The following is a 68,129-nucleotide window of genomic DNA, read 5'->3' on the forward strand; positions in this document are numbered from 1 at the left end:
GGCTCTGCGGGACAACCAGAGTGACATCGTCAACGCCATCATGGTGAGTGGCCGCTCTCAGCCCCGCCGCCCACCCTGTTGGGCCCCCTCTCAGCCCACACCTCTGCACCCTCCCGCAGGAGCTCACCATGTAGCCGCGACCGCCACCCACCGCCACCGACTGCCACCGACTGCCACCGACCACCGGCCCTGTCCCCGCCCCCGGCTCTGCTGCTCAATAAACGGGTGTGTCCCCTCAGCCTCCGCTCTGCTCCTGCTTCCGGGCTCGTTCGGGTCTCAGGGGACTCGCGGTGGGGCCCCTAGAGGGTCAGGGGGGCCTGTCCCCGGGCGCCGGAGGGTGCGGGCGATCCCAACCCAGGCCTGGAGCAATCCGGGTCCCTAGGGGTAGGTGTCCTCCTCCTTGTCCCCAGAGGGCAGGGCTGTCCCCACCAGTCCCCGAGTGGGGGGGCCCTCCTCCTTGTCCCCAGAGGGCAGGGCTCTGTCCCCATGTGTCCCAGAGTGGGGGGGCTCTCCTCCTGGTCCCCAGAGGGCGGGGCTCTGGCCCCCACCATGTCCCCAGAGGGTGGGATCTGTCCCGTGTCTCCAGTATGTGGGGGTTCATGTAAGGCCCCTGGAGGGTGGGGGTCCTCACCCTCCCCACCCCAGGACCTCGGTGCCCCACCTGCCCAGAGACTAGACTGTCCCCTGGCTGTGGCCCAGGGTGTGGGCCTGGGGACTGGCTTCGGGAAGGGACTCCCCAGACCCAGGGGCTCCAGGGCTCTAGCCACGGAGAGGCATTTGTTGGGGGCCCTCCTGACGCCCAGCTGTGGAGGGGCCATCCATCCCCTCCATATTCCCTCTTCTCTGAAGTCCAGAGATCCGCTGAGGGGGCGCTGGTGGGAAAGGCACCCCTGGAGGGGATGAGACGGTCCCTGCCATCCACACAGGACATGCGGGCCAGGCCCCAGGGTGCGGCCCCACTGCTACCACCCCGCTGCAGCCCGAGACCGAAGGTGGCTGGGGAGGGCCTGGCCGCCTTGGCCGTTCCAGATGTTCCCAGGGCAGGAGGGCCAGGGGTCTTGGCTCACATCCAGAGAGCCACTGCACGGGCCCTAGCCCTGCCAGCCTGGGCCCACTGCCAGCTCCCGGGGGGGCTGCGGCCAGAGCCACGTGAGGGGCTTCTCCTCCCATCCGCACCTGCCACCGGCCCCACACGGCCTCCGTCCTCCCGCCCCGGGGCCCCCACATCCACCCTGCTCAGCCCAGGGCTCCCACACATGCTGCTGGGGGTCTCCCAGGCCAGACGCACCCTCTGGTTCCCCAGGTGCCAAGAGTGCAGCAGGGGCCCAGCCCAGGGAAGGCCTAGAACAGTGCCCCTGCGCGCCCCCACCGAGCCCAGGACCCTGGGCGTGCTGGGTGGGGAGGGGGACCTGTGCTCTGGGTGGGGGTGGGGGTCCGGGTACAGTGGAGAGCACCTGTGCTGGCAGACGGAGGAAGGGGGACTCATCGAGGAGCAGGAGGCCAGGGCGCAGGAGGCCAGGCGTCCTCGGGAGGACGAGGACCCACACTCGCACCAGGGCCCAGGTCACCCGCTGCCCACCCTGCGTTTTCAAAGCAAAACCCCGATGCCGTCCTCTGCGTCTGCTGCCCGGCTCCCACCCGCAAGATCAGAAGCACGCTGGGACCAGAAATGAATCATTCACATGGCGGTAAACTTGTTTGAAGGTCTCTGAGAGTTTCGACAGCATCGTCGTGTGCAAAACCGAAAGGACCCCCGGGAGCCCTCCCGGAGGGGGCCACGGGCACCAGCGCCCCGGGGCAGGTCCTTCACAGTAGAGGGAGCGCCGGCGGGCCCTTCCCGGCGCCATCAGGCTGAGTCCCGGTCCATGCTGCAGCCCAGAGCCTCGATGTCGTTGCTGATATCTGAAATCATGCGGTCCCACTCGTCCCCCTCCGAGGGTGCGGACTGGTCGTCGGAGCTGCCTGTGGTCCTGTTCCCAGTGCAGGTGGAGGTGGAGGCAGAGCTCAGGGCCCGCCGGTACCTGCCGAAGCTGTCAGTGATGATGCCTCGGCCGTCCTTCACCCCGATGGTCTCAAGGAAGTTCTCGAAGTGCTGGCTGTCCTTCTCCGGGATGAAGGGCCGCAGACCTAAGGACACAGGGTGTGCTGGATGCCATGCTTCTGGGGGGCTGGGCCGGGGAACAGGGGGCTGGCTGCATGTCCCTCCCTTGGTCCTGGCGGAGCCCCACCCACAGGCCCTGGAGTACAGAGCAGAGGGCGCAGGCCAACCACTGGGCACCGCCCGCTTCTACGGGACAACAACACAGAAAGGAACATGGGGCGGGGCCCTCGGACCCAAGCCTTGACCACACGACGGACCCTGGCGGAGAGGCCACAGGGTCACCAAGAGTTCAAACTGGACACAGCACGGCAGGCCCTAGAGCCCCCATGAGCAGAGAGCCCTTGGGTGGCGGCTGACAAGGGTATAAACCCACCCTCGGTGGAGGTTGGGGAGCAGAGCCGGAGCCTCCAACAGCCACCGTCAGCCAGCCGAGTTCCCCAGGCTCTGCACACAGGACACACAGCCGCACCACCATCCTCAAGGGTGGGGGCAGGTGTGCGGGGTCCTTGCCACCCTGGCTACCCAGCTGCACCATGGTGCTCATTTCTCAGGGCCCAGCTCTCGGAAAAGCCGGTCTTTCCACCCAGTAATGGGGTCCACTTCTCTGCCTGGCAAACTCCTGGCCACCCACCAAAACCCTCTCAGGTGCCATCTCCTCTGGGGAGTCCCACCCTGGCCCTCATTCCGAGGTACCAGCCCCTGGCTTCCCCGCAGTCTGCCTCCCACTGGCGAGCTCTGGTCTCTGGCCAGAGCCCCCACACTGCAGCCACGCCACCTCAGACTCACCGAGCAGCAGGAACTTGCGGCTGTCCCCATACAGCTGACGCAGGTTGATGCAGAACTCGTGCACAGACGCCCCGTCGCGGTAGTCGTGCAGAAGTGCCGCGAACTGCTGGATCTCCTGGGAGGACAGCTTGGTGCGCAGCTGCAGACAGCGGAGCAGAAGGTGGGGGGTGAGCGCAGCACCATGCACCCACAGCCCAACCAGCGGCACCCTGAGTAAGGAGCCCAAGCAGGCTGTGCCCCCAGGGCTGTGCACTAGCGCAGAACCACATGAGGATCAGGGGCACGCGTTGGCTAAGCAGCAAGTCCCAGGGCCAAGCTCGGCTGTCCCCGCCCCCCACAGGGCAGGGCCGCACCGTGAGCATGTAGTCCTGCAGCAGCTCGGTGGCAGTGGCGCTCAACTCGCTCTCACTGACTGTCTTGGCGTGGGGCACCATCTGCATGCAGAAGGACGAGGGCGAGATGCCACCGGGGTGCACACACTCGGGGAACGCGCTGCAAGGACAGGAGCCATGGGCACGGGGCTCTGCGCCTCTGCCCTGTGCCCGCGTCCGGCTCCCCACAGACACCCAGGTTTGGCCAGGGTGCCCAGTGTGGATGGCATGGCTGATGGGGGCAGGGGTGGCGGGCGGGTACTCACAAAGTGCCCAGGTCTGTCTCATATGGCTCCTTCACGTCCACCTTGGTGGAAGAGTCGTCTGTACAGGGTGGGGAGACAGGGGCACCTGGTCACACGGGGAGAGGGCACTGAGCCCAAGGGCACTGGCGGCAGGGGGGCTGCAGGCCTCCTGGGGTGGCCCATAGGCACCACCCACACATGCTCCTCCGCAGGGCTCATGGTGCGGTCTGAGTGTGATGCTCTGGTCTCTGGAGAACGCACCAAATGGAGCGCTGGGGGGACCCTCTCCCCAGCGTGGCCAAGGATGAGAAAGCACCCCTGGTGGCCGCCTGCGGTGTCCTTTAGGTGAGGCACAGGATCCCAGAGCCCCTGCAACGGCCCGGCCGCAGGTGCTGACGGCAGAAGCCACCACCACAGGCAGGTGTGACCCCCCCGCGAGCTCCACGCAGCACAGCTGCTCCCCAAGGACAGAGGCAGGACCCCCACGAGCCCAAGGCCCCCGCACCAGCAAAAAGCATGGCCCACAGCAGCTACCCAGGAACGTTGGCCAGGACCTAAGGTCCCCACAACACAGAGCAGGACAGCATCAGTGTGGCTACTGGGCTCTGAGAGAGGGGTGAGGAGGGGGTGAGGGGACTAAATGAACTCCTGTAAGTAAGGCGCCTCCCAAAAATGCTCCACAGACACAGAGTAGGTGGTGGCTTCCACACGTCCACTGCCTGGGCAGCCTCGGTCCCCGGACAAAGCCCTCATCAGAGAGCAGTGAGGTCTGGGGGCTCCTCCCCACAGCGCCCCCTAGCCCCCGGCTCTCTGATCTGAAACAGGTGAAGTGACCTTCGTTGACACGTTCCCTGGTCCCCACAGTGATGCAGGAAGCCACCAGGTGGGAGACATAGGACCTCGGGGACTGTCTGCCCACACTCACATACCGCTGTGCAGGGACAGGTGGTGGGTGGGTGTCGAGGCCCCATCGAATATGGCTCTGTCCAGGAAGTCGATGGTGGACTCCGTGTACACAATCTGGAAGACCTGCCCCAGCAGGGAGCACAGTTCTTCCGCAGCGACCTGCCGTGGGGACGAAGCTGGGTCTTCCTGGGCAGCTTTCCTGGGCAGGCTCCTCAGATGCCCAACCAGCACCAGAACCGAGGGCCCATTGCCTCCCACTGCCCCCCAGGGGAGCAGCCTATGTCTGGGAGGCTCCCTGGACCTCAGGGGCCAGGTGTGTCAGCTGCCAGCCCTCCTGTATCCGCCCACCTGGCCCCCCAACGCCTCCCAACGCCCTGCCCCGCAGTGGCCCCAGGCTGGGGGACAGCGCTCCCAGCATGGCACACAGCTTCAGGCCCGCTGTGAAGGCAGGCTCCTATCTGGGCAGCTCTGCCCCCGGATATGGGGCAGGGACTAGAGGAGCCTGCAGGGGCGGGCCAGGAGCCCAGCGTGCTCCCCAGCACTGCCCTCCCCAGCACTGCCCGCTAGAAGGTGGGCGGAGCCGAGGAGGGGCACTGATCTAAGGGAACCCGAGATGGGAGTCCCTGCTCCAGTCTTACACAGAAACCGCACCAAGGAGCTCCTGGAGGCTGACAACCCTTAGGTAGCTAAGGGGGCCTCAAGCCCTAACCCCCCACTCCCAGGGCACGGCTTGGGGTGCAGGAGACCACCCCCATCAGCACTGGGGAAAGGGTGAGGTCCCTGGAAGAGAAGGCACCAGACTCAGGGAGCGGGGAAGGGGCTTTAGCAGGGCCTGGGCAGGTGGTGGGCTGGGCCCTGCCGGTGGGAGGAGCCCAGAGGGTTGTTGGAGGGGCCTTGATGGGGTATGGGCGGGGGCCTAGCTGGGTGTGGGCGGGGCCTGCTTGGGTGTGGGCGGGGTCTGGGTCAGAAGGGTAGGAGAGGCCTGGGTGGGTATGGGCGTGGCCTGGATGGGGAGTAGGAGGGGCCTGGGTGGTGTGGTCGGCCTGAGTCAGGGCATGTGGACGGGACCTGGACTCGTGGTGGGCAGGACCTGGGCTGGGGGTGGGGGGTGCTGGGTCCCACCCTCTACTCACTTTGCTCTCAGTGGCCAGGATCACCAGGCAGCAGGCCTCCACAGGTCCCACGCCACTCTCTGACAGGGAGACTGTGGTGAGGCCTCTGGAACTTTCTGCACACAGACTCTGGCTGGGGGAGATGCCAGGGTCCTGGGCTGAGAAGTCAACAGTGCAGCAGGTCAGGGCAGGTGTGGGAGCCGGACAGCAGGCTCAGGGCAGGCGGCCTGCCTCCACCGTCACCCTCACCCTCCTTGGCCACCTGCTCCCTGAGAACCACCACCCCATGGGGCCCTCCCGCATCCCTGCCACTAACGATAAGGGTAACTTAGGCCAATATTCAGCTGCTTTTGGCCTGCACACGAGAAGGTACCACCAGGGTTCCACTCGCAGGAACCATGGGCATGAACCCCTCCTGACAGGGACCCTGAGAACCGGGGGCCCCAACAGCCAAGCCCAGGGGCGGGAGAGGGGCAGAGAGCCCGGCCCCTGTTCCTAACATCCACACACTGCCTGGTGGGACGAAGGGAGTGAGCACCCCCAACCCCGAAGCACCAGCTCGTCCACTCAGTGGGTGGGGGCATGGGCACTGAAGTGAAGCCTCCAATCCCCCTGATGCTGGGGCACCCCGGGCCAAGCCCACGTCAGCCCGGAGAACACTTGTGGCTCAGACGCAGCTGGGAGACGGGAACTCAGAACAGGTATGCCTGCAGAGACTAGGGCCTGGCATCCCCTGAGCCCCCAAACGCAGCAGTCAGACCGCAGGACCACACAGCCCATGGCCCTGAGCCACAGGCCCTGAGCCCATGAGACGTGGCAGGTCCACACGGCAACACGGGCAGCGTCAACAGCACACCAGGTCTCAGAAGAAGTACCCAGCAAGGCAGAGCACATCTCTCGATCCTGGTCAGATAGTCGGGTCTGGGGGCCTGATTTTGGACACGGAGGGCTGAATAAAATACATTACTAACACTGATTTCACCTGCTTCCGCCTTTTTTTTTTTTTTTAAAGATTTATTTATTTATTCATGAGAGACACAGACTGAGAGAGAGGCAGAGGCACAGGCAGAGGGAGAAGCAGGCTCCATGCAGGGAGCCTGATGTGGGACTCGATCCCGGGTCCCCAGGATCATGCCCTGGACCGAAGGCAGGTGCCCAACTGCTGAGCCGCCCAGGCGTCCCTTCCTCCTCCTTTTAACGTAGCCACGAGAACATTTTAAGCAGCTCCATGGCCGTTGTCGAAGAAGCAGGGTATGCAGTCCCGCCAGTTGTCCCCTGGGCCCTGCGGATCCCCGCCCCCGTCCTCCTACACCCACAGAGACCCTCCGTGAGATGTCTGCACAGTCTCCTCCGCCCTCCCAGCCAGGCCCTTCACATGAAGCCTGGGCAGCTGGACGGGACCCCAGCACATGCACCCCAGGCCACACTACCCCAGGCAGTGGCCCCCCAGACCCCAGTGGGTACTTCGGGCCTCCTGCAGGACCACCCATCCTGGGTACAGGAATGGGTGGGCACCGCGGCCACGCTGGGAGGCAGTGGCAGGGGCGCTGCCACTTGCCCGGCCGCTCTCCCACTCTGGGCTCCCCCGCCAGCCACTCAACCTCCACACTCCGTTACCCCATCAGGGAAGTGGGAGACCAGGGTCCTCATCACAGTTCAGGTGGAGGTTATGCCAAGTAATTATGTTCCAGGCCTTCTGCCAGTTTGAGCCAGTTTTGAAAATTAAAATGGTTACATCTGGGCCGCTACACGCTGTTCAATGTAAATACTGCCCATCCTCCAACAGCACCCATAGAGGGCAATGAGGGTTAAGCAGCACAGCGGGGCAGCCCCCGTGGCGCAGCGGTTTAGCGCCACCTGCAGCCCAGGGCGTGGTCCTGGAGACCCTGGATGGAGTCCCACATCGGGCTCCCTGCATGGAGCCTGCTTCTCCCTCTGCCTCTCTCTGTCTCTATGAATAAATAAAAAAAAATCTTAAAAAAAAAAAGCACAGAGGGGAGCACGGGGCCCACAGCATCCCCCCCAGATCCATGCCGCTCACGTCCTGGCTGTTCACTAGAGCCCCCAAGCTCACGGGGTCGTGCAAGGAGGCTCGCCAGGGCCCTCAGATCCCCCAAGACCTGCCGAGCTCAGGCAGAAAGGCAACTTCCCTCTGCACTGCCTGTGGTGTGTTCCTTCAATCCCCCTGCCACAGGCCCATGGCCAATGAATCCAGCCCCAGAAGCCCCACACGAGCCCAGAACAGCATAGAAACTGCAGCGCCAACCACAGAACCCCACCTCAGGGGCGCAGCCCAAGCAGAGCCGTGCTATCTTTCCTTGTGCCTCAGCGACTCAGTGGCAGGCAAAGGCCGTGGCATGCGGTGGGCCGCACACCCAGAGACCCCGGCAGACAACCCTGGGCTCCCAACACGAGGGGAGGAGTGGACCAGGTGCAGGGGGCTGGGGGCCAGTGCCTGGTTTAAGGTTCCTCCTGAGGGACGCCTGGGTGGCTCAGCGGTTGGGCACCTGTCTTTGGTTCAGGTTGTGATTCTGGGATCTCAGGATCCAGGATCGAGTCCCACATCGGGCTCCCTGCATGGAGCCTGCTCCTCCCTCTGCCTGTGTCTCTGCCTCTGTCTCTGCCTCTGTGTCTTTCATGAATAAATAAATAAATCTTTAAAAAAAAAAAAAAGGTTCCTCTTGACTCAGAACGTCTCGCAGACCAGGAGCAACGCGATGGCTTGCTTCCGTCTTTGTACCCAGCTCTTAGAAGCCTGTGGCCAAGGGCAGGGCCCAAGCAGGACGCCCAGCACAGCACCCACTGCTTATGACCCCCTGGGTCACTGATGTCCTCTGACTGGGGCTGACCTCAGGTAGGAGGGCCCTTCTTGGACACAGCAGGCAGCAGCAGCTGACCCCACACTGGACAAACTGTCTCCAGAGCTCCATTAAATTCCCAGACTCACTCGTGCAGACAAAGACACAAGCTGCTCCTGTCGAGGACCCCTCGGCCCTGCCTCCCAGATCCGTACCTGTCTTCAGGACCACCAGGTGTGAGGCGTCGTCCCGCACATAGGACACAGCGGCGATGTCATGGATGGGAACCCTGAGGATGGTGTCCTCCCCGTCTCGCCAGGCCAGCTTGACGTTATAGGCAGACAGGCTGATCACGGCGTCGTGCTCCTGGGTCAGATGTCCAGGGAGCTGGTGGGCTCTCTGGAAGGGAGCATGGTGCATCAAGAATGCCGGCCCAGCCACAGCCCCTGGGGACCCCCCCATCAAGCACAGGCCAGCACTGTCCCTACAGGATGGCCACGCTGGCTCTGGAAGCTCTGCTGCCTCTGGAGCAGCTCTTATTCAGACCTATGGTATGTGGTTTATGCATCTTGAAAATGTAAATTCTGAAAAGAGCCCAAACCACAAGGAGCAAAATCTGGAGCACAAAGTTCACGTTCAGACAGGATTGGTCTCTATGGCCCAGGAGCCAAGCACACCCATACCGTGATGGGACAGGGTCACCCTCCCCCAGCCGTGAAAGGCCCAGGATCAGAGGACCAGGAGCTGGTGTCAGGGTCAGAGGTCAGGGTCAGGGGCTAGAGCAGACTAAGGGTCAGAGGTGGGGGTCAGGAGGTGGTACAGGCCAGGGGTCAGAGGTCAGGGACAGAAGGGTGGGGTTACCTTTGCATTGTCTATGAAATGCAGGATTTCAGTCCTACTGGAGGGATTCAGGTATCCTGGGATGGACGTCAGCTGACCTAAGTACTGTAAGAAAGCGAGGAGAGAAAGCTGCGGTAAGAAAGGGAAGACGAGGACACCTCAGTGGCTCAGCAGTTGGGCATCTGCCGTTGGCTTAGGGTGTGGTCCCGGGGTCCCGGGGTTGAGTCCCGTATCGGGCTCCTTGCATGGACCCTGCTTCTCCTGTCTCTGTCTCTCTCTCTCCCTGTGTTTCTCTCCTGAATAGATAAATAAAATCTTTAAAAAAATAGAGAAAAGGGGGATCCCTGGGTGGCTCAACGGTTTGGCTCCTGCCTTTGGCCCAGGGCACAATCCTGGAGTCCCGGGATCGAGTCCCGCGTCGGGCTCCCGGCATGGAGCCTGCTTCTCCCTCCTCCTGTGTCTCTGCCTCTCTCTCTCTCTCTATGTCTATCATAAATAAATAAAGAAATCTTTAAAAAATAAAATAAAATAAAATAAAATAAAATAAAATAAAATAAATAAAATAAAATAAAATAAAGAGAAAGGGAGACGAACCCATGTAGTCACAGACACAGGAAGCACGGCCTGGCCCCCGCCTTCGGCCACCAGGCCTACAGGCCGGGCTCGAGCAGAGGCCGCGCTCCCCAGGATGTGTGCTCAGACCTCGAAGTCTGTCGGCCTGGGAGCTGCTCCCCTGCTACCTGCTGCACCACATGACAGACCAACAGACCAGCAGGACCGAGATCCATACGGCAGTGGCCCAGCCCCAAGAAGCGCTGCTGTCCCAGGGTCGGGCACCCCAACTCCAGCCAGGGGAGGCCGAGGGAGAAGTGCGTGCAGCCCCACCGTCCAGGGGCACCAGCTGCCCGCAGGACAGACACACCAACAGACAGACGGATCACAGCCCTCGGAAGTGCGGACAGGCGCGAGCACCAAGCTGGCCGCGGCCCGGGACAGCAGCACCACCCTCACGAGGAAGGGCTGCAGCACGGGCTTCCTGGGTGACGCCAGCGACACATGGAAATTGCAGCCACCCTGAGCCACGATCACAGGGGCCGCGGACGGATGTGCTGGGGCGGCCTCGAGATGGGCCGGTGGGAGCCTCCCAAACGGGAGAGCGACAGGGAAAGAGCCTGAGGAAGGCGGCATAAGAACAGGAGCTCCTCAGCTGTGCAGGAGCTGCTCTCCCGGCCTTGGGCTGGGCCTGGGGGCTGGGGGCTGGGGGCCTAGGGGCTGGGGCTCAGGGCCTGGGGCCCAGGGGCTGGGGGCCTGGGAGCTGGGGCCTGGGGGCCTAGGGGCTGGGGGGCTGGGGGCTGGGGGCTGGGGGCCAGGGGCCTGGGGGCTGGGGGCCTGCAGCTCAAGCAGCGAGCGGCCTGCCTCACTCTCGGCTCAGTCCTTCAAGCAAAGGAGAAATAAAAACTTTCTCTGACAAACAAAATTTGAGGGATTTTAAGATTTATTTATTTTATTTGAGTGACAGCAAGAGCGCATGCACTCAGTCTTGATCTTGGTGGGTGAGTTCAAGCCCCTTGTTGGGCACAGAGCTTATTAAAATTTTTTTAAATGTTTTTTCAAGTTTTATTTATTTAGGTAATCTCTACACTCCACATGGGGCTCCAACTCATGCCCTGAGACTGAGCTGCACGATCTACCAACGGAGCCACCCAGGAGCCCCAGGAAACCCTCTTTATTTTTTTAGAGGTTCTTGCAGAATTTGCAAGTCTTTTTTTTTTTTTTTAAGATTTTATTAACTTATTCATGAGACTCACAGAGAGCGAGGCAGAGACACAGGCAGAGAGAGGAGTAGGCTTCCTGTGGGGAACCCAATGCAGGACTCAATCCAGGAACTGTGGATCACGCCCTGAGCTAAAGGCAGACCTCAACCGCTGAGCCACCCAGGCATTTAGAAACCCACTTTAAAGAGGGGCCTTATATAACAAAAATACTTCTCTAAGAAGATGTAACAGTCTTTAACACATATGTACATAACAACAGAGTATCAAAATACGCAAGGCAAAAATGGGCAAAACTGCAAGGAGAAAGAAATGAAGCCACAATTACACCTGCAGACTTCAACACCCCTATCAGAAATGGACAGATCCTGCAGGTAGAAAATCAGTGAGGACACAGGTAAACTCAACACCCTCAATCAACAGGTCATAACTGACATACGTAAGCTACTATATAATTGATATCTATACACAGCTGCAGGATATGCTTTCTTCTTTTTTTCTTTTTTTTAAGATTTTATTTATTTATTCATAGAGATGCAGAGAGAAAGAGAGAGAGAGAGAGAGAGAGAGAGAGGCAGAGACACAGGCAGAGGGAGAAGCAGGCTTCATGCAGGGAGCCTGACGTGGGACTCGATCCAGGGTCTCCATGATCACGCCCTGGGCTGAAGGCGGCACTAAACCGCTGCGCCACTGGGGCTGCCCAGGATATGCTTTCTTCTTAAGCTCACATGAACATTCACCAAGAAACAGCACACACTGGGCCGTAAAACACACCTTAACAAATTTAAAAGATAAGAAACCATGCACAGTATGTTCTCAAGTCACAATGGAATTCCCTGAAAGACACAACTGTCAAAATTCATACAAAATGAATTGCTTAATCTGAATAGGCATATGTTCTATTAATGGAATTGAATCAATAATTAACAACCTTCCAAAACAGAAAGCACCAAGTCCAGTCAGGTTCACTGGTGAATTTTAACACATACTAAAGGAAGAAATGATACCAATTCTCTATAATCTCTTCCAGAAAGTAAAAACAGAGAAAACACTCTAACCCATCCTCTGAGGTGGCATGACCCTAGTGTCAAAATCAAAGATACTAGAATAACAGAAAAACTACAGATTAAGGGCGCCTGAGTGGCTCAGCGGTTGGAGTGTCTGCCTTGGGCCCAGGGCGTGATCCTGGAGTCCTGGGATCGAGTCCCACATCGGGTTCCCTGCATGGAGACTGCTTCTCCCTCTGCCTGTGTCTCTCATGAATAAATAAATAAAAATCTTCAAAAAAAAAAACTTCATTTGCTAACAACTTTTTGAATCCTGAGGAACACGATCACATCTGTGAACCATCGCTGCCGGTTCAGCACTTTGCTGAAATGATGGTGCCCAGGTGCTGTGTGTGCAGGACTGCGTGGGGACGGGCCCCACTGTATGGCCTGGGGGGATGATGTCACCATCCCCTCCCCTTCTCTCAGCGCCACCATGCCTCTGCTCAGCGACCAGTCTCTGGGGAGGATTCCACTTTCTTCATAGGAAGGGGAGCCACCATTGGAGATTTCCTTCACTATAACATATTTCTTGGTAAAACAATATTTTCAATAAAAGAAGATTGCAGCTTTCGTCCTTGTTGCAGCTCTGGATGGGACAGGGTGTGCTCCTGGACAGCACTTACTGCACTGGGCTCGTCGTCCTGCAAGGTCCTCTGGCCAACCCCAATTACCCCCATGCCCTAGCAGGCCAGCAGCAGCTGGCCCACACCCACCAAGGGGAAAGGGTACAGGGCTTGGGGCCGACCACTAATCCCAGCACATCAAAGGCACGGCTATAGAGGGGTGAATGCGACGAAGCATGAGAGAGCCTGAGGGGACGTGTGACTAGCAGTGACATCTGCTGAAGGGCCCCGCCTCACCGAGGTGGAAGACGATATGGCCAGGCTGTCTTGGGCACCACTCACCCTGCCCCGCTCCGACCACCATTAGGTACCACAGCCAGCGCAGAGGCATGCTGCCGAGCTCATGCTCTAGCTCCAAACACAGAAAGTGCTTCCAAAAATCACTGCTGACGGGACACAACAGAAGGCTGTGTTTATACCGACCCTAAGGTGGCGTCCAGACAACATCCAGCCACCCCAGCCTCACTCGGCAAGACCCGTGCAGCAGAGTGGGGTCTGATGGAAAGGCAGGAGGACTTCCACACAGGGACGGAGACACAAGGGTGGGTACCCAGTTTATCAATGCCCCAGGCCTGCAAAAGTGGCCTTTTCCTACTTGCTGGAAGACAGCCGACACCTCCTATACACACGTGCACACACACATCCTGTGTGGACACTGCTCACTCTTCTCGGGGTCCACCCCATCCGCCTGTAGCAGGTATGAGGCCATGACTGAGGACGGAACACAGATGGGGCAGGGGGTCTGCGGGGACCCCCACACACACAGACGTCCAGCTGCCAGCACCTTGACAAGAGCGAGGCCCGCATGGAACACAGCAGAGGTCGCACAGCGGCCATGGTGAACTGCGGGTGAGGCTCACAGGGGGGCCCACTGGATGGGTTCCCGCGTCAGACAGGGAACCTCACGCTCTGCTCCCCATGCTCCTCGGGAGGGCCGGGAGGACACCCCACTCTGGAGAATGAGCAGCTCTGAGAGGCGCAGCTGATGGCAGGAGAGGCTCACAGAACCGGGCGCCGCAGAGCAAGGGGACAAGAGGAGGAGCGGTGGTGGGCAGAAGTGCCAAGCCGCGGGAGTAGCAGGCATGGCCACGGAGCGGCAGTGGGGTGCGGCCTACAGGGGCCACGTTGCCGGCTCCCACAGCATGAGCCTGGGGCACCGCCTAATGTACACAGATGGGAGCGACACTGAGGGCACAGCTTGGGCACAAAGGCTCAGCTCCCTGACACGGGTTCCAGACCTAGAAAGGTGGCCGAATGAGGGGTGAAGCCCCAGGAGAAGGCACCCGCGGGGCCCAGGGAGGTGTGCTGCGGAGATGCCCAGTTGTCCCAAAGGGATTAGCCTCTCTCTTGAGCCACCGTACCCTGAGGAACGGGAATTCCCTCCCAGGTCTGGAGACGATGTCAGCACCCCGGGCCCCAGATGGTCCACGAGGTCGTGCAGGGACAGGGATGCAGGGGCCAGACCCACGTGCACACAGTGCATCCTTGGCCTCCAGACCCATGCCCCCCTTGTAAGGAGGGGGTGTACTTAGCCTCCAGAATGCAGGGGCTACCGAGGTCCAGGAGGCCACGTGGCAGCCCCTGAAATTCATTCCGCTGCTGCCCCTGGCTACGGTTCCAAAGAGAGTGTCACCACCTGTGGCAAAAGCAGAGGCGTGTGCTGCCCTCCAAGATGGACGTGGCGCCGGGATGGCAGGCTCCACCCGTGGGCAGCCCGGCTCTGCAGAACCGGCGGGCCGGGGCCAGGGCCGGGGCCGGCACAAGGGAGCCAGATGGGCTCTTTGTGAGAACAGGTGAGCTCACGGCACAAACACGTTCCTCTCCAAAGCCACCAGGAGCCGTTCCCATCCCCCTCCAAGAGGGACAGAAGCAGGGTCCCGGTCCTACCCTAAGAGCCACAGGAGCCTGGCACAGACGCACCATATGCACAGCTGATGGAAGGCAGAGGCCGGGCTGCACTCACCTGGCCAAGAACACGCCAGCGCACGGCAGACTCTGTCGCACGGGCAGACTCTGTGGCCCCGCTACGGCACTGTCTACGACAGGCCAACTGGCTCGGGGTGGCAGGCCAGCCTCGGGGAGGGCAAGGCTCTTTCCTGGTGACAACGGACGGGGTACCCTGTCCTGCCCACGGCATCTCGGCCAAGCCCAGCACGTCCTGAATGCACATACGGGTGGGGCGTGGGGTGAGGCTCACGGTTCCTCCGTGGGTGTCCAGCAGCCCCGGCACCGTCCGAGATGACTATCCGTCCCCCGTACACTGTGTTTGTGCTTCGTCAAAATCGCACTGGGCACGTCCGTGTGGGTGTGTTTCGGGCTCTCGACCCGCCCGCCGACCGTGTGGGTCCCTCTGCTGATACGTCACAAGAGCAGAGGCCTGGCTCCTCCTCTTCCCAGGCTGTCTCAGCGATTCCGCTGAATTTCCACACGCACTTCAGAGAAATCTTCACATCTACAAAGACCTCACCGGGATTTTGGGAAGAACGATGTTAAGCTGCACACGGGTCCAGGGCTACGTGACACACCGACGGGCTCGGTCCACCACCCACCAACAAGGCGGGACACGCAGACCAGTGCTTCCCTGCATCCCTACTGGGCGCTCTCAGCAAACCCCGCATGAATTTGGCTCCATTTGTATCCTGGTCTTCCCGTTTCTTAAGTAACCATAAGTAAATGGTGTTTTGTTTTAAGTCTGTTGCCCACCTTGAACGAATATTGTTGCTCATGTACACATCCTGTTTTTCTGAGTTTTTTTCATCATGAGTGGTGTTGGATGCTTTTTCTGCATCAGTTGATAGGATCCCATGAGAGTTATGCCTTCGCCTGTTGACGGGATGGGTTCCCTCTTGGAATCCTACGCCAGGCTCACGTCCCTTCACAGGGTAACCCCGCACCTTCTCTTTCCGGGAGAGGACACAGCGCTGGTGCCCATTCCTCGAACACGAGAGGGACTCCTCCAGCGGGAGCATGCAGGCTGAAACCCTCCGACAGGACACTCCACACAAGCCACAGTGTCCTCAGTGGTTACAGAATGATTCAAACCCACAGGACGGACACGGCAGGGAGCGCTCCCAAGGAGCTGGTGGGTATGTTGGCCCGCGTGCGGTCCTCCACTTTCTCCTCCACCCGACCCCAGGGCCCAGCACCCAAAGGAGGTCTGGCCGCCACTCCTGCCCCTCACGGCCCGGGGCAGCTGTCACCTCATTCTCCCCTTGGATAAAGTGCTCTGCTCACTGTTCCCAAGACCTCGGGCTTTACCCTGCTGTGTGCACTCACTCAGCTTCTTCAATCTCCAAGTTTCTCTTTTGCCCAATGAATGACATTTCGGCCACAAACCTCTTGAACAGTGTCTTGGCCTCTCCGAAGGTGCATGTGCTGGAAAGCGTGCTTTGGTCCCCCTGCAGCCGCCGAGGACACCCCAGTCCCTCCTGTGCTCATCGGGGGCCTCCTCCAGGGTGGGCGCAGGCCCCGGCTCAGCCTTGGCTGGTCTGTCAGGCAGATAGGCGGCCTTCACTGGGGTCTGTCTGCACCAGTTCCTGTTTCTGGGCTGCTGGCGTCCTCAACTCCAAGCCTGGGATACACGGGGAGAGAGGGAAGCTGGGGGCCTCACCTGGGGCCCCAGGTCCCTGCTGCTCTGCTTCTGTCCACTTTGCAGACCTCTCTTATGGCTGCTGCATGTACAACATCCAGGACCTTCATCGTGCAAAGAGGCCCAGGGAGAGGCATGTGCACCCCACTCTCTGGAAGCAGAAATCTCTTTTATTTCTCTGGGTTTCACAGGGACCCCCATCCCCACACCCACCCCGTCCTCACACACGGCTCTGACACCCCCAAACACAGAAAGCCCCTCGTCCTGTCTCCCAGAGGCACGTAGGCCCAGTCCTGAGTCTTGCGGGGCCTGCCCTCTGTCACCACGCCCGGAATCCTTTGGCTCTGGACCCGCGTCTCCACCTCTGGGGGGATCCATGCAGTGAGGCAGCACGTCCTCCCGTGCATCACCAGTCACTGTGCCGGGACTCCTAGGTCCTGCGAGGTCGCAGTGGTCGACTGCGACAGGTCCTGCGTCACCGTCTGGAGGCCGCCTCCCCTCTTCCACACCTGCCGGACCCCTGGGTCGATCCTACAAACCTCTTTTGCTCTCATTCCTTTGCCCACTAATTCCCTCTCTCCTCAACTCTGGTCATCCTTTCTGGGGACCTCTCCTGATTGGCGTTCAAGCCCCTAGTGAATGTTCTAAGACACTCATCGCCACAGCTATTATTGCAAAAGCTCCCGTCTACACCACTTATTGAAAAGTGGACCCTGTTACATCAGAGTTCCCAGAATATGCTCTTACCTCTCCCCACCTTCCTGCAGGGTGGCCACATTCCCACTTGCCTCCTGTGTTTGTCATGGGCTCTACCACCCTGAGCACATGTGAATCCACACTGCCGACAGAGGCCATGTGCGTGGGCAGCACCGCTGGCCAGTAGCCCCGGATGCCCCGTGAAAGCACCTTGGGGACCCCATATGGGACCGGCCCGCGTGCCGGGTCCTGGAGGCTCGGGAGGGAGAGGGCTCCACATCCTTGTCTTCACTCGGGGCCACCCCGACCCTCCTCCCTGCCCACCATCCCCACACCCGGGCCTCCCCAGTCCTGTCTCTGCTGGGGACGCCACCCACGTCCCCCATCACCTGAGGACTAGATGAAAGCAGAAACCCCTCCAAGGACACAAGCGGCCCCGCACCCCTCCCAGCCTGGGAGTCAAGGCTGGACCTGTGCAGCCTCCGCGAGCCCTGCAGCCCCACCTTCCCCAGCCCTCTCCAAGCGCAGGTGCCACGCTCCTGTTGGACCCGTCACCACCACACTGACCCCGAGGCCACAGTCCCTGTCCCTGGTTCACTGTCACTCCAGCGAGTTGGGGGGGGCACACTTATCCGCAGCTGCCCGCGCACAGGATGGGCCAGGGTGCGGCAGGCCTGCGTCCTCAGCCGTGACCCCACACGCGAACACAAACACGCCCACCCTCGAGAGAAAGGAGGTGGCTGCTCCTGCAGAAAGAGCCAGAAATAGGCCAGCAGACAGCAACGTGGTGCATGGGCATGGTCGCCCCGTGGACAGGCCAGCACAGGCGGGACAGCGGGCGGGAGGAGAGGCGGTGAGCGCTCGGCCATGCAGGACTTACCTTCACCTCCTTCTCGATGTAATCACTCAGGAGTCGGTCGGGCTCCACGCGCTCAGGCAGGGACAGCGCCACGGTGTGCAGAGGGCGCCGCTCTGTCACCTTCTCGTGGGCTTTCTTATCTCTACTCTTTTCACCTTTTAGGAATACTCGTTTAAATGGCGACACAATTCCAGGCTGCAGGCAGAAACGGCAAGGGTTGGAGGTGTTATTCACGAAGGCTTCGCGTGGCCCCCACAGCGCACAAGTAGACATGGCCGCGCCACCGCCACGGTCCCCACACAGGCCTGGGGAGGAGGACCCCAAGACCGCCGGGAACGGCCGGGCGCGCTCTGCAGGTGAGTAGCCTCATGGCTCAGGAGGTGGTGGGAAGGGGACAATCCTCCCAGAAGCCGGGAATGTGGCGCCACCCAAGGCCCCGGCTGAGGCGGGTCCCTTGGCTCCAGGACCCCGGAGCAGGTGCCACGGCCTCAACAGAGCCGAGAGCCCACCCGCTGCCTCACGTCCACGCCCGTGGACTGCCTGCACATGCCCTTCCTGCTGCCAGGGCCTCGCTGGCCACACCAGGCGACCCCGCCCGCCCGCTGGAGGCTCGTCTTCCAACCACAGGAAACCTACACAGCAAGAGCCGGGGGGCCCAAGGGTGGGCCGGGTGTCCCTTCCCATGACTCTCCAAAGGAGCCCCTCACCTGCCATGGTCACTGCACACCTGCACATGGACGGCAAGGCTCCTTGCTTCCCCACAGGCCAAAGGAATGCAAACCAAAGAAACTAAAACACTGACACGTGGCCTGGGCAGGGAGCCAACACCACACAGGGACACGAAGGCCCCCCAGACCGAGGCAGCCGCTCACCTGCCAGACGGCTGAGTGCCCGACCCCAGCCAAGACCCAGACTTACAGAAACAAGCTAGGGGCCTCTGGCACCGAAGGACCTCACGAGCTGTTGCTCGCTCCTCCTGCACGTGGGGAAGCTCAGCTGCATCCCGCGCAAACCGATGCTGTGACCCCTGAAGCCACAAAGCTCCTCACCAGCAGGTCAGCCTCACGGGCGGAAGGTGAACAGGTGCACTGACCCCCCGCAAAGGCAGCCAAGGCCTCAGTGTCTCTCAGCACACCCTGCACCCACAGCACACTCTGCAGCATCACCCCCTCCCTGTCCTGGAACACCCCCATCCTGGAGCACCCCCCCATCCTGGAGCACCCCCATCTCCACCTTGGAGTACCCCATCCCCACCTTAGAGCACGCCCTCCCTGTCCTGGAGCACGCCCTCCCTGTCCTGGAGCACCCCCCTCCCCATCCTGGAGCATACCCATCCTGGAGCACCCCCATCCCCACCTTGGAGCACCCCCCTCCCCGTCCTGGAGCAACCCCCTCCCCATCCTGGAGCACACATTCCCCATTCTGGAGAACCCCATCCTAGAGCATCCCCATCCCCACTTTGGAGCACCTCCTCCCCGTCCTGGAAGATCCCCCTTCCCGTCCTGGAGCACCCTCATCCCCACCTTGGAGCACCCCCCTCCCTGTCCTGGAGCATGCCCTCCCCATCCTGGAGCACCCCCCTCCCCATCCTGGAAGATGCCCCTTCCCATCCTGGAGCACCCCCTCCCCATCCTGGAGCATCCCCGTCCTGGAGCATCCCCCTTCCTGTCCTGGAGCACCCGCCTCCCCGTCCTGGAGCAGCCCTATCCTGGAGCACTCCCACCCGCCCTGGAGCATCTCCTGGTTCCTACTCCCCACATCCATCCATGCAGAGACCCACAGGGCTACCACCAAAGCTGGATGATGTCCATGCAGAGCTTCAATTTACTTGCCTCTCCACTCTATTAGATTTCCAATTTTCCATCTCACCAGGTTTTTTATGTAAAGATGAGGGCAGCTCCTGCCTGCAGCTGGCACACTTCAGCTGAGACAAGATGCCCAGTGTCACCATAACATGACCCTCATAGGCACACGGATGGATGGTCACATGGAAGGACAGAGCAACTCCGAGAAGCCCACCCACCCGTGGGGTCTGTCCAGGCCCCATTGTCCTCAGCCTCTGGGATTCTCAGCCCCACACAATTTAGGGGCATGGCCAAGAGCAGGGGTGCTCCGCTGAAAGCCTGGGGCATGGAAACAGGCAGATGCTGTGGGCGGCTCACGTGGGGAATGGTGGGAAACGGTCACCTACAACCAGCCAAACACCTACAGTAAATTCAAGTTGAAAATGACCCCAGATGTGGATCCCTGGGTGGCTCAGTGGTTGGGCGCCTGCCTTCAGCCCAGGGCGTGACCCTGGGGTCCCAGGATGGAGTCCCACAGCGGGCTCCCTGCATGGAGCCTGCTTCTCCCTCTGCCTGTGTCTCTGCCTGTCTCTCATGAATAAATAAATATTAAAAAAAAAAAAGAAAGAAAGAAAATTACCCCAGAAATCTAGTAACGTGAGCACCACGCTTTACGCCCTACCCCAAGCAGGCAAGGCCATGCGGAACTGGGGCTGCCTCTCTGCCTGCACCCCAGTAGGCAGGGCCCCTCCCAACCCCTGGCTTCTGCACACAGAGCACCTCTAGGTTCCTGTGATAGGCGCACACTGCCCCAGGGCTACAGGGAAACTGAGGCAGGCTCATGCAAACCTCGACTCTCCGGAACTGTACAACCCACACGGGCGCAGACATCTGTCCCTATACCATTTCTACTTGGTGACCCCACAAAGCTCACCCCCTGGATGGTGACCATCCAGGGTGCAGGCCAAGGGGGAGTCTGAATGCAGTGGCACACGCAAGTGCTCACACATGTTCCCACCTCATTAACCCTCTCTCCCGAGACCAATGGGAAGTGAACTCAGAAGAGAGGTTGGCCAAGGTCAGCCTCTCGCCATGAAGCCCACGTTGTGTCACCAGGTCCACAAATTGCATGCAACTCACGCTGTTATTTGGAGGCTGAGACACAGCTCAGGAAATCAATCTTCACGCCCAAGGGGTCTGGGTTGGGAGAGACCCCGGGGCCTCAGCCATACAGCCCACCCTGAAGACAGACCCTCTGCAGGTAGGTCCTCGGCCCCCGTCTGGTCCCCACGGCCCAAGGAAACCCGGACAGCCCACTCCAGAGGCCTCCTCTGCCTCCACGCCTTGGGACCCCGCATGGGACCCCAGCCCCCAGGGAGGAGTAAGCACTGCTCAGTGAGCATTCGGTCCCCATAAGGCCAAGCGTGGGGAAGGCCCCGTGGGGGAGTGAGACCACTCCTACTGCAAAAGGGTCATCAGGCTGGGAAAGAAGCCGATGCTTCTTTGAACAGGCACTAAGTTCATGACGGAAACGCTGGCCTGATGACCCAAAGGGTGTGTTTTAGTGCCAACCGCTCTGCCTTGGGGATGCCACCCCAGCAACAAGGGACCCACCCTGCAGGGCCCCCACACAACCCACTGGCCTAGCACGACCCTGTGGGGGCACCCAGGAGCACACAGCTTCCAGCCTGGCCGCTGAGCTCCAAGTGCCCGGGCACCACATGCCCTCTCATGTCTCCAGCAGCGAAGTGGCACGTGGGCTTTCCTGGAGAGAGGCACGCTGAAGCCACCAGGTAAAGAAACAGGTCATGTCACACCTGCCCCTCCCACTGCCATCTGCCCCTGCATCAGCACAGGACGGCCGGCTGCCCCACACAAGTGCCGCAGGCAGCTGGGCCCCGCCGCCCCTCCAGAAACACAGCAACCCAGAGGGACCCCGGGTCTGGGGACGGAGGCGGCTTCCGAACACGAAAACGTAAGGCGAAGTTCTAGTTAACACACAGAGAGGCGATGGAACATCCTGTCACATGGAAGCAGGTCTCTCAAAAACCATCGTAGATCCTTTAACTTGCAGGAATATTCTCCTGATCGAGACGGTGAGTTTTAAAAGCAGTCATCGGGGTGCCAGCGCTCATTCTTCACCCGACAGGAATTTCTACTGAGCACTGATGTCCATCATCATTGCCAAAATGATCTCGTAATCCCTGACCGCGGAAGACCGAGGACTAACGCAGCCCCCCGAAGGGAACCCGAGATGCTGAGCACGATTTCCCTCCAAGGATAGAGCCCGGAACTGGGAGTGGCCAGGGGCCCACTGGTGCCCAAGTCTTCTGTGACGAGATGGGGCCCTGCGGGTCCAGGGTACAGGCAGGCAGGGAGGCGGGGCTTCTGCAGCACACAGAACACCGGCCACTTCCAGGAATGCGGGGGAACTTTCTGGACTGGCTTGAGAACCAGCCCTCAATCCTTACCATGTTCTTCTAGTATTTTCCATCTTCTGCTTGAAACCGCTTTTGAAGTTGGGGACCAAGAGGTTGCCCTTAAACACACACTCGGTCTGGCCGCGGATTGTTTCCTGGAGGAGCACCCAGGTGCCAGGCCGGCCGTGACGGCTGGGCTGAAGCAGGCTCACAGATCACCTGGGGTGTCTCCTACACAAACCCTCAGAGGCTGACTTCACCACCAGAGCATCTGACTTAGGACAAGCAATGCATCCCTGTGAAGCCAGCACCAGCACATGTGTGGCAGTGGTCTCCGCTCAGGGACCAGAGCTGACCAGGAGGTGACACACGCCAGCTGGCTGCAAGTGCATGGCGGGAGGAGGCTCAGAGTGTTGTGCACAGAGTCCCCAGGGGCCAGCAGGGGAGGGGACGCCCCAAGCACCCAGGACGCCTCGGTGCAGGTTCACAGGTTCTCAAGGATGTATCTTATCTGATCCTTTAGTTCTCAACACAAACCTGCCCCCAGACAGCTTCCCAGTGCAGGGCCGTGGGCATCCCTGAGTCCAGCATTCAGCAGATGTCTAGCGAGGGCGTCGCAGGCGCCCAGCCCGGGACTGCAATGCGCAGGAGCCTTGGTGCCTCCCTGGGCCCAGCTGGCGACAGGACCACGTGGGGCTACAGGCTGGCCTCGGGGAGGCTCTGAGCGGGAGGCAGGCAGACAGCTGGCGGGCCCACTCTGGCACGAACCCGAGGCCATGGTCCCGTGCAGCCAGGCAGGTCAGCGGGCGCACGCAGCTGTGCGTCAAACCCCCTCCTGGGAACCTCACCACAAAGAGTGTGTCGGTTCCCACCGCACTGCAACCCTGCCTACCTTTTTTTTGTTTTTTTAAAGATTGTATTTTTTAGTCACTGTTACGCCCAACGTGGGGCTTGAACTCACGACCCCAAGGGTCGTGCACTCCTCCGAGCCTACCAGGTGCCCCCCAGGCTCGCCCCCAAGTGCTCTTGTTAGTGCCAACTAACTCCCAGTGTTTGGGCTACCCAGGTCGGCACATTCACTCTCTACAAACATCTTTGGTACGAGGGGCCCAGCAACAGAAGAGGGACATGCTTGAGGTGCCTAGAGACCCAGGGAGGTGCAGGTCCGCGCCCTCAGCGCCATCCTCTGGGCCTCGATGGCTTGCTCAGCAGCACCCAACCGTGCAGGCGCCTCCCGTGGGGACCTGGCCACAGCACGGAGGGCATGTTTCTTCGTCCTTTCCCTAAATCCTGTTCCCACTCAGATCCTAGGTCCCAACCAGCCACAAATCCCCCTGAGACCCGCTCTTCACCCGCAGATGGGACCCTGAGCCTCCTACCTCTTGGGCTAAGGCAGGGCGACCCTCCTCGTGGGCCCAGCAACTGCTGCCCACCAGTGCTCCTCCAGCCCGGAAGCCAGCAGGAACCCTCCTCCCCTCTTCCCAGGGCACCGATTGGGCCCACACGCTCATCCTGGTGGCTCCGTCCCTACTGGGCTCGCACCTACCTCGTTGTCCATGGGGCACCCGCTGGAAAGTCTGAGGAGGAGTCTGGTTCCTCCCCCTGTGCTGATAATTACTGTGCATTCTCCTCTGTTCACTGCTGATCTTGTTGAAAAATATGGTCAGATGTTAGCCCTCCCTCTGAAAAAAACATGTGAATGAACAGGAAGACCAGAAACCACAGCTTCCTCCTGCAAACCCCACTGAAGCTGTTTAGTTTGTTAAGGAGGGTAAGAGGCGGGCGGTGCCCTCCAACTGCTGCCAAAATCCAAACGGTCGCGAGCCCTGAACAAGACGGCTAGAGCAGCGCGCGCTGCGGGCAGTAGGTGCCCACGGCGGCTCCCCGCGTGTCCAGCCACTGCTACGGGGCTACAGAAGGTCATCATTCTGGAATTCCAACCGTTCTGCAAAGAATGACCCACGGGGCTCCTGTCTGACCACTTGGGGGGCGCCCCCCATGCGTGAGGTCCCCTCTGCCCCAGGTGCACAGCTTGGCCCACCTTCTGAGTCCCCAGCCTGCGAGAGCCTGTGCCTCCCTTGGGACCCCTAAGTTTGTGTCCCCACGTGACACGGAAGAGCACATTTCCAAGCAAGTTCCCTTCAACTTCTTCAGGGTCAACCCTCTCACCTAGAAAAGCAGAAGGTGGGGTGCTGGTAGGGAGGCCTGACACAGAACATTCCAGAACAGCCTGCCCACAAGAAAGGCCACTGAGTAAGCATCTTGTTGATCAGGGTGACTGAGTGTGCTCACACACATCAACAGACTTGACGATCACAACACAAGTTATAATGATGAACCACACCGAAGTGCTGGCTTTCAACAGCTTTTGCCCATGAACATGGCCATTTCATGCGGTTCCACTTAAACTGCCCTGCAGTTCAGCACTTCAAAACTCTGAGATGGCCGAGGGCTCCGAGACGATCACTCCGTGCCCCGGTGACGAGCACACACACCGCAGACGGAGAAAGCGCCACAGGATGGGAAGGTGGCACTGAACCGGATGCGCTCCGAAAAACCCAGCGTCCACTGGACTGCCGTCCTTTTACCTCCCAAGGGACTCAGGGCGGCGGGCGGCCCGGATGAGGACGTGTCCTTTCCCGAAGCCACCCCTGCACAGCAAGACTGGAAGGCCCTGGTCTCCAGTGGCTGCTGACGGCAGGTGCAGAGCGGTGCCCACCAGTTGGGCAGCCTGCATCCACAGATGCTACGGTGGCCTGCTGGGCGAGCAAGAGCAAGGCCAGTAAGCACACAGGTAAATGCCGCAGACCACACACAGGGACGCACATGGGCCACCTGCAGGTGTTTGGGGAGGACTGAGCCCCAAACACAAGGGTGACACACGGCGAGCAAGGGCCCTGCGGAATGACAGGTGTGAGCATGGAGATGCGGGTGCCAGGAGAAGGCCGATGCTGACACGGTGTGGCTGAAACCACACCGGGCCTGGGACGCAGCCCACTGCCAAGACCTCCTACAGACAGATGTTCTGGCCAGGATGCCTACAGCGCTAACCCAACCCCACACACCGCGCCAGCCCCTGCAACAACCCCCACCCCATTCCCGGCAGGGCCATGTCACAAACTTACTGGTTGTCAGGTCATGCCCTCCACCTGGGAAAATGTCATGGAAATGTGCTTCCTCTCTGCTTCCAGAGCACCTCCCAATGTCCCAGATTCCAGCCCTGGGCCAGCAGACCCAACAGTTGCTACCTTGCCCTTTCACATGAAAACTTTGCTCGCCCTGTCCTGGAACACACGCCATAGGCCACAGAAGCCAGACCCACAAAATCTCTTGGTGACCTTCATTCTGGAGACAGCGATGAAAGACGTGCTCTATGGGCGGAAATGGCTTCGTACCAAGGCCGACTGGACAGACGGACCCCAGACATGCCGACTCAGCCTCCTACAGGGTCCGAGAGCAGACATAAAGGCCTCCTGTCCTGGAATGAGATCAGAGCAGCACCCCCATAAAGCTTTGGAATAATTTTGAACCTACCAGTTTATATGAAGCCAAACTATCCAAGTTCAGGAAAATAATGTTATGTCCATACTTAAAGTGCCTTGGCATGTTTATACCCGAAAACTGTTTGAAAAACATACTAGAGGATGTACTACCAGCAAAAGAAAAAGTGTCCAGAGGAGAAAAAGATGTGGACTCCAGGGACACGACGACCTAAGTCACAGGGTGAGTCACACACTGAGCCAATACAGCAATGGGTCCAAGTCAAAATAGAAGAGAGGGGGCACGTGGGGGGCTCAGTGGTTGAGCTTCTGCCCTGGGCTCAGGGCATGATCCTGGGGTCCTGGGGTCGAGTCCCAGGTCGGGTTCCCTGCTCAGTGGGGAGTCTGCTTCTCCCTCTCCCTCTGTCCCACCCCTGCCCGTTTTCTCTCCTGCTTGCTCTCTCTCTCAAATAAATAAAATCTTTAAAGAAACAAAACAGAGGAGGCGCCAAAAGAAAACAGAAAGGAAGAGTCCATTACATAAGTTATGTGCTGAAGACCCTAGAAGTTCTATCTTGATGATGAAAGCTTGGTACCTTCGGTGTCCATCGAAAGATGAATGGAAAAAAAAAAAAAAAAAAGAAAGATGAATGGATAAAGAAGCTGTGGTCTATGTATGCAATGGGATATTACTCAGCCATTAAAAACGACAAATACCCACCATTTGCTTCGAGGTGGGTGGACCTGGAGGGTATTATGCTGAGTGAAAGAAGTCAATCAGAGAAGGACAAACATTATATGGTCTCATTCATTCGGGGAATATAAAAATTAGTGAAAGGGGGGATCCCTGGGTGGCGCAGTGGTTTGGCGCCTGCCTTTGGCCCAGGGCGTGATCCTGGAGACCCGGGATTGAGTCCCACGTCGGGCTCCCAGTGCATGGAGCCTGCTTCTCCCTCTGCCTGTGTCTCTGCCTCTTTCTCTGTGTGACTATCATAAATTAAAAAAAAAAAAATTAGGGATCCCTGCGTGGCGCAGCGGTTTGGCGCCTGCCTTTGGCCCAGGGCGCGATCCTGGAGACCCGGGATTGAATCCCACGTCGGGCTCCTGGTGCATGGAGCCTGCTTCTCCCTCTGCCTATGTCTCTGCCTCTCTCTCTCTCTCTCTCTCTCTCTGTGTTTGTGACTATCATAAATAAATAAAAATTGAAAAAAAAATTAAAAAAATAAAAATAAAAAAATAATAAAATAATAAAAAAAATTAGTGAAAGGGAATAAAGGGGAAAGGAGAGAAAATGAATGAAAATATCAGTGAGGGTGACAAACCACAAGCGACCCCTAACTCTGGTAAATGAACAAGGGGTAGTGGAAAGGGAGGTGGGCAGGGGGTGGGGGTGACTGGGTGATGGGCACTGAGGGGGGCACTTGGTGGGATGAGCACTGGGTGTTATGCTAAATGTTGGCAAATTGAACTCCAATTAAAAAAAAAAAAAGCTTGGTTCCTTTCAAAGAAAAAAGAAAAGTATTAAAACTCTAGAAAATCGAGGTGCCTGGCTGGTTCAGCCGGTGGAGCATACAACTCTTGATCTCAGGGTTGTGAGCTCGAGCCCCATGTTGGATGCAGACATTACTTAAAATAAATAAATACGGGGAAAAAAAAAGCTCTACAGACCCAAAGTTGGTCAAGACACAGACACACTACCCCCGTGTGATAGCAGAACACCTGGGTCTGAACACCAGACAGAACAAGACGGACATCTCCCCAGAAGGACAGACCCTGCAGCAGAAAGGACATTTTCCTGCTCAGCTGGATCACGCGTTGGGTACAGAGCAGAGACCAACCTGAGGCACCAGGTGTGCTCATCACGAACGGGCTGTCATGCTTCCAGGTGTGTGTGCACCAAAGAAAGGTGTGTTTTAAATTTTTTAAAATTTTTATTTATTTATGATAGTCACACAGAGAGAGAGAGAGAGAGGCAGAGACATAGGCAGAGGGAGAAGCAGGCTCCATGCACTGGGAGCCCGACGTGGGATTTGACCCCGGGTCTCCAGGATCGCGCCCTGGGCCAAAGGCAGGCGCCAAACCGCTGGGCCACCCAGGGATACCAAGGTGTGCTTTTAAATAGAGACATTGTGGGGCACTGGGTGGCTCAGTGGTGGAGCATCTGTCTTTGGCTCAGGGAGTGATCCTGAGGTTGTGGGATCGAGTCCCGCATCAGGCTCCCCGCAGGGAGCCTGCTTCTCCCTCTGCCTGTGTCTCTGATATGAATAAATAAATAATATTAATTTAAAATAAAAAAATAAATAAAAGGAGACATCATGAATTCAAACTGAGAATACTAATTTGAAATGAATCCAATAGGATCTTCTTTCATGTCACCTTGTGTCTTCTGGTTCTTACACATGATCCTGGTTCCTGATGGCTTGGGTGGCCAGCAGCCCCCACCCCGGGAGCTGCTCGTGGTCCATGTGGTACCAGGGGGTGGGAAGCAGGGGTCAAGCTCAGCCCCCTCCGCAGCCCCCTCCTCAGGGATCCTCAGCTCTGGGGTCCACAGCTCTAGTCTGCATGGGGGCAGGGTGACCCAGGAAGACTGGCACCCCCTTCCAGCTACAGATGCTGCACCCAGGAGGGAAGGTTGCTTCCCACCCCCTTGAGTACACTTAAAATTAAGATGTCAAAAAGAAATATCTGGGTAGCCCGGGTGGCTCAGCGGTTTAGCACCGCCTTTGGCCCAGGGCGTGATCCTGGAGACCTGGGATCGAGTCCTGCGTCGGGCTCCCTGCATGGGGCCTGCTTCTCCCTGTGCCTGCATCTCTGCCTCTCTCTCTCTCTGTCACTCATGAATAAATAAATAATTAATCTCAAAAAAAAAAAAGAAAAAGAAATATCCTCCACTGGGGGGCTGGCTGCATCTGTGGAGCATGTGACTCATGAGCTCAGGGTTGAGTTTGAGCCCCAGTACGGGTGTAAAATAAAATAAAGTAAAACGTAATCAAAGTCACAAAGACTATGTGTAATTGACTCCAATAAAAATTAAGAAATAAAAAAGAAATATTCTACTCGGGAACAGGTGCCAAACATAACCTGACCCTAAGGAGTTTGTTTTTTTAAAGAAAATCAACTGACAAAACAAACAAGATTAAAAGAAAAAGAAGGAAAGGAGAGCAGGTGGGAAGAGGAAGGTGGATGCCAGTTCCAACCAGGGGTCTAAGGCCTCTATGGCTCACAACACTGGCACACAAACCCGGCGCCCAACTCCCCAAATAAAGCAGGCTCAGCACAAACTTCCCATGAGCAGGCAGTGTCTCACCTGCAGGCCCCGCGTCAGCCTCTCCCACGCATGTCCTCAGCTCCATCGGAAGAGCCAAGTCCAACCTCCCCCCTACTCTCCGGTCACAGCTGGTGCAGAACACCCTCCTTAACAATCGTCCTGGTGAACAGGAACCATCCACACTGTCGCCTTACAGACGCTCAGATGCCTCCACATCTGGCCAAGGGCAGAGGACAGCTCAAACAGGGGGACAGCTCGGGGGAGACAGAATGGACGGGGGACGGTTGGGGGGGGCAGCTCAGACATGGGGACAGCTCAGGGAGGACAGAACGGACAGGTGACAGCTCAAGGGGGACAGAACGGACAGCTGGGGGGCAGCTCAGACAGGGGAACAGCTGAAAGGGGACAGCTTGGACGGGAGATAGCTGGGGGGCAGCTCAGATGAGGGACAGCTCTGGCAGGGGACAGCTCAGACCTGGGATAGCTCAGGAGAGGGACAGCTCAGACCAAGGAGCAGCCACCTCTGGAGGAAAAGGCTGTCTCAGGTCCCATGGCCACTACGAATGCTCAGTGGCACGTATCTCCAGGAAATTTCAGAATAAGGACATAAGCTTCTGTGCTGAGAAGACTTCAGAGTGCCGTTTCCAATCCGACCTGGGATACAGGGTTATGGATTGGCCCCTCTGGTGTGCCCAAGCCTGTGCCCTGGCCTGGAAGTTCGTGTGCATGGATGCTAACAGAACAACACTGCCTCTGTACCCTGAAACACACGTGATGGTTGCAAAATGACACCACCAGTATTATTACTGGTATGATTACTGAAAAAAAATTATTTGGGGCTCTTCTCTAGCTCTTATCCTCCACATATATCCCACTGGGGGTCTGCTGTCACATATCTATGATTTCAGCACTTGAAATATCTTTTCTTGGAGGGGTTAATGACTTTTTGTGGCTTTATGCCATTTTTAATACATATTTTGCTTTCCTTTTTTTTTTTTTAAGATTTTATTTACTTATCCATGAGACACACACAGAGAGAGGCAGAGACACAGGCAGAGGGAGAAGCAGGCTCCATGCAGGGAGCCCGATGTGGGACTTGATCCCAGGACCCCTGGATTGCACCATGAGCCAAAGGCAGACGCTCAACCACTGAGCCACCCAGACGTCCCTGCTTTCCTTTTTTAAAAAAAAATAAATTTAATTTATTTATTCATGAGAGACACACAGAGAGAGAGGCAGAGACACAGGCAGAGGGAGAAACAGGCTCCATGCAGGGAGCCCGACGTGGGACTCTATCCCGGGTCTCCAGGATCATGTGCTAGGCTGAAGGCGGCGCCAAACCACAGAGCCACCGGGGCTGCCCCCTGCTTTCCATTTTTAAGTGACATTTTAAGAAGCTTTTATTTAATTTATAATAGTATAGAACAGGAGATAGTTTTAGTCACAAGGCCTATGCTCAGAGGTCATACCCTCCTTGCCTCCAGGTAACTGTATAAAAATTATCAGAGTGAATGGCTGCAGGTGCATGTCCAGGCGCCCACTCACTGGGCTCAGGGGACCCCTCCGGCTGGCCATGCTGCCCCAAAACCCATTATGTGGGGATAGCACAGCTTGAAGAATCTGCACCTCGTTCCAAAGAGTAGGGCCACAATGCACAGCCTGGTGCACAAACCACATCCGGTTTTTGCCAAAGTGTCCTTGGAGTAGGTCTTTGGAAGCAGGATGCTGTGTCAGTCAACACACCAGGTGGGAAGTGGGATGCTAGGTCAGTCAATGTACCAGGTGAGCCAGGCATTGCCTTTATCAGGGTTTGTGCAGGTCCCCTTCCCTCATGCCTAACCAACTCCAAGGTTTCTGCTGGCCTTGGGGGAGGGGGGGAGAGGGCAGTGGCCCCAAGTAGTCTGAATTTGCATTTCTCTTGTTATTCAGGAGTCTGACTTCCATTTTCACACATTTTTTCCCAAAGATTTTATTTATTTATTCATGAGCGACACAGAGAGAGAGAGAGAGGCAGAGACACAGGCAGAGGGAGAAGCAGGCTCCATGCAGGGAGCCCGATGTGGGACTCGATCCCGGGTCCCCAGGATCATGCTCCAGGCCAAAGGCAGCGCTAAACAGCTGAGCCCACCCGGCACCCCTTTTCACACGTTTTTAAAAACCATTTGTGTTTCTCTTTCTGTGTCCGTCTGTCCCCCTCTCTTGCCTGTGTCTCTCCTCTCAGCCCCTAGCCATTTTTTTCCTCTTTTTAGAAGCATCTAATTCAGGAAATATTTACCTTGTGTTTTATAAGGTCCAGATAATGTTTTCTTGGTTTGTCTTTTTACTTTACTTATGCTTATGTCATTGGGTCTTTTGGTCTTTTTTTTTTTTTTTTTTTACGGCTGAATGATTTGGTTTGTTTTTATCTAAATATCTGAGCCACTGGTTGCTCATCCTGGTGTACGGTACGAAGGATGGATCTATTTTATCGTTTTTTTAGACGGTGACCCAGGTACCCCGCACCACTCTCCAGCACTCGGTTCCCCGAAGAGTGGGGCTTCCAGCTGACTTTCCCTTCTGCTCCTGCAGCTCATCGCAGGACAACCCCACAGAGTCCAGCAGAGGTGCGGCCCCACCGCCCATTCTGCTGCACTTGTTCCCACATCGCTCTTCTTCTTTCCAGAGGGTTTCTGGGCTATTCTCACTTACTCCCAAGTCAGGTGAGCTTCCACTCAAGGAGTCTGTTCCAGAGAAGACGTCTGTGGCATTTTCACGGGGAAGAGACGCCGTCACCAGGCCACCATGCCATCCAAACACAAGACGTCTCTCCACTTCTTCTAGCCTGTGTTTCTGTGGCTCAGGAAGTTGTCTCCTACAATTTCAGATGTTTCTGCTCACTGTAGCCCTAGAGCACGCACCTGTCCCCAGAACCAGGGACACGCACAGCCGGCTTGGGGTGCGGCTGACAGGGTGGCAGAGGAGACGACGGCCGAGCCTGACCGCACCGGGTGTAGGAGCTGTGGTGTGCAGTCGGCCCCCACGCCCCGCGCCCCCAGCAGCCCCTCTGCTGACTAGAATGCCGGCTGTGCAACATCTGCACTGGCCGTTTCCACGGGCACAGTAAGCAGGAGATGCTCGGGCATCGAGCGCACAGCTGAGAGCGGCCGGCCCCCTAGACAGGCCCGATGTACGCCCACGGCCGGGCCCCCGCGAACAGCAGGGCCCCGCAGCACCTGGCACTGAATCGGCCTGCCTGCCCCCTCCCGCCCGGCCATGGGCGCCCACCCCGAGCTCACCGGCCACCACACGAAGCCATCCTGCACAGAGCCCTGCCAACTGATGGCTTCCACAGAACCCCTACAGGGTCACCTGTCCCTTCTGCACGCACACCGTCTAAAGGGTGGATGGGGACATGGGCGGAGCCCGAGGCCCCGCTCCCCCGGCCATCTGAGAGCCATTTGGACGGTGCTGCAGAGCCAGGCACACCTGGCCCCAGAGCCGCCAACAAGCCGGATACACAGCCTCCTGCATCCTCACCTGGGCCTTTGGTTACTTCCTCCCAGGGCAGCTGAACGTGTGCAGCCACCTCCCCAGAAGGCCGTTCAGGTGGCAGTGAGGCCAAGCCCACGGCAACAGGCCCATCCGAAGCGCAGGATGCCCCAGAACCTACCTGGTCCCCGCTTCTGCCCCAAGAGCTGCCCGGGCGCTGGGCAGGATGGCAGCCAGCACCCAAGCCACACACACAGACACCAACAGGGAGCATGATGAGCGGGGGGCCCTGGAGGGAACAGGAGGGGGCCCCCAGAATTAAAAGCAGGGTGCATTTCACAATTCTGATGGGGTCCCCCAAACTGCATTCCCATAAGGGAAGCCCAGCAGGAGAGGGAATGGGCACTTCCCCGGAAGGACAAGCGTCTCCCACACACAGAGGAGGCACGGGGCTGGACCCCACAGGCACCGCTGGCTCCACAGGGCTGCGCCCCTCCTACAGGAGCCCGGAGCCACCTGCACCAGGGATCGTGAGGGTCCACAGCGCCAGGCCCGACGTCACAACCCGGGGTGCCCCGCGGGCTCCTCCCACAGGATGACATGACGGCCCCTCCGGGGAGCACGGCTGCTGCAAGGCCAATGGCACATCCCCCAGGGCCTGGCCTCCTGGGACAGGCGACCAGAGAGCGACGGGATGGGGTGGTCAACAGGGGAGCCCTTTACAACCTGCTGCACCTTGGTGAGCGTGTGGTGCAGTGTGACAGAAGCCAGGGGGACCCGCACAGACACCCAGCCGTGCCAAGAGCCGGGGTGGGCTGCGCACATGCCACTCTGCTTCTGCCAAGGACGCCACCTGCTCGTGAATTCGGCTGAGGGCACACTGGAGCTCCTGGTTCTACTCCTGCAGCTCTTAAGTGTGAAATTATTTCAAAATACAAAGATCTGTAAAGCGGCATGAAAACAACATGCATCTTACAAGAACATGAACAGAAGGATCGGCATCATATAGGTAAGGATGTTGGCCAACAAAGGCGAGATGTGAAAGAACAGGGGGCCTGGGGATCAGGGAAACGGAGCAGTGAAGTGGATGCAAAAACCAACAGAAGACCATCAGAGGCGCCCCCTCCTCCTGTGACCAGACCCGGCCGCAGAGGAAGACAGAGGGAGGTGAGGCCCTGATGAGCCCCCGCCAGACGCAGTACTGGGGACACGGGGCAGACAGGGCATCCAGTACCCCTGCAATGGTCCCATCGCGCCCCCCCCTCCCAAAACGCTGTGGCACCAGGGAGCCACGCACAAGTTCCTTAGGACGTGGAGGCTCCCAACACATGGGAGGAGCTCTGGAAATGAGGATTCCCAAGCAGGGAGCTCTAGGAGATTCGTGGATGTGGCCTGCCTCCTCTGCGTACACCAGGTGACAAGATACCACTGACACGGCGTGCTGCCACGGGGTTTTCTGCCCCTGGCAATTACAGCAAAATTCCAGCTCTAGAATAAACTTGTGAGAGTGCTCTAAGTAGATGCAGAGGGGTTGCCCCAGAAGTAGGGGAACAAATGTCTGTATAACAGGCCCTGAAACACAACCATCTTCGTAAGGGATCTCCGTCACCAGTTACCCTGACTCTTCAACCTCCTTCCAGGATAAACCACACTGTTCCTGACACTTACCTCAAAGGTATGCTCCATCACTGTGTCTCTACACACGCCAGGTGTACTTACAGAAACCCATGCCGGCAACAAGGAGCAGCCCAGCAGGGCCAGCCAGGGCCCTACTTCTCCAGGAACAACAGAACCACAGGACAGAGTTTGAGTGACAAGGGGATGGGGACAGAGGGCCCTTCAGAAAATCCACGCACTCTGCAAAGTGCACATCCTGACCCACTGCCCTGTGCTCCTTGTCACAGCACTCAGTCTATCCTGTGGCACTAAGAGCCCCCTAAAGATGAAGGAGTTTCGGGAAGGCGGTGACAACTTCCCAGAAAGCACTGTACCAAGTGGGCATTAAACAAGTGTTTGCAATAAATGAAACCAAGAAAATAAAACTGTATGCACACAAAAAAGTATACACACATAGGAAAGTAATCTGAAAAGCTCTAACAAGAATTGTTTCTGGCAGACAGGATTTTTTCATATTTTTTCATTTTCATTTCACATTCATTTCTTGAAGATATTTTCCTATTTTTGAGCTGTAAATGTATTTTTTAGTAAAAAAAAAATTTTTAAGTTCATTTTGTAAAATAAAACCCAGATGCACCTGGGTGGCTAAGTGGTTTGAGCATCTGCCTTCGGCTTAGGTCATGATCTCAGGGTTTTGGGATTGAGCCCCATTTCAGGCTCCCTGCTCAGTGAGGAGCCTGCTTCTCCCTTTCCTGCTACCCCTCCCTACCCCTATTCCCCATTTGTGTTTTTTCTCTCTTTGTCTCAAATAAATGAGTGAAATCTTTTAGAAAGAAAGAAGAAAGAAAGAAAGAAACAAACAAACAAAGACAGCAACTGGTGGCTCAGTGGTTGAGTGTCTGCCTTTGGCTCAGGTCATGATCCCAGGGTCCTGGGGTCAAGTCTCTGCCTCTCTCTGTGTCTCTCATGAATAAATAAATAAAATATTAAAAAAGAAAAACCCAAATTATTAGCAAATATCATTTTCATCTATAGGTGTGGCAGGTATTCAACAGTCTGGTAATGTGCCATGTGAGCAAGGATATTTGAAAACATTTGGGATGCCTGAGTGGCTCAGCAGTTGAGCATCTGCCTTCGGCTCAGGGTGTGACCCCGGGGTCCTGGGATCAAGTCCCACATTGGGCTCCCTGCATGGAGCCTGCTTCTCCTCTCACTACCTATGTCTCTGCCTCTCTCTGTGTCTCTCATAAATTAAATTAAATTAATTTAAATTTATTAATTTAAAAATAAATAAAATAAAATAACACTTGTCCCTTTTCTAGCTACAGGGCTGTGTGAGGCCAGATTTTCTTCGGACATTTCAACTAAAACAACACAGAGCAACAGAATGAATGCAGAAGCAGAAAAGACAATCCCACTATCTTCTGTTCACCTAGACAATAAAGAGCGTTTCAAAACCATTAAAAAGGGGGCGGGGAAGTGGTGGCTCCAGGAGAGAGCGGGACTTCAGCTGGCAGAGGGAGCACCAAGGAAGCATTTATGACCTCCTACAGTGAGGTCAAACAAATAGAAAAGGGAGATTCAGTTCTAATATCCAAAAATCAGATTGAAAGACTGACCCGTCCTGGTTCTTCCTACTTCAATCTGAACCCTTTTGAGGTTCTTCAGATAGATCCTGAAGTGACAAATGAAGAAATAAAAAAGATTTTAACAGTTACCCATATTGGTACACCCCGACAAAAACCAAGATGATGCTGATCGAGCACAAAAGGCTTTTGAAGCTGTGGACAAAGCTTATAAGTTGCAACTGGATCAGGAACAAAAGAAGAGGGCCCTGGATGTAATTCAGGCAGGAAAAGAATACGTGGCACACACTGAGAAAGAGAGAAAAAAGCAATTAAAGAAGGAAGGAAAAAAAAAAAGAAGGAAGGAAAACCTACAAATGTGGAGGAGGATGACCCTGAGCTGTTCAAACAAGCAGTATATAAACAGACCATGAAACTCTTTCCTGAGCTGGAAATTAAAAGGAAAGAGAGAGGCGACGTCCAGGTGGCTCAGCAGTTTAGCGCCTGCCTTCGACCCAGGGCGTGACCCCGGAGTCCCAGGATCGAGTCCCATGTCGGGCTCCCTGCATGGAGCCTGCTTCTCCCTCTGCCTGGGTCTCTGCCTCTCTCTGTGTGTCTCTCAGAAATAAATTAATAAAATCTTTTAAAAAAATAAAAGGAAAGGAGAGAAGCCAAAGAGATGCATGAAAGGAAGTGACAAAGGGAAGAAGAGATTGAAGTTCAAGAAAAAGCCAAACGAGGAAGGGAGTGGCAGAAAAACTGAGGAAAGTAGAGATGGCCGTGTGGACAGCTGGTGAAGCTTCCAAGCAAATACAAAGGGGAAGAAAGAGAAGAAAAATCGGACCTTCCTGAAACCAAAAGTAAAAATGGAGCAGTGTGCGTGACCACCGGAGGGCACAGCCACTGAACCTTTCTTTCCCCAGCTGTCTCCCCTCCTGCTCTGAAGGACACCTTCTTTCCTCCCATTTCCACCCCAACATACAGTAGTAGTCGCTTTTTATTCCATTTTGTTTTCAATACAATTTAATACTGATCAGAGTAATTCTTTTGTACATTGAAATGTGGGGCTCAGTTTGAGATGAAAATGAAACCTTCCCCACCCCCTACTCCTAGACCAACCAGGACTGGAAGGTGCCACCGCTGGTGTTGCCTTCTCTTCCCACAGCCTATAACTTCATGTTTTGTACTTCACTGAATTGTGACAGTTAGAAACTTCTTGTATAGTTTGTGGAAATCACCCAGTTAAAGCAGTTAAGCACACACTGCTTAAAAAATAAATAAATAAAATAAAATAAAATAAAAAGCAAGCTAGGTGGTGTGGCTATATTAGCATCAGAATTCAGTTTGAAACAAGAAATATTACCACAAATAAACAGTCGTTTCACAATGAAAGAGACTCCTTTCCACAAGACCGAACGATCGTAAGTGTGCATGTACTTAACACAAACTTGAAGCCCAAACGCACAGAGCTACAAGGAGAAAGAAACCCAAAACAATGCTCTCTCAGTAAGTGATAGAATCAACAGACAAAAATTTGGTAGGGAATGGTTCAGCGGTGTCTTACAAAGTTCAGTACGTAACTACGCATCGATGGCAATTCAATTACTAGGTATTTACCCCAAAGAAATGGCCACATACGTCCAAGCAATGACCCGTTCACAAATGGTCACTGCTTTTCAGGAGAATATAAGATTTGAAAGAACCCAACAGCTGACACCAGATGAGTGGGCAACAGACCGTGGTGTAGACGTGCGGTAGACCGCTACTGGACATCACAGGTGAATCCCAGAATCCTGTGAATAAAGGGAATATGTACTGGCTGGGGGCACCCAGGAGGCTCAGTTGGTTCATTGACAGTCCTCAGCTTGAGTCAGGATCTTGGGGTCCTGGGATCAAGCCCCGCACCGGGCTCCCTGCTAACCAGGGATGTGCTTCTCCCTCTCCTTCTGTGAACATGCTCTTGCTCTCTCTCGAATAAATAAATAAATAGATCTTAAAAAAAAAAAAGACTCCTTTAAAAAAAAAAAAAGTACTGCCTGAATCCATGTGTATGAAGTTCTTGAACAGAAACCAATCCTGACAAGCTCACCTACAGCGCCAACCACCAGAGCAGCAGCTGCCAGGGTGGCGAGGGAAGGAACACACATCCTAGGAAGTGTGAGCGGCTTTCTGGGTGATGGCAATAGTCTAATTCTTGACAGGGCTTTGGGTTGCACAGGTGTACACATCTGTCAAAATTTAGCTAATACACTATTAAGATGTGTACGTTTGACTGTATATACATTTTGCAGCAAAAGAAAACTGAGCAACATTGATTTGCAGCTACAGATCAGCATGCTGAGGTACCCAGATGGAAGCAGAATGGTGTCTGTAACTTACTCTGAAACGCATCAGAGAGACAGGGAAAGTTTTCAGGTGGGTTCAGAGACAGACAGGTGTGTGGGATAAAACAAGCATAGCAAACGTTAACAGTGGAATCTAGGTGGTGGGTGGACAGGGATTTGCTGTAAAATCCTTCCAACTCAGCTGTATTCAAGAACATTCAGGATCAAATACTGGGGGGTGGACTGTACACTCTTCTTCCAAGGAGGGGGACTGAAGATTCAATCCTGGGGGAGAGGACACTTCTCACAGGGCCTGACGTGGGTCTCACCTCCACATACGAAGGGCAGGTCAGCTCCAGCCACTGTCATACCGCAGGAGTCAGTAAACCGGTAACAGTCATTTAGAGGGACATGTTTCCTGCCAGTTGGACCTGGGACATTTGCTGACGTGTGACCCATAGGTCTGTCCAAGTATTAGATTCATAAACTGCATCCCCGCCAGGCCACCAGTGAGGGAAAATGCAATGTTCTAGAGCATACAGGCCTGCAGAGTTAATGGTAAGGACACACAGGAGGCATGCTAGATTGCAGGTGAAACTGTGAAGAACTGTCACTATAAAAAGCCAAACAGGGGCAGCCCCAGCAGCATAGCGGTCTAGCGCCACCTGCAGCCCAGGGTGTGATCTTGGAGACCCGGGATCGAGTTCCATGTTGGGCTACTTGCATGGAGCCCGCTTCTCCTTCTGCCTGTGTCTCTGCCTATCTCTCTCTCTCTCTCTCTCTCTGTGCCTCTATGAATAAATAAATAAAATCTTAAAAAAATAAAAAAAATAAAAAGCCAAACAGGGGATCCCTGGGTGGCTCAGCGGTTTAGCATCTGCCTTCAGCCGGGGGCGTGATCCTGGAGACCTGGGATCGAGTCCCACGTCAGGCTCCCTACATGGAGCCTGCTTCTCCCTCTGCCTGTGTCTCTGCCTCTCTCTCCCTCTGTGTGTCTCTAATTAAAAAAAAAAAAGGGATCCCTGGGTGGCGCAGGGGTTTGGCGCCTGCCTTTGGCCCAGGGCGCGATCCCGGAGACCCGGGATCGAATCCCACATCGGGTTCCCGGTGCATGGAGCCTGCTTCTCCCTCTGCCTGTGTCTCTGCCTCTCTCTCTCTCTCTCTCTCTCTGTGACTATCATAAATAAATAAATAAATAAATAAATAAATAAATAAATAAATAAATAAATAAATAAAAAAAAGCCAAAGAAACAAGTGTCTTTATCCCAAGTCAGGAGTGCCAGCAGGTGAAACAGCAGAGCCCACACAAGTGAGCAGCTCCAGAGCAAGTGCTCCGTACAGACAGGAACCCCAGAGGTCCACGTGGACCATTCTCATTTTCACCATTCAACTCTCCTTCCCCCTCCCGGGTTACAAGATACCCACCATCCTAAGCCTCGAACAAAAGCCCAAATTTCAACTTCCTGCTGCACTCAGTAAAGGGGATTATTTCCACTGCACACATCCAATGCCCACAATCAAATGCCTTAATTCTTGGCACGAGCCTGGCAAACAAAAACACCAACCCTGCTACTATTCAGGCACGCTTAGGAGAAAAAAGGGTAACATTTCTGGCACACACAGCTAAGGGGAAAAAAAATTTTTTTTAAGATTTTATTTATTTATTCACGAGAGACAGAGAGAGAATGGGGGGTGACAAACCCAAACCTAAACTCCCTGCATAACCATGAAAACCGAGCTACTGTTCTTGGGCGGAGGGAGGAGAGTGAGCAAGCTCAGTGGTGGGAAGAGCCAGCATGGACCTGGGCGCAGGGTCACGACAGACCCACTCAGCCCACTCTCCAGCTGCAGGCAGGATTTTGAGGCTCAGAGCCTGGGCACACAGCCTGTCACAGGCCACACAGGCATGTGGTCGGCGGCCCACAGAGCACAGCGCCAGGTCACCCTGCCACCCTGAGTAGCCTGTCCGTGTGGGATGGGACCGTGGAGACCAGGTGCTCAGAATCTCTGGGTGACACTGAGACCAATTCCCCCAATGTGGTCCTAGCATAGGACTCTTGCCACATCACCCTGATGTCCAGGGCTTGCTTCAGGATAGCCTGCTTTACTCCACTTTAACAAACACCAGGGCAGGTGGCTGCAACAGCATCCGTCCTCCCCTGGCGCTGGAGGCCGGACGTCCGAGATCCGGGCAGGGGGGCAGGGGGGGGGAGGGCAGTCCCTCCCAACGCCTCCCCTGGGCGAGCGGATGGTCGTGTCCTCCCCAGGTCATCCCTCAGTGCGGGTCTGCATCCTGACGTCCTCTTCTGATGAGGATGCAGTCACACTGGAGCAGGGCCCACCCTAGTGACCTCGTTTACCTCATCACCTCCTTAAAGACCCCTCTCCACGTACAGACCTGTTCGTAGGTGTTGGGGCTTGGGGCTCCACCCTTCAGATTTGGGGGGAAAATAGTTCAGCCCAAGGTACCTGGGGAGGAGGAGTGGATGAGGACCAGCTGCCTGCACACTGATGATGTTCAAAGTCAAGGCACAGGAGCTTCAATACAGGAACTTCTCACGCTTGGACCTGCCGCCTTCATAACAGAAAGGCTTTCTCATTTGGTCTCCTCAAAGGAACTTTCTCTGAAGTTCCACCCTCGTGTGTCCTCTGAAGCCCCACTTCTGGCTCAGTGGCCACAGAGCTCATCTGTGTCCCCAGCATCTGGTCCTGGCACACAGTCAGCACCAGGGAACAGTCACTGGAGAGAGAGGCAACCACCAGCGGCTTCTGCGGCACAAAGGGCCGACCCCCTCCCCCCAGCCTGGGCCCAGGGCCTCCCAGAACCTCGGGGGCCCCATCCTGCACCCCACCTGCTGCTGAACATCACATACATGGTCCCCATGTGGGGTGAGCTGATACCCAGGGTGCCCCCTTCTCCCACGCCATGTGGGCACCTGCTCTCCAGACCGGATGCAGCAGCCTGAGCCATGCTTCTCACTGCACAAAGCCTGTCTTAGGCGATCGGGTAAACCAACAGGAGGATTTCATGCTGTCACATTGGTCCTTAGAGGGTGGCTGGTCACTCTCACCAGAGAGCGGTGACGAGCCAGGCTAGTGCTGCTGACAGAAAGGAATAAACAGGACAGCAACAGTGACCATAGTCACCAAGCCCCTCAGTACAGAAGGCACTTGTCCCCGACCTCATAGGCACAAGGCTGACAGCCCCTCTCGCTTCAGAGCAGCCTCCGTGTGGTACCATCGCTGAAAGAAATGTATTCCTCTCCAAACGATGCTCGAGCAGGAACGGAGAAGTATCATGAGGTTCGGGTATGCTCTCTGGGTCTCACAATGGCCGGCGAGTCACTGGATCTGAAGGTGGCAGGGACTCTATGGTTCCTTAGGTCGAAAACTAATAAATACAAGGTACTATGTGAATGGGAACTCTCCAAATCGGAGAGGAATGAGCCTCGTGACTGCTGGCCTCACTGAACTTGTCCACTGGCCGCTGGACCTACTGCCTCCACCAGGCACCTCCTGCCCCCCCCCACCGCCCACCTTCCAGCTCGGGGGTGCCACATGGTCACCCAAGAGTCACTGTGAAACCTATTCCAGCAGAAAGATAAAACAAGGCACAGACCCCAAAGTCCCTTCGTGAACCCCATGTGATGGCTGCGACACGTCATGACTGGCAGTTTTTAATGAGAGAAACAAAAAGGAACAGAGAAAAAAAAATCAGATTGTGTTGCTTTATATAAAGTACCATTTCTGGGACGCCTGGGTGGGTCACCGGTTGAGGGTCTGCCTTTGGCCCAGGGCGTGATCCTGGAGACCCCAGATGGAGTCCCACATCGGGCTCCCTGCATGGAGCCTGCTTCTCCTTCTCCCTGTGTCTCTTGCCTCCCTCTCTCTTTGTGTCTCTCATGAATAAATAAAATCTTTAAAAAAAGAAAAAAAGAAAAGTACCATTTCTTTAGATTTTCATTTTAGCCACATACGCACACACACACACTCACACACAAACAGACACATGCACGCTGGTGTGGAAGGCTGACAACTGGACATGCAAAGGTATAAAGGCACTGGTCCAGCCAAGCACCAGTGCCTCACAGACACCACCTGAGGGGCAATCCAGCAGCTACAGGAGCTGAGGACCCAGGACCCATAATGTGGGGGACTGCTTTCTCCCCACTTTTTATATGAAAACTCCAAAATTCCAAAAAGTAAACAGAATAACGGATGAGGAACATGCACCTTCAGCGCATTGGGCTATCTCCTCTCTGTTCTGCTTCCAGTCTGAATAAAGCAAATCTTAGGACTCACATTATCTTACCTATAAATAGCTCAGTACACATGTCTATCAATCAGACCTGGATCACATGATAGAAACATTATATCAACAAAATTAATAACTCCTTGCTAGGGGATCCCTGGGTGGCTCAGCAGTTTGGCGCCTGCCTTTGGCCCAGGGCGTGATCCTGGAGTCCCGGGATCGAGTCCCACATCGGGCTCCCGGCACGGAGCCAGGTTCTCCCTCTGCCTCTCTCTCTCTCTCCGTCTCTATCATAAATAAATAAATAAATATTTTAAAAATCTTAAAAAAAAATAATAACTCCTTGCTATCATTTAACATCCAGCCCTACATTTCTGGGGTACCTTATAACCTTTCTTTTTCTTTCTTTCTTTCCTTTTACGAAATGCAAACAAAGTAACCCAGTGTAAAAAATATTCAACTATTCAGGTTGAAAGCTTGGCCACTGATGGTTTGACCCGCCGTAGCAAAAGCAGGGACCCAAGAGAGTAGAGGCCCGGTGGTGACCTCCCACAGGCTAAGGCCTTTGTCCAATCAAGCATTCGATCCAACTTACGTGTACACCTACATTTGTCACAAAAAAGAATTACAACCTGACAGAACAGTGTCAAAACTCATGAAACTTGGATCCGTTTCATAAAGAGGCAACCTTATTCTCCAAACCCCAAATCAGGACTCATGATCTGAAAGATACCAGCCACCGTGAGGACATGTGTGCAGGATGTGTGCCCCAGCAGTCAGTCCTGCTCCCCAGGCCCCACGCCACTAGCAGCCAGTGGATATCCTGGTCCACATACGCATCCCACAGATGAACGAGGACCTGCTCATTTCCTGACCAGCTCCTCCAGCGTCCCCATCAGCCAGGATTTTCCATGACACATTACAAGGGTTCCAGTCGCCCTCATCATATGTGCCAGGGTAGCCTAAGACAAGACAGGGCTGGGGACACCTCAGAGGCTCAGTCGGTTGAGCGTCCAACTCCTGATTTTGGCTCAGGTGCTGATCTCAGGGTCATGATATCGAGCCCCAGGCCGGGCTCCCCACTGGGTGTGGAATCTGCTTAAAATTCTCTCTCCCTCTCCCGTCTTCCCCATTGAAAGAAAGAGAAAAATGAACGGACAGAACTGTACCTGGGGCCACCTTATATGAAATCCACTCTGTCCTACTTATTTTCTGGCAGTTCACAGACTCCTGTCCTGAGGCATTAGAAGAAGCCTGAATAACTGCTTGACAAGAAACCAGGACAAGTGTCTGAAGACATGAAAACGCCTACCAATCCACATTTATAAAGTATAAATCTGGGGGCGGCTGGCTCCCTCGGTCAGTACAGCATGTGACTCTTGATCTCAGGGTCATGAGTTCAAGCTCCATGATGAGCCCAGAGCCTACTTTAAAAAAAGTCAAAATCAAAATACAAAATAAAGGTTTAATCTGCAATTTTCGGGGCACTTGGGTGGCCCAGTTGGTTGAGCAGCTGCCTTTGGCCTGGGTCATGATCTCGAGGTCCTGGGATGGAGCCCCACATCAAGCTCCCCCGGTCAGCAGGGGGTCTGCTTCTCCCTCTCCCTCTGCCCACCTGTGTGTTCTCTCTCTCAAATAAATAAAATCTTAAAAAAAAAAAAATCTGTAATTCTGAGGGAGCTCACTGGAAAGAACTTTTTTTAAATATTTTATTTATTTGGGATCCCTGGGTGGCTCAGCCATTTAGCACCTGCATTCAGCCCAAATTGACCCCGGGTCTCCAGGATTGAGTCCCACGTCAGGCTCCCTGCATGGAGCCTGCTTCTCCCTCTGCCTGTGTCTCTGCCTCTCTAGGTCTCTCATAAGTAAATAAATAAATAAATAAATTATATATATATATATATATAAATAATTATTTATCTATTTGACAAAGAGAGCTCGAGCTGGAGGGTGGGGCAGAGAGGCAGAAACAGACTCCCCATTGAGCAGGGAGGAAGCCTGACATGGGGCTCAACCCCAGGGCCCTGAAATCATGACCTGAGCTAAAGACACATGCTTCACCGAGAGCCCCCCCCAGACGCCCCTGAAGAAGGAATTTAAATGGCTGAACTGTACTTTCATAAAACTATTAGGTCCTTACTTCCACTGTTTTAGCTTGAATTTGTGTGTAACTTTTAAAATAGACTAATCTGGTTATGTGACCATAATGAGAACAACGTAAGCACCAAATTTCATGAGTGGAGGTGACCTCACTGCACGAGGAGCAGAGCAGGAAGGTTCTGGCCAGAAGCAGCAGGGAAAGTGTGCTAAGTCGTGGCCTGGATAGGAATTCACGTCCCAGAGCTGTCTGGCTGGCCTGCCTATGGGAACATGAGCTAGGGCAGGGGCAGACCACAGAGAAAACACAGAGCTCCTGGCTTAGGCAACTATGTAACCAGTGATTATCTTCTCCAACAGACACAATGAAATTCATCATCAAAAAAAAAAAAAAAAAAAAAAAAGAAATTCAGCATCAACCTTCTCCAGCCTGAATGTTAACACTGCTCCTAACTCTGAAATTGTTGAGTTGTTTTGTTTCTTATTTTTTTAAAGATTTTTATTTATTTTTTTTAAGATTTTATTTATTTATTCATAGAGACAGAGAGAGAGGCAGAGACACAGGTAGAGGGAGAAGCAGGCATCATACAGAGAGCCCGACGTGGGACTCGATCCAGGGTCTCCAGGATCACGCCCTGGGCTGCAGGCGGCGCTAAACCACTGAGCTATTTATTTATTCTTGAGAGACACAGAGAGAGACAGACACAGGCTAAGGGAAAAGCATGTTTCCTGCAGGGAGCCTGATGCAGGACTTGATCCTGGGACCCTGGGGTCACAACCTGAGCTAAAGCAGACAATTAACCACTGGGCCACCCAAGCATCCCTAAAATTCTTGATTTTTACTGGCTTCTCACTTCTATTTTAAAAGCTCAGGAATATCTCACGGATTCTTTGTCTCTCTCAACATTGTGGAATATTCTACTTTTCCTACCAAACCTTGTAGAAGGTTCTAGAAAGAAGTCAGTGTACCTATCCCCTGCTCCCCCATCACTGACAGTTTAGCATCCATTCTAAGGAGGTGAGCCTCTGTAGCCAGCACCTTCTGGCCCGAGTGTGGAAGATGCTTCCAGGCCAAGCCCCAAGATCTGCTTGGGACATGAGCACCACTGGCAGCCAGGAGTGCTGGGGTCAGGCCATCTCCGGTGGGGGCCCTGGTCCACCTGCCTGCTGTATAACAGGGGAAGATGCAATGTGGAGCCTTCTCCCAGCTGTGGCAGAAACATTAAGCTCAGCTCTCCCCCTTTGTGGTGGGCAGCACCCCCCTGCAGTCTAGCGCTGGCAGAATGAATCACTTGCTCGGGCTGTTTTCCAGACTTAGGAACTGCAACTGGTACCGTACTTGAATGAGACACACATTCACGACACAGCAAGGAGAGAGAGAGAGAGAGAGAGCGCGCCACACGATCCCCCAGGACCACCTGGCCACACCGGATTTCAAGCACAGCCTTCCAAAAATGGTGCATCATGTGAAACAAGGTGCGGAGTCAGAGGATGGGCACAGCTGCCTCCAGCCGGCTGTGCAGACTGGGGAGAGCAGAGGACCTCCCAAAGTCTGAAACTCGTGCACCCGAAGTGCACATTAACGAAATCCAGCAGATGAGAAATCCTCTACCTGAGAAAGGAGAAATTTCATTGAAATCTGGTTTTTTTCTTAATGGCCTCTCCGCTATTAGTCTCCTGAAAATGAGTTTATCAACTACTCCAGCCTACAGTTAAAGCCACATTTGTAAAAGGACACAAACTAAGGAGCCCCTTAAACTGTGTCCGAAATCCAAGCGCCAAATGGAGTGACCCTGCAAACGCTGAGCGAGCCGCGAGCAGCTGTCCCTAAGCACAGCTTCTCCCTTCTTCGGAATCAGGACGCAGAGGTCCCTTGGGCAGCGGAGACCCCGGCCCTGGAGAGCCCCCGGGGCCCGCCCGCGCGCGCGCCCCCTCCCCGGCCCGGCGGAGCCCGCGGGCAGGGCCATGTGCACAGCCCGGGTTTGGGGGACGCGCTGACCGGAAGGGGCGGAAAGGCGTGGCTCCTTCCTCCCCGCGGGGCGGGCCGGGCGGAGGACCACCTAGCCCCATTGTCCAGGGACTCGCCTCCCGGCGCATCCGCGGACACCGACCCCCGCCGCCCGGGCCCAGCGCGCGAGGTCCGCCGGGGGCCCCAGCCTGCCGGCCCCGCTGTCCCCCGACCTCCCCCCGACCGGCGGCGGCGGCGCCTCCCGGTCCAGCCTCGGCCCCCCCGCCCCGCCCTGGGGTCCAGCCCGGCCCGGCCCGGGGAGCACGCTGCCGCTGCCGCTCACCTTCTTGCCCTTCTTGCCCTCCTCCTCCATGTCGCCGCGAGCGGCTCCCGCGGCCCGGCCCGGCCCGCCCCGGGAGCCCCGCGCCGCCCGCGGCCGCTACATGCTCGCCCGGCCCCGCGGCCGCCGTCGCCGCCGCTCCTGCGCCTCCAGCCCGCGCGGCCGCAGTCTCCCGCCGCGGCCGCCAGGGGACGTCCGCGCCCCGCACCCCGCACCCCGCACTTCCGGGCCGAGGCGACGCCCCGCCCCCGGCCCCGCCCCCGCCCTCGGGGCCCCCGGGGACGCGCCCGCCTGGGCCCGCCCCCTCGGCCGCGGGAGCGCGCCTGTCGCGCCCCTACCCCGCCCCACCCCTTCAGGGAGGGCGGGAGAGCGCCAGCCCCGCCCCAGCCCGTCCTCTGCCCGTCCCCTGCCTCTCAGGGCTCCAGGAACCGCTTCAACTTTTCAATTCTGCCGCCATCTTTAGGGCAGCCACTTCCCGGCGTGCCTCGCGCTCGGGAAGGGCGCCCCCACCCCGCCGCCTCGGGCCGACGGGAAACAGGGGCGAGGCCACGATGAGGGGGAGGAGCTATTCAGTAGGTGAGGGGCGTGGCCTGTGGGGAGGGAGGGGCTCGCAGGAAGGTGAGGCTTGCGTGGCTGGTGGGGAGGGGCTGGGAGGCGGGGGGCCTGCGTGAAGGGGTGTGGCTAGCAGGGAGGGAAGGGCGGGGCCGGCAGCAAGGTGGGGGCGGGGCCTGTGGGGAAGGGGCCGGCGGGGCCGGCGGAGCCGGGGAGGGGAGGGGGCGGGGCTGGCCGGGGAGGGGGCGGGGCTTGGACTCTGGTGGGCGGGGCTGGTAGGAAGGGGCGGGGCGAAGCTACTTCCTTTCTCTTTCTCAATTCGCCGGGTACCTTCAGGGCCCCAGTGACGCCCCTTTAAGCCTTCCTGCGCTTCAGCACCCGTGTTGCTTAAGCCCTCAGGAAGGTGGGGTGCGGTAGGACGCAACTCCTGGCCCCCGTCGGGACAAAGCGCAACCGGCCACTAGCTACCAGGCTGTGTCAACGTCCGCCCCTCCGCAGGCTGGGGTCGGCCGCGTCCCGCCACGAGCTGCCAGTGAGCCCCTTGCAGCGCCCCTAGAGAGTGAACTGACACTTGTGTTAAGTGGTGACCTCTGCCAGCTGTCCGTGCATCCCTTCCAGCTCCGCTCGTGCTCCTTTCCTGCCCTGCGCGCTAGAGCCGGACCCTCTGAGCCTCCCCCGTCCCCGATGGACCCTGCACTGGAGCCAGGCCCTCTGCGCCTCCTCTGTCCCCGGATGGCCCAGCGCTGCAGAGCTGTGCAGCAGGAAGCACTGGGAGGCGGTGTGGGAGGCAAGGCCTCCAGGGAGCTCCTAGGCAGGCACCTGCAGCCTCTGCGGCCTCCCCGCCACAGGGGCAGCTTCTCACAGCTCCGGGGCCTTGGAGCACCTGCCTCCGAGGGAACTTAGCAACCCTCCGTGACCAGCTTTCCCTAGGCTCTACAAGGACTCCCAGCGAGTCCTGCGGGTGCTTCTCCAGCATGTGCGGAGCTGTCGCTAGGCTCTCAGCCCTGGGGGGAAGGGGTCTCTTCTCTGGGAGCTTCATCTCAGCCCTCAGAGTAGTAGCTGCATCTTGTATTTAGAATCCTCGTGTTCTTCAGACCTCTCCTTGCTTTAACCAGCCAACCCTTTGTTGCTCTGCTATACTTAACACTTGTTTGTATAGCAACCCCAGGCATATTCCAGGTCCTTTGGCACATAGAGCGGAGGTGGGTGAAAACATCTTTCACTCTACCTTTTTTTTTTTTTTAAGATTTTATTCATTTATTCATGAGAGACACAGAGAGGGAGAGGCAGAGACACAGGCAGAGGGAGAAGCAGGCTCCATGCAGGGAGCACGACATGGGACTCGATCCCAGGACCCTAGGGTCACGCCCTGAGCTAGAAGGCATATGCTCAACTACTGAGCCACCTGGGTGTCCCTCACTCTATCTCCTGCACTAATTTAGCAGCCACATCCCCAAACACAAACAAGGCAGTGGACCTAGCAATTAGTCTCCCACTCATGTACCTTCACATATTTTGCAGCAGAGAACACTCCTCAAACTCCCCTTAGCCTGTGTGTCAGGAAAAACCCACTCTCCTCCTGTGCCTCCTTTGCTCTTACATGGCTGGCACTCTCTCAACACTGCTGACATCAGACGTCCAAGGGTTTTCCCCACACCAAGAAGTTCTGTGATTCCAGCAGAATGTCCCACACTTTAACTCACTTGGCAGCATCTACCCAGACATGGCATCAGATCCCAGGGGTTGAGGACTCAGTCCCATAAGACTGCCCACACAGATGCCAACAGCAGTCCAGGCTGTTACCTGTGCTAATTGGCTATTAATCTGGGCTCCCACAAGCCTCTCTTGGGCTCAGTTAACTTGCTAGAGTGGCTCACAGAACTCAGGAAAACAGTTCACTTACTGCTTACCAGTTTATTATAAAAGGACATGATAGGGGCTGTCTCAGTGAGTGGGCCAGGGCCCTAGGGTCCTCAGGGTTCTTGGATTGAGCCCTGCGTCATCCCACATCGTCTGAGCTCCCTGCTTAACAGAGAGTCTGCTTCTCCCTCTCTCTCTGCCCTTCCCCCATCCTCTCTGACTTTCCCTGTCACATAAATAAATTCTTTTTTTTTTCTTTAAAGGACACGATAAAGAAAACTGGTAAACATTCAGATGGGAGAGATGCCTACGGCGAGGTGTAGGGACAGGCACACGGAGTCCCCATGTCTCTCTGGGGGCACCACTCTACCAGCACCTCCAACGTGTTCACCAACCAAGAAGCTCTTTCCACCCCATAATTTGGGGGAAATAAGGAGGACCAAACAAATGAGAACAAGCAAGGCTATTTGTCCAGAGCCTGCTATAATGAGGGAGTCACTGCATCCCTTGGTTTGGTAGAGGCCCAAAGGCAGGTGGGGAGGGGGAGAACTTCATGGCTGAAAGATGGGGACTCAGAGCTGCCCTGCAGGGGCCGGGGGCCTAAGGAGCAGGAGGTGCTCTAAGTGGACGTGGGGCATGCCATGTGTTTGGTTTTCTCTGGTTGGTCCTGAGTTGGAACTGGGAACAAAAATTAGGTAAGATGTCAGGTGCTGACCAAGTCCTGGCTCTCTGGCTTATCTGGATTGTTATGTGGTATCGTGTGGCTTCCTGGGTTGTCACTAGAGACAGCAGTCTGAATTCCCCCAAGTATGACTTCTAGCAGCCAGCTTCCAGGGCGGGGTGGGGGTGGGGGGTCTTCTGCAGAGGAGGGCCTCATTTCTGAGCAGGCTGCACCAGGTCAGCTGGTGAGGTCTATGAATGGTCTGGCCGCTGGCCACGTGTTTATGCAGTTTCTCATAACCCACAGGATGAGGCAGCTGCCGTGCTCAGAGAACACAATATTCCTCCCAAGGTCACACCTCAGTTGCAAAGTGTCCAGAGGGCCTCCTTCCTCTTACCAGTAACCTTCCGAGCCCACCCTGTGGCCCCATCTCATGAACAAAATGACCGGAAAGGCCTGGGGGGGTGTTTAGTCAGTGAAGCGTCCAAGTCTTGGTTTCAGCCCAGGTCATCAAGCCCTGCATGGGGCTCCCTTTGCCTCTCGCTCCCCGGCTTGCACTCTTGTTCTCTCTGTGTCAGTTAAATAATTTTTTTAAAAAATAGGGACGCCTGGGTCGCTCAGTGGTTGAGCATCTGCCTTCTGTTCAGGTCATGATCCCGGGATCCTGGGATCGAGTCCTACATCGGCCTTCCCGCGGGAAGCCTGCTTCTCCCTCTGCCTATGTCTGTATGTTTCATGAATAAATAAAATCTTTTTTTAAAAGAATATGATAAGTAATTACTCAATGCAATCCCAAACCTTCCAAAACTTCCTTTCTACTCTTGCAATGAGACGCAGCACAGCTGTCTCTAGGGTTCTCTCTTTGAAGCAGGTTAATAAACCAAATTTAGGGATACCTGGTTTGTCCCTGGTGGATCTGGCTGTTGGGCTCTTTCACCCAGTTGAAGTAGCACCTCTTCCACTAAATCTTCAGATGCAACTTTTCCCTCCTCCAGCCTGAGTGCTTTCTCTGCATCTCCTGATGCTAGAGTCAACCATGCTCAGACATTCCCTCTACTAAACTATAAGGTCCTTTAGGGACTGCATGGGCTTCCTCTTTGTATCCAAGAAGTTCTAGTGAGACAAATGACACACACCTGACCAGGCTGAGACAGGAGGGCACTGATGGTTCCTAGACACGGTCTCATACAGATGCCTTCCCACTAGACTCGAGTTTTCCAGAACGCCCTGAACACTGGAGATTTATCAACTGGCCTGCTCGGAGGTAGTTTTCTCCGACCCACATGTTGGCTAGATTCCAACTAACTGGTGCGGTTTGTTCTTTATTTTTTTAAGATTTTATTTATTATTTATTCATGAGAGACACAGAGAGAGGCAGAGACATACGCAGAGGGAGAAGCAGGCTCCATGTAGGGAGCCTGACGTGGGACTCGATCCCGGGTCTCCAGGATCAGGCCCTGGGCTGAAGTCGGCGCTAGACTGCTGAGCCACCCGGGCTGCCCTGTTCTTTATTTTGTTAAGTGAATGTTTTCCCCATTCCCAAGGCTGAGAAGAATTCAGTGTTTTCATTCCTGTCCCTGATGCCCATCAACTAGCTCCCTCGTGAGAACAAAACGGCTAGCAAGTACCTAAGTCGGAGCTCCTCGCTCCGCTGTGCCCCCGGGGCCCCCGCCCCCCGCCGGCTTCCAGCCGCGCAGCCTTGGCAGCTCCGTGCGTCCAGAGCGGGGATGGAAGTAAAACCCCACCGCCCTCCGCCCAGACGGCCGCTCCGCAGAGGCAGGGAATAAAGAAAACATTTCTATGGACAAGGATCAAGGCAGAAACGGATGCGCATCGCGGGCACCGCGCTGAACGGCTGCTCGGCGTCCGCGGGCGGGGCGCCGGACCGGGCCTAGCTGCGCGCTCGCCGGGCCGCGGTGGGCGCCCAGACGTGAACCGGAAGGACCGGGCCCGCGGCCGGGGCGGAACTTCCGCCTGCGCCCTGTGACGTCACCGCACCCGGCTTCCGGTGGGCTGCGTGAGGACGCGACGCGCGGCGGGAGGAGGAGCGCGGGAGTCGTGTGTCTCTGGCGACTCCGGGGCGCCGGCATCCGAGGCCATCCGAGGCCGTCGGGGTTCCAGGCGGTGCCCCGCCGCACCGGCTGAGGCCCGGTGAGCAGCGGCCGCCGTGCGGGCCGAGCGCTCGAGGCGATGGGGTCGCGGCTCGTCGGAGCGCGGCGCGGACTGACCCCCCCGCTCCCGAGCCTCCGAGGGCCGAGCGCGGGGTAGTGGCGGCGCCCGGCCGTCCCGGAGCCCGCCCGAGGGGCTCGGCCTGCGGCTGCGGAGTGCGAGCGGAGCGCGGCCTGCGTGCGAGGAGGACTGCGGGGAGAGGCCGCGGCGGGGCGCGCTGCTGCTGGGCGTCGGGGTGCGGGGGCGCCCCGCTCGGCGGCCCTCGGGGCCCGGCAAGCGTCCAGCGTGCTGGGGTCTGCGGTGACCCTGTGCATTCCTGCACCGCTTGCCACAGCATCCTGAGACGGTTTGAGGCCTTGCCCTGCTCCATCCAGAGCGAGGTTATAGAAATTTCAAACAGGCTGCCGCCTCCTCCGGCTGCCGCGCTGACCTGGGCCACGTGTGGTCCCACGAGGCTGGTCAAGCGGCGACGGTCGGGGACCGTGCAGGTTGCGGAGCCCCCCGCCTGAACAGGCGCTCGGGACTGGGCCGTTTGCTGGGTGCCCGGCTCCCTGCTCACGCTGTTTCCTGACCCTCCACAGCCCCACGCACGCTAAAAATGAAGCTCAGGAGGAGTGGGGCCGCCCTCGGCAAATACCGCGTAGAAGGAGCGAGGGGCAAGGCTGGCCCCGCAGAGCCAGAGGTGAGGTTCCGCGCCCGCGCTGCTGCAGGGAGGCTTCGGGACCAGCCGGCTTGCTTGACTCGTAAACCTTAGTTCCCCGCGAGGTTCAGATCTTTGACCACCAGGAGGTGGTCTCGGTTGCACACGAGCAGGGTCGCCCAGCCAGAAACCCCCTCCAGGCATCGCGTCTGTTCCCTTCCCCATGCCTGAGCAGGAGGGAGGAGTGGGATCTTGACGTGGGTGGAGGGTCATGGCAGGGCAGCAGAGCCTTGGGCTCCTTTGGGTGGCTGGCCAGGCCACACCAACTCTCCGAGGCCAAGGCTTCCCGTAGACTTGGGGTCTGCTGTGTCTTCTGTCCAGGTGCAGACACTGAGCACACTGGGAGTTGGCTGCACCTTGGCTCATCTTTTTCTTTTTTCTTTTCTTTTCTTTCTCTTTCTCTTTCCTTCCTCCTTTTCCTTTCTTTTCTTTCCTTCCTTCCTTCCTTCCCTTCCTTCCTTTCCTTCCGGTTTTATTTATTTATGAGAGACACAGAGAGAGGCGGAGACACAGAGTGAGAAGCAGGCACCATGCAGGGAGACCGACTCAGGACTCAATCCCAGAACTCCAGGATCACATCCTGGCTGAAGGCAGCGCTAAACCGCTGAGCCGCCAGTGCTGCCCATTGGCCCATCTTTCTGAGGACGTTCGTGTGGCATGCAGCCGCAGGATGGAGGAGGTAATACAGAGCTGGCCTGCCTGCCCTCTGATGCTAGGGGTCCAGCTCTCCTATACCTCGTGGCCCACCACACATGCCAAGTGTCCTCTGGCTCCCATGTGTCACCCTGTGGGCACTGGGACTGGCAGGAGGTGCCACGCTCTGGCTGCTCCTGTGGAGAAGCATCAGCTGTTCCTCTCTCTAATCAGAGCCTCTTATGTCTCACCAGCATCCTTGAAATTGGGGGGCCACCTTGTCGGTCGTGGGACGGAATAGATCAGTCTCATCTCTTGTCTGACTGGCGCCTCTCCCGGCAGGCTCTGCTCTGGGTCCCTGCCCAGCACAGGATGTACAGTCTGCCCTCACCTGAGCCAGGTGCCAGAGCCAGAAGAACGCCGACAGGACAGGTGGCCTGGTCATCACTGCGTGGCTGTGTCTGCGATCTGCCGCGGTACACGTGCTGGAGAGGCCTGTCTTCACTTCTGTTCATTCCCATGAGCCCACCCCACCCCCACCAGAGAAGAAGTTAAGAACCACCAACTTGGTCTGACCTTCGTCTCCTAAGTCAGGTGATTGAATTCCAGAAAGGTTCATTGACTGCCTTTGAGACTTGGGATTCGACCAGGACCCTGGGAAGATCAGGCTGCTGCCAGAGTCCCATCACAGAGGCCCCGCAGCCCACCGTTTGGGGGGGTGGGTAGTGGCAGATCCAGATTCAGGTCCCATCACAGGTCTCTTAGGGGTAACAGGCTCCGAATAGTCCCTGGTCTTGTGCTCAGGGTGTTTGCTTGATATTCACAGCCAGTCCAGGTGCCTTGATCTCCTGCCAGAGGTCAGCGCCGGGGGTGTGGCCTGCCCATCATACACTGCAGGGGTGCAGCTGGATCTGAGCGGCCTTTGTGCCCCACCCCCAGCAGGTATGCTTCCTCACTGGCTACCCTTCTGGGAGGAGATGAAATTTCTGGCTCAGGTGCCGAGTGGGAGTGGGTGGCTCGGCCTGCTATGCATGTCTGACTGACATTTCTCTGCCTGCAGGTTTGGATGCCATGCTGTCCACTCCCAATATGGGTCCCTGCTCTACCTCAGGGCCCAGGCTTCTCTGACCTCTCCTGTGTGGGAAATGAGGGGTGGTTAATAAACAGTCTTTTTAGTTTGGGTGCAGCCAGCTGTGTGTGTCTCCTTGCCTCATGTGGGATCCAGGGAGCAAGAGCCCTGCCGCCAGGAAGGGAGCAGCTGCTGAGTTCCTTCGGCCTGACGAGTCTTTGCAGTGTGCTGAGTGGGTGATGGGCTACAACAGGTGCCATTGCAGGCATCCCCCCCCGGGGATCCTGGGTGGGCTCTGTCACCTTGACAGGCTTGTCCGCCTCTAGTCCTCCTCCCTGTGCGGTGGTCACTTCAGAGCAGGGCTCATCTCCATACATGGGCACACAGAGGTGTCCAGGCCCATGTGTGCGTGAAAGTAACACGTGCAGATGCAATGAGCCACCTTCACACTCCATATGGTACTGAGGTTGTGAGTGGAGAGGTACCCCGAGTCCTAGCAACTGTACCCTGAAACCCTCCTATCCCCCCATGCACACCCGGGTCGATGGGGAAAAGTGGAAGGTGGCCTCTCAGGAGCCCTGGTTCCACACACCCTGAGATGGGCTGGATGGAGATCAGAGAGCCGGGGACTGGGAGGGAGATTGGCATCTGTAGTGAAGGTGGGAGGGGGGGTGTCCCCCAGGGCCAGGGTGGGGCCCCAGCAACTGGCTTCCCCAGCTGACCTGCAAGGTCTGTCCCACCTGACAGGGGAGATGGCATGCAGTGTCACCCCAGCCTTGGGACAAATGAGGCATGAGAGACAAGTCCCACCAACCCCAGTGAGGCTCCAGGTTCCACAACAGCAGGCTCTCCCCCAGGGGCCAAATCCCCAACCTCAGAACCCTCTTGACATTTCTACTAGAAAAAGACCCAAGAACTGAGACGCCTGGGTGGCTCAGGGGTTGGGCGTCTGCCTTCTACTCAGGGTGTGATCCCTTCCTGCGTGGAGCCTGCTTCTCCCTCTGCCTGTGTCTCTGCCTCTCTCTGTGTCTCATGAATAAAGTCTTAAAAAAAAAATCCAAGAACTGTCCAGTGACGTGAAAATCCTGTCCAGTTCAGGTTTCAGAACAGGGGCTGAATTCCTCTCCATTTAAACCAAGGCTGGAGAACCTTCCCCCTGCAACCAGGGGTTGAGAGGTTGGGGAAGTGAAACCCAGGACCAGAGGGACCAGATTCTCCTGAGTGTCAGTGTGGAAAAGCCCTTCAAAAGCACCAACCCCAGAGGGGATGTACAGGGGACTCCCCAAAGCTTTGGAGGATGACCTGAGTCCCTATGGAAGTGTCAGGCCAACAGCCCCTGAGGATGGTGCACAAGGCCGTGGCCTGGATTTATGGGCTTTTGAGTAAGCACTCCCAACTTACTGGGTATCTATTTGTCATAATGAATTTGAAGGCAAAACCGTCCTTAACTTGCGTGTCGATTCTTTTAGAGATTTTTTTTTTATAAATTTTTATTTTTATTTATTTATGATAGTCACAGAGAGAGAGAGAGGCAGAGACATAGGCAGAGGGAGAAGCAGGCTCCATGCACCGGGAGCCCGACGTGGGATTCGATCCCGGGTCTCCAGGATCGCGCCCTGGGCCAAAGGCAGGCGCCAAACCGCTGCGCCACCCAGGGTTTTAGAGTTTAAAAAATGAGCTCATCGAAAGGCAATTATTACACTAGCTTTTTGAGTATAGAATCCCCAAGGCAGCATGCGGATGACTCACTTGGCAAATACTTGGGCCTCCCGGGGTCGGTGTTGAGAGAACTGCCTCCTGGAGGATGCCATGGGGTCAATCGAAGTGGCTGTTGGGAGACAGATCTCAGCCAGCCAGAGACTTGTGAGGAAACAGGTGGGACGGGAGGGCTCTCCACGCCTTTCCTGAACCTTACGACTGAAGGGCCAGGCTAGGGGGCTGGGGATGGCCTCCCGAGGACCATCCACAGGCCTGGGTTGCGGCCCCACTGGAATCTCAGCCTGAGGAACCTGGCCCGCCAGCCCCGCTGTGCGGTGGGACATGAAGCCGGTTTTCTCACATCCCAGTGTGTCCTTGCACACTTTGAAGAATGCTTACCCTAGGCCGTGCCCCCAAAGGCCTGGGCACTGGCATTTCCCACTGTTTATCAAGATCCAAAGTACCTAGCCAAAAACGTGCCTAGTGTGGAGCTCTGGGTGTTACACATAGAGGGTTGGTAGCCGTGAGCACGTCAAGCCACACAGATGCTGTCCTGGGCGGGGTGACAGGTGGGCACAGGGACCACTGAGGGTCGGAGCTTACAGAGGAGGCCAGCAGGAGCCTTCCAGAGAACCTGGCACCCCAAATGTTGGGCGTGCCCGCCCTCTGGGTGCGGGAACCAGGAAGCGAGGGTCAGAGCCCCTCGCGGGGAGCGGCAAGTGGGGAGGGCAGCCCCTCCCTGGGGCCAGAACCCACTTCCTACTTCACCGCAGGGGCCTGGGAGGCGCGCTGAAAACTGAGCCTGCTCAGCAGCAGAGCACCCTCCCCTCTGCCCTTCTGCACGGATAGATCTCGGCAGCCTGACCTGGGGGCCCCACTGACAGGATGGACCAGGAAGGCCCAGAGTGCGGCAAACCCGACTTTGTGCTCTTGGACCAGGTGACCATGGAGGACTTCATGGAGAACCTAAAGCTCAGGTAGGCAGAGGGCACAGGCTCTCTCCCCAGGCTTACTGGCACCCATCGGCCCACAGTGGGGGCAGGAGGTGGGGCTGCACACACCCCCACCCACACCGCTATGTGGGTGACTGCAGGGGCACCTGGCAGGCAGGAAGGACCATCCTCCCAAGGCCAGAGTGGTCAGCCAGTGCTGGAGCGGGCTTCCCAGATCCCGGCCTCCCCCTCGGCCTGGGTGTTCTCTGTTCCACCCACCCGGCAGGCACAGGCAGGTACCAGCGCCCTGCACAGGGCGCACTGTCCATCTGCCGCTGGGGGTGGTGCTGGGCCCTGGGGGCTCCAAGGGAAGCGGGCGGCTGCTGTCCCAGGGCGCAGGTGGACAAGCTGACACTCAGGGAGGGGGGCACATGGGGTGCTGCAGGGCGTGGCTCCTGGAAGTGACACGGGGTCTGACTGCCCTGGAGGAACCGGAGTTGGAGAGATGGGGTGGCACCAGGAGTTGGGCAGCCGGATGGCTTCACCCCTGCACAGCCAGGGGGAGCACCAGGTGGCTGCTGTGCAGAGTTAGGGAATAGGATGCCCTGAGCATGCGTTGTTGAAGTTCCAGGACAGGAAATAGACTATTTTGTACAGGGCACAAAGCTGAGCCTGCTTTCACGTCATTCTTCTACACTAGCCTGTGAGACAGGCATTACCATGTGCATTTTAACCATGGAGACCTGAGCTCCAGCCACACAGCTTGCAGGGGAACAGGACCAGGGCAGATGAGAGAGGGTGTGGAGATTGCCGAGCCCCATGGGGAACTCCCTCATCTGAGGTGGTGGAGGAAGAGGAACCCTTGCTGGAGGAGGGACCACAAGCCGCCAGGGAAGGGCGGGTCCCAGCCAGAGCAAGGGCTGAGCTGGCTGGCCAGTGTAACTTCCAGGGCAGAAAGGTCAAGAGAGGAACATATCCGGGGCCGAGAGCCAGGGTTCCCGAAAGGAAGGGTTGAGAAGCAGGAGGATGTGCAGGGAGAACACAGTCCCAGCATCCCCAGGGCCCCTCCTTGTGCCCCTCCTAGTCCCAGCCCTCTGGGTGGAGCCAGGAGGGCTCCCCTGCTGCCTCTGGGTCTCCACCCAGGCCTGAAGACAGGAAACAGCCGGAGCCTCTTCCTCTGCCTCCACCCCATGGCCTACCTGGCCCCCTGTGGCCCTGGGCCAGAAAGTCCCTTCATAAAACGGGTGGTGGACATTCCTGTGCCACCAGGACGCCCCTGGGGAGCAGCGTGGACTCCAGCACCACCTGGCAGTGGGGGTGGGATTCCAGCAAGATGGCACTAGGAAGTGTCAGGTCAACCCACACACCTTCCCACTCTCAGCCCTGGGTTGGGCTAGGGCCCCCAGGCTCCCCATGGCCCTGAGCACTGAGGTCTGGCCCCACCCATACCAGGTTCGAGAAGGGCCGCATCTACACCTACATTGGCGAGGTGCTGGTGTCCATGAACCCCTACCAGGAGCTGCCCCTGTATGGGCCTGAGGCCATCGCCAAGTACCAGGGCCGTGAGCTCTATGAGCGGCCACCACACCTCTATGCCGTGGCCAATGCTGCCTACAGGGCAATGAAGCACCGCTCCAGGGACACCTGCATTGTCATCTCAGGTACCTGCCCTATGGACTGGGCCCAGGAAGCCTCCCCAGACCCCGCAGGAGGGGGTGCCCTGGGGGCTGGTCAGAGGGAGTGGCCCCCCATTCTATCTGACCATCCACTTGTCTGGCAGGGGAGAGTGGGGCAGGGAAGACAGAAGCCAGCAAGCACATCATGCAGTATATCGCTGCCGTCACCAACCCCAGCCAGAGGGCCGAGGTGGACAGGTGAGAGAGAGCAGGGATGGCCTGGGCCTCAGGCCTGGGGGGGAACAGATATGACTCAGCCTGGCTCAGGCCACGTTTGGAGCCCCCGTCTGTGGGAAGGCTCCCGGAGCCCACCCAGAACCTCTCCACCCAGGAGAGGCAGGGCCCAGTGCCTGGAGCACCCCACCACCAGGAACAGGGAAGAGGCAAGGCGCACAGGGCTGACAGATGGGCCCCTCACAGGAGACCCCACGGAAGGGAGAAGATTGCCAAATGGTCAGGAAGGACCTGGACCAGGATCAGGGCCCACCTGTCCACCTCCTCTGCAGCTGCTCCCCAGCTCTTACCCCGGGGGCCTCGTGGGAGCAGCTTCCTGTGTGAGAGCCCTGGCTCTTCCTGTCTGGAGGGGCAGGGTGGGGTTCCGGGAAATGGGGAGCACAATGATGGAAGATCTGAGCTTGCAAGGGGGCGGGCAGCTCCGGCCCCTCCCTGCAGGTGGCAGCCCGCCCAGGCCAGGACCTGGGCCTCACCCACACCCAGGGGGAGCTTAGGGCAGGTGGCCTGGGGCAGGGATCCCAGCCGGTACAGTCCCCCTACGAGGTCTGTGCGCCACAGCCCAGCCCCCTCTGCCCTGCTCAGGGTTAAGGACGTGCTGCTCAAGTCCACGTGCGTGCTAGAGGCATTCGGGAATGCGCGCACCAACCGCAACCACAACTCCAGCCGCTTTGGCAAGTACATGGACATCAACTTTGACTTTAAAGGTGACCCCATCGGGGGGCACATCCACAGCTACTTGCTAGAGAAGGTGGGCTGGTCGCCTGCGCTGACCCTCCCTGATCTGGGCCACCCCTCTGCCTGCACCACCCTTGGGGCTCTGGGTGGGTCCCTGGGCAGCTGGGCCCTTGCCTGGGTAGCAGCTGGGCACCTCTCTCCACAGTCTCGAGTCCTCAAGCAGCATGTGGGTGAACGGAACTTCCATGCCTTCTACCAGGTAAGCCAGAGCAGGTTTGTGGGACGTCCAGGAAGCCCTCCCCCTCCCTGGACACCAGCAGGGTGGTGTCTACACTGGGTGACATAGGGTCTTCCCAGATGCAGGTGGTGTCACACATCATGTGTGTGAGGGGGTTCTCCCTGGACCCAGATGGTGTCCAACCTTAGCAGACCACTGAAGGGGATTGTCCCTGGACCTGGGCAGTGTCCACCCTTTGACTGACCACTGAAGCGGGTTCTGCGTGGACCTGGGTGGTGTCCACTCCTTGGCTGACCACTGAAGAGGGTTCTGCGTGGACCTGGGCGGTGTCCACTCCTTGGCTGACCACTGAAGCGGGTGCTACGTGGACCTGGGCAGTGTCCACTCGTTGGCTGACCACAGAAGCGGGTTCTGCATGGACCTGGCGGTGTCCACACAAGCGTGGAGCTCCCCCATGTTGTTCCTCCTGCACGTCGGGTGGGGTCTTGCAGCCCCAAGGGCCTCACGGTGGGTGTACCTGTCCTTCAGGTGCTGCGGGGCTGCGAGGACACTGAGCTCCAGGACCTGCACCTGCAGAGGAACCCTGCCCTATACAACTTCACCCGGCAGGGTGCGGGGCTCAGTGTGAGTGGGGACGGGCTCCGTGGGAGCACCAGGGCGCCCAGGCTCTGTGGCGCCACATTCTGGGGCACTGGGTGCTGGAGGCGGTGCTTCAGGGGGGGACCAGGGTGGTGAGCCACTCAGCGGGACCCCGATTTAACAGGCATTCAGTGGGAGGACTCTGGGGCTCTGCATGGCCCTGGGGTGCTGAGCCCCTGTCCTGCAGGCTCTGGAGAGCGACGAGAAGAGCCACTACCTGGCAGTGATGGAAGCCATGCGGGTGATCGGCTTCAGCCCTGAGGAGGTGGGCTCTGTGCACCGGATCCTGGCGGCTATACTGCACCTGGTGAGCCTGGCCGAGGGCGGAGGGGCCAGCACCCCACGCGGTGCCCAAGGGCCGCCCCTGGAGAAGGACGCAGGCTCCAAGGAGCTGGGCCCTCAGCTGTGGGCTCCGCGTGCCCCGCAGCAGGCAGGTCAGGCCTGCACCATGACCCGTCTGTGGCTCGGCCAGCAGGGAAGTGCAGTGAGGTCTGTGTGGCTCCAGGCAGTGCCTCAGTGTGTCGGAGCCTCTGTCTCACCCCCTCAGCCCCAGGCAGCTTGAGGAGCAGGTGCCTATCAGCTGCAGCCTGGGCACAAGGTTCTGGGCAAGGAGCTGTGCTCCAGGGCCCATCCACACCCCCATCCCTGCCTTTCCTTCCTTCTCCCTGGGCAGAGGCGTGGGGGCACCCCGTCTGGGATGCATAGCCTGACCATCATTCTCCCCGTCCCCAGGGAAACGTTGAGTTTGTGGAGACGGAGGCGGCCGGCCTGCAGCAGGGGCACCTGGCGGTGGCCGAGGAGGTGCTGGTGGACCACGTGGCCGAGCTGACAGCCACGCCCCGCGAGCTGGTGCTGCGCTGCCTGCTGTCTCGCACCGTAGCCTCGGGAGGCAGGGAGCTCATAGAGAAGGGCCACACTGCAGCCGAGGCCAGCTATGCCCGGGATGCCTGTGCAAAGGTGCCCCGGGGGTGAGCTGCGGGGAGCGGGGCGGGAACACCCAGGTGCCTTCCTGGAGGAGGCAAAGGCAGAGGCAAGCTGAAGCAGCTGGCTGCCGGCCTCTCCCCAGGCTGTGTACCAGCGGCTGTTTGAGTGGGTGGTGAACCGGATCAACTGTGTCATGGAAGCCCGGGGCCGGGACCCCCGGCGAGATGGCAAGGACACAGTTATCGGCGTGCTGGACATCTACGGCTTCGAGGTGTTCCCTGTCAACAGGTGGGTAGCCCGGCGGCCGCCCCCCTGCTCTGACCCCAACCTCAGGGGCCACCTCAGTCCCGTGGCACCCCGCGGGGCCGGGGAGCAGGATGTCAGGCCCCCGGGCTCCTCAGCGGAGCCACCCCATCCAGCCGTGGCCACGTCCCCTGGGCTGGGATTCCCAAGTCCACGGTAGTGCGTGATGCCAGAGGCGGGGGCGCGGGGCGGAGGGGGTGCTCGCTGACTGGCAGCGCATGACGCCCATCTGCCCCCCGCAGCTTTGAGCAGTTCTGTATCAACTACTGCAATGAGAAGCTGCAGCAGCTCTTTATCCAGCTCATCCTGAAGCAGGAGCAAGAGGAGTACGAGCGGGAGGGCATCGCCTGGCAGAGCGTGAGTGCCGGCCACCGGGCAGGGGGGTGCCACCAAGCAAGGCCAGCGGCCGGGCTGACCGGGGCCCACCCCTGCCCAGGTGGACTACTTCAACAACGCCACCATTGTGGACCTGGTGGAGCGGCCCCACCGGGGCGTGCTGGCCGTCCTGGACGAGGCCTGCAGCGCTGCGGGCACCATCACCGACCGCATCTTCTTGCAAAGCCTGGACACGCACCACCGCCACCACCCGCACTACAGCAGCCGCCAGGTGCCGCTCTGCCCTTGTGACCCCACCCCCTCCATGCCCAGCCTGTCCTGGGCGGCGCCCCCAGGTGGCGTGCTGCCCGCCTTGGTGGGCCTGCCCTCTAGCACCGCACCCTGCACAGCCTCCCCCGACCCATGCCTTGACCCAGGCCTGCCCCCCCTCCCCCTGCCCAGCTCTGCCCCACGGACAAGACCATGGAGTTTGGCCGAGACTTCCGGATCAAGCACTATGCAGGGGATGTCACGTAAGGCCCCCTCCCCTTCTTAGCACGCCGAAGACGGGCCTGACACCAGATCCACAAGGGACAAGCATGAAACAGGGCTGTTCAGATAAGAGCTCTTGGCCCTGGCTGCACCACAGAAGCCTTTGGAAGCTTTTAACAAATGTTCTTCTCTGGCCCAGTTCATGCAGTACCTGGGGTGGGGATGGGGGGTTCGCTATTATGGAGATGCAGGTTACCTGGGGGTGGGACAGGCCAGTCTGTTTCCAGCAAGCCCCCAGGCATGCATTTTCCATCCTTGGAGCACACCCTCGGGACCAACACCCAAAGACTCCAGAAATCACCATGGCCGTATTATTAATTTCCCTGCCGCTCCCCTCATCCTGAATTGGACTGGAGGTGGCTCGCAGAGAGCCCTTCCCAAGGACACGTGGAGAGGACAGAGCAGCCTGAGGTCAGGCCACTGGCCCAGAGTCTGCCAGGAGCTGCAGGTGCACCAAGGACCCTGCACCTTCCAGCCTTTTGTTGTCAAAAGGCGGGACGACAATGAATCTGAGCTTCTCAGCACCACAGATTCCGAACAGATCAGACGCAGGGGTTCCTGGCCATAACTACCATCGCTGACACTCATGGAACTCAGCAGGTGCCCATCTGAGCATGCGATGCACATTCGGGCACAGACAGGTTAAGTCACTGGTCCCTGGTCATACAGCACGAACTCGCTAGAGCCGGGGTTCAGTGCCCTGGACATAAGCCCCGACTCATCGTCCTGGAGAGGCACCTCTGAAGGACAGAGTCTTTTTTTTTTTTTAAGATTTATTTATTTATGAGAGAGAGAGAGAGAGAAAGAGAGAGAGGCAGAGACACAGGAGGAGGGAGAAGCAGGCTCCATGCCGGGAGCCAGACGCGGGACTCGATCCCGAGACTCCAGGATGGTGCCCTGGGCCAAAGGCAGTCGCTAAACTGCTGAGCCACCGAGGGATCCCCTGAAGGACAGAGTCTTATGTGCTGAGAAGGAAAGTGGGTGTGGGAAAGCAGGGGAGAGGGGAGAGAGGCCTAGGAATGCAGATGCAGGGGAGGAGGGTGAGGGCCTCCTGCCCCTCAGCAGCCCTGGACCCACAGGTACTCAGTGGAGGGCTTTATCGACAAGAACAGAGACCACCTCTTCCAAGACTTCAAGCGGCTGCTCTACAACAGGTGCGTGGGGGCCAGGGCTGGCAGGGCCTTCAGACGCTCGGGTCTGACACCTGCCTGATGGGCTGACAGCCTGGAGTTTCACACCAGGGGCAGAGCTGGAGCGGGGGGGAGGGGCTGCCCTCCAGATGGCAGCTGGTACGTGGCCTATATCCACAGCTCCGACCCCACCCTGCGGACCATGTGGCCGGATGGCCAACAGGACATCACAGAAGTGACCAAGCGCCCCCTGACCGCTGGCACTCTCTTCAAGAATTCCATGGTGGCCCTAGTGGAAAACCTGGCCTCCAAGGTACACACCATCCCCACCCCCACCCCGCCATGGATCTTTCCAGACCCTTTCATCTGTGCCTGGCTGGCAAACCAGCCCCAGCACCTCTGCACACCGTGGGGAAGGTGGGGGGTCATTTCCTGCCTGCCGTGAGCCACACCCCCACCCCCACCGCAGCCAGGGGGAACCCACCGCTGTGCAGACCAGGACATCCAGGGCCAGGCTGAAGCTTGAGTAAAAATGAGATTGGCAGCAGCCCTCCCCTGTCCTCTCCCTGCCTCTCACGCAGGAGGTGGTGGGGAGGGCCTACGGGGACAGGAAAGCAGTATTTGCTTCTCGTGTGGCTTGGGGCCAAAGTCCAAGGAGGCGGCAGGAGGACCCCAGAGCCCACCCAAACACAGAGCTTCCGGAGACTCAGTCTGGCCCCTTGCGGGCCGTCCTGCCTCCTCCTGACCTGGCCGCTCAGCCTCCCCTTCCCCCTGCAAGAGCCTCTTCCCTGGGCAGCCTGTGAGGGACACCTGCACGCTGCCCGGTGGCCGTGGGGGCTGATGCTGGTGTCTCTGAGTGTCCTCTGTTGTGGCAGGAGCCCTTCTATGTACGCTGCATCAAGCCCAATGAGGACAAGGTGGCTGGCAGGCTGGACGAGGACCATTGTCGCCATCAGGTTTCATACCTGGGGCTGCTGGAGAATGTGAGGGTCCGGAGGGCCGGCTTTGCTTCCCGCCAGCCCTACCCTCGATTCCTGCTCAGGTACTGCTCCCTGCTAGCCCGGAGCCCCATGTCCCCACCTATCTGTCTCCCATGCATGGGCTGGGATCGGGTGAGGAGTTGGAGGGGTGGCCGGAGGGTCCCAAATGCAGCCAGTGCTTCTCATTCACACACATACCCGTGCGCACGCGCACACACACACACACACACACACACACACACACACGACGTGGACAGTGAGGACCTGTGTGTATATGTGGGACACGGTGGGCAGGGACTGGGATGAGCCACATGGGGAGGGTGGGGGCATGGGCTGGGCGGCTCGGGGCAGAGCAGCGCCACACCTCGCCCCAGAGCATGGTGCCCACTGTGCTGTCCTGTGGTGACAGGTACAAGATGACCTGTGAGTACACATGGCCCAATCACCTGCTGGGCTCAGACAGGGCAGCTGTGAGTGCCCTCCTGGAGCAACATGGTCTACAAGGGGATGTGGCCTTTGGCCACAGCAAGCTCTTCATCCGCTCACCCCAGACTTTGGTCACGCTGGAGCAGAGCCGTGCTCGCCTGATCCCCATCATTGTGCTGCTGCTGCAGAAGGTGGGGCCCAGCTGGATGCCTACCATGGAGGGGATGTGGGGGTTGGGTTTGCACTGGGGTAGGGGGCTGGGGTGGGGGGAGGGATGGATGGGGAGGGGAGGGATGTGTGTGTACCACCTGGAGTAGGGGGATGGATGTGCATGGGGGGAAGAGAGGGATGGGTGAAAGCTGGGGGGGAGGGGAGAGATGGGTGTGCATGGGGTGGGGGGAAGGGAGGGATGCATGTGCACCACCTGCGGTGGGGGGATGGGTATGCACCATGGGGGAAGGGAGGGAGGGGTGTGCACCTAGAGGGGATAGGAGGGAGGGGTGTGCACCTGGTGGGGGTGAGGGGGTGGAGGGGAATGAATGTGCAGGGGGGAGGGGAGGGAGGGGTGTGTACCTAGAGGGGATGGGAGGGTTGGATGTGCACCACCTGGAGTGAGGAGTGCATGCACCGGACAGGGCCTACAGGCGCCCCTCCAGGCACCGCAGGAATCCCCTCTAGCAGGAAACAGACCAGAACTGATATTGATTTAAGTAAAATTTGTGGATGGGGTTAGTTCACTTCAGTCCCCAGGCCATCAGCTTCAGGCCCAGGTAGATCTAAGTGCTTAAAACAAGATTTTCAGGATCTGGCTTCCTTCCTTCCCTTTTTTTTTTTTTTTTCCCCTAGAATTTTATTTATGTGTTTGAGGGAGATAGAGAAGGAGTGGGTGAGCAGGGGAGGGGCCGAGGGAGAGGAACAAGCAGACTCCCCACTGAGCAGGGAGCCTGACTCGGTAATCCCAGGACCCTGAGATCATGACCTGAGCCTAAATCAAGGGTCAGATGCTTAACTGAGCCACCCGGGCATCCCCCTTCCTTCTCTTCCCTTCTTTTCTTCTATTCACTCTGAAAGATTTCAGACCTAGAGAAAAGTATGCGTAATGGTCTACTAAATTCCCCCGCCTACTCCCCAGCGCCTACTCCCCAGCGTCAGTTGTACCACCCCGTGACCACTGTGGTTTTGTGCAGACACCTGCAGCCCATCCCAGTTATTTTTAAGCAATTCTTTTTGTTTGTTTTTTAAGATTTATGTATTCCTTTTAGAGATGACTGAGAACGTCTGAGTGGGGGGTGGGCAGAGAGAGAGGGAGAGGGAGAAGCGACTGTCCGCTGAGCACCGATGCAGGGTTTGATCCCATGACCCTGAGATCATGACCTGAGCCGAAATCAAAGGTCCAACACCAAACCAACTGATCCACGCAGGTGCTCCATCGAATCATTTGGTTTGAAGTCATTTTGGTGTATTCCCAAAGGACAGGAGTTCTCCCATTTGTCTCCCCAACTGTTTATTTTTAACATTTTAAACCCACAGAAAAGTTGAGAGATCCCTATGATGACTTACCATCCTCCCCGATTGCTACAATTGTGTGCTTCCCCCCACCCCATCTCTGTGTGTCTGTCTGTCTGTCCCCACACTATGTCCAGGACTGTCCACACCGCTGTCCTCTCCTCAGCCTGGGTCAGGCTCCTTGTCTGTTTTCATCTATGGGTCCCCTGGGCTGCCTGCTGTGTGTGTGGGCTTCCCGATCTAGGGGTTCATTCTCAGGGTCAGCTTGGGTCCCAGGTGGACAGTTGGCACTGCCCCTCGTGGAGGGGAAGGCACCCCCATCTCCAGGGGCCAGGTGTTGGGCACAAGGATAAAGAGCAGGGCAGGCAGCTCTCCCAGGAGTCAGGCAGAGGCTCCAGCAGGGCCACCTGCCCACCCAGGAAGCAACCCGCTGCAGGAGGAGGTGGCTCCCAGGAGTTGCAGGCGGGGCAGCCTGGCCCAGTTTTGGGCTGAGGGTGGAGGAGGTGGGCTGCACGAGAGGGGAGGGAATGGAAACCAGCGGGGAGGAGGGGCCTGGCCAGACAGACCAGACTGACTGAGAGCCTGGCTGGCCCCCCAGGCCTGGCGGGGCACTCTGGCGAGGTGGCGCTGCCGGCGACTGCGGGCCGTCTACACCATCATGCGCTGGTTCCGAAGGCACAAGGTACGCGCTCACCTGGCTGAGCTGCAGCGGCGGTTCCAGGCCGCAAGGCAGCCCCCGCTCTACGGCAGAGACCTGGTCTGGCCACCGCCTCCTGCTGTGCTGCAGCCTTTCCAGGACACCTGCCACGTGCTGTTCTGCAGGTAGGCACCCTCAGCCGCTGCCCCTCCGTGTATCTCCGTTCAGCTAGCGCCCTCTGAAGCCCTGGCCTGTCCCTCTGCTCCCCAGCAGCCCCATTGCTAAACAGGAAAGCAGGAGGCTGCGCATAGTAACTGGGTCCCCACACCCCACACTCAGGAGGGTAGCTGGCTGGGACTAGGGAATGCGTGGAACAAAGCATCCTAGTAGGAGTTCTCCAGGTGGAGCAGCACAGAGCAGCCCCTAACCTCAGAGTGGGGGGGTGGGGCACATCATGCTGAGACCCAGGAGGCCGGGAGGGAGGCCGAAGGCAGCCTTCTCCTATGGGGGAAAGGGAGTGACAGGCGGCCATGGACGTGAGTCCAAGGGCAAGACCAGGATGGGGAAGGTGAGGGCTGCGTGAGGTCCATCTGGCCTCCTGGTGACCTGTAGGTGGCGGGCCCGGCAGCTGGTGAAGAATATCCCACCTTCAGACATGGCCCAGATCAAGGCCAAGGTGGCTGCCATGGGGGTCCTGCAGGAGCTGCGACAAGACTGGGGCTGCCGGCGAGCCTGGGTCAGGGACTACTTGTCCTCTGTGAGTGCCGGGGCCCTGAAGGCTGGGCAGCAGGGAGGGGCTCAGGGCAGAGAGCTTGCTGTGCCCATCCCAGATGTCCTCTCCCTGGGCCCGGGTGTCTGTCTGGCCCGTGGGCCATGCCCCTCCGCCCTAGGCCCTGGCCTCCCCCCAGAACCATGAGGCCTGGGCCTCGGAGCACCTTCTCTGCACTCTGGCCCCTCTTCCGCAGATACAGAGGTAGAGCCGGCCCCCTACCCCCGACCTGAACCCATGCCCTGGCTCCCCTTGGCCCTCCCCCAGGCACAGGGAACTGTGCCCCTGGCCCCCGGGACCCTGCCTTCTCAGCTTTTGGGCTGCTGGGCAGCTGTGGAGGGCATAAGCGTGAGCAGAACCTGGGGCTGCCGGGAACTGGGCCTCGGGCCCTCAGACCCCTAAGGAGGGCAGGCTCAAGGCCTGACTTGGTTTGGCTTCTGGGAGAGGCACCCACTCACCAGACCCATTGTTCGCCCAGCACTGTCCCCAGCTTGGCCCTTAAGCTCCCCCAATCTGTCCTCAGGCCACCGACAACCCCACAG

General features: G+C 57.6%; 3 protein-coding genes, 1 long non-coding RNA gene, 1 other non-coding gene and 1 pseudogene across 11 annotated transcripts in view; 5 read left to right on the forward strand and 1 right to left on the reverse strand.

Moving 5' to 3' along the window:
• Window positions 1-241, forward strand: part of NACAD (NAC alpha domain containing) — an 8,591-nt gene extending 8,350 nt beyond the window's left edge. The window contains exons 7-8 of the mRNA XM_038559527.1: window positions 1-43; window positions 120-241. The exon at window positions 1-43 is cut by the window's left edge and continues 80 nt beyond it. Coding sequence (XP_038415455.1) covers window positions 1-43; window positions 120-134 — 58 coding nt within the window. The 3' untranslated portion in view covers window positions 135-241. The remainder of the gene's footprint in view (window positions 44-119) is intronic.
• Window positions 242-1,670: 1,429 nt separating this feature from the next.
• CCM2 (CCM2 scaffold protein) lies at window positions 1,671-46,428 on the reverse strand. 6 transcript variants are annotated; one of them, XM_038559531.1, is made up of 10 exons: window positions 46,313-46,428; window positions 17,769-17,942; window positions 9,181-9,264; window positions 8,535-8,718; window positions 5,543-5,679; window positions 4,433-4,568; window positions 3,525-3,609; window positions 3,241-3,379; window positions 2,888-3,026; window positions 1,671-2,127 (listed from the first exon to the last, which is right to left on the reverse strand). In XM_038559531.1, exons 1-10 carry the CDS (start codon window positions 46,340-46,342, stop codon window positions 1,847-1,849), a joined length of 1,389 nt encoding a protein of 462 aa, XP_038415459.1. In that variant the 5' UTR covers window positions 46,343-46,428; the 3' UTR covers window positions 1,671-1,846. The 6 variants fall into 6 exon arrangements, with proteins under 6 accessions (XP_038415459.1, XP_038415460.1, XP_038415457.1 ...); XM_038559532.1 differs by lacking the exon at window positions 46,313-46,428 and adding an exon at window positions 23,498-23,633; XM_038559529.1 differs by lacking the exon at window positions 46,313-46,428 and adding an exon at window positions 23,331-23,491 and having other exon boundaries at window positions 3,525-3,582.
• Window positions 32,767-36,306, forward strand: LOC119869510 (annotated as a pseudogene).
• Window positions 46,429-51,387: 4,959 nt separating the features above from the next.
• Window positions 51,388-54,074, forward strand: LOC106558544. Of its 2 annotated transcripts, none has more exons than XR_005371056.1 (6): window positions 51,388-51,533; window positions 52,133-52,233; window positions 52,741-52,930; window positions 53,227-53,478; window positions 53,711-53,826; window positions 53,945-54,074. It is a non-coding gene; the product is annotated as an uncharacterized LOC106558544 (long non-coding RNA). The 2 variants fall into 2 exon arrangements; XR_005371055.1 differs by having other exon boundaries at window positions 52,747-52,930.
• On the forward strand, window positions 51,822-51,953 carry LOC119869671. The gene has a single exon (XR_005371762.1). It is a non-coding gene; the product is annotated as a small nucleolar RNA SNORA9 (small nucleolar RNA).
• A 2,275-nt stretch (window positions 54,075-56,349) lies between the features above and the next one.
• MYO1G (myosin IG) overlaps window positions 56,350-68,129 on the forward strand; it is a 12,789-nt gene continuing 1,009 nt past the window's right edge. The window contains exons 1-19 of the mRNA XM_038559534.1: window positions 56,350-56,628; window positions 58,036-58,244; window positions 58,364-58,457; window positions 59,076-59,241; window positions 59,374-59,427; window positions 59,935-60,030; window positions 60,233-60,352; window positions 60,778-61,002; window positions 61,112-61,257; window positions 61,515-61,629; window positions 61,709-61,879; window positions 62,050-62,120; window positions 63,219-63,293; window positions 63,450-63,582; window positions 64,145-64,311; window positions 64,659-64,866; window positions 66,780-67,003; window positions 67,431-67,575; window positions 68,111-68,129. The exon at window positions 68,111-68,129 is cut by the window's right edge and continues 86 nt beyond it. Coding sequence (XP_038415462.1) covers window positions 56,537-56,628; window positions 58,036-58,244; window positions 58,364-58,457; window positions 59,076-59,241; window positions 59,374-59,427; window positions 59,935-60,030; window positions 60,233-60,352; window positions 60,778-61,002; window positions 61,112-61,257; window positions 61,515-61,629; window positions 61,709-61,879; window positions 62,050-62,120; window positions 63,219-63,293; window positions 63,450-63,582; window positions 64,145-64,311; window positions 64,659-64,866; window positions 66,780-67,003; window positions 67,431-67,575; window positions 68,111-68,129 — 2,530 coding nt within the window. The 5' untranslated portion in view covers window positions 56,350-56,536. The remainder of the gene's footprint in view (window positions 56,629-58,035; window positions 58,245-58,363; window positions 58,458-59,075; window positions 59,242-59,373; window positions 59,428-59,934; window positions 60,031-60,232; window positions 60,353-60,777; window positions 61,003-61,111; window positions 61,258-61,514; window positions 61,630-61,708; window positions 61,880-62,049; window positions 62,121-63,218; window positions 63,294-63,449; window positions 63,583-64,144; window positions 64,312-64,658; window positions 64,867-66,779; window positions 67,004-67,430; window positions 67,576-68,110) is intronic.

The sequence above is a fragment of the Canis lupus genome, chromosome 16, assembly GCF_011100685.1.
Source record: "Canis lupus familiaris isolate Mischka breed German Shepherd chromosome 16, alternate assembly UU_Cfam_GSD_1.0, whole genome shotgun sequence".
Lineage (NCBI taxonomy): Eukaryota > Metazoa > Chordata > Mammalia > Carnivora > Canidae > Canis > Canis lupus.

Excerpts from the sequence above, each read along its gene's own strand:
- CCM2 (XM_038559528.1), bottom strand. The coding sequence starts at position 23,462 with ATGAGCGTGTGGGCCCAATCGGTGCCCTGGGAAGAGGGGAGGAGGGTT. Across the intron at positions 3,610-4,432 it reads CCACCTGTCCCTGCACAGCG|GTGCCCCTGTCTCCCCACCC; the intron begins GTATGTGAGTGT and ends CCGTGTGACCAG. Across the intron at positions 3,380-3,524 it reads GAGACAGACCTGGGCACTTT|CGCGTTCCCCGAGTGTGTGC; the intron begins GTGAGTACCCGC and ends CTGTCCTTGCAG.